The 72,089-nt window shown below is 35.6% G+C and overlaps 4 protein-coding genes and 1 long non-coding RNA gene across 6 annotated transcripts; 3 read left to right on the plus strand and 2 right to left on the minus strand.

Annotated features, from left to right (window-relative positions):
- Nucleotides 1-3,561: 3,561 nt before the first annotated feature.
- Nucleotides 3,562-5,617, plus strand: MENG (S-adenosyl-L-methionine-dependent methyltransferases superfamily protein). Its single transcript, XM_039029278.2, has 8 exons — nucleotides 3,562-3,817; nucleotides 3,914-3,978; nucleotides 4,073-4,163; nucleotides 4,254-4,342; nucleotides 4,508-4,641; nucleotides 4,797-4,858; nucleotides 4,988-5,087; nucleotides 5,247-5,617. Exons 1-8 carry the CDS (start codon nucleotides 3,686-3,688, stop codon nucleotides 5,345-5,347), a joined length of 774 nt encoding a protein of 257 aa, XP_038885206.1. The 5' UTR covers nucleotides 3,562-3,685; the 3' UTR covers nucleotides 5,348-5,617.
- Nucleotides 5,618-5,697: 80 nt separating this feature from the next.
- On the minus strand, nucleotides 5,698-9,388 carry LOC120075673 (cysteine-rich receptor-like protein kinase 2). Its single transcript, XM_039029276.2, has 7 exons — nucleotides 7,822-9,388; nucleotides 7,616-7,732; nucleotides 7,380-7,522; nucleotides 7,077-7,287; nucleotides 6,758-6,992; nucleotides 6,484-6,634; nucleotides 5,698-6,380 (listed from the first exon to the last, which is right to left on the minus strand). The coding sequence occupies exons 1-7, from the start codon at nucleotides 8,585-8,587 to the stop codon at nucleotides 6,039-6,041; spliced, it is 1,965 nt and encodes a 654-aa protein (XP_038885204.1). The 5' UTR covers nucleotides 8,588-9,388; the 3' UTR covers nucleotides 5,698-6,038.
- A 218-nt stretch (nucleotides 9,389-9,606) lies between these two features.
- LOC120075674 (cysteine-rich receptor-like protein kinase 2) lies at nucleotides 9,607-12,325 on the minus strand. Its single transcript, XM_039029277.2, has 7 exons — nucleotides 11,566-12,325; nucleotides 11,335-11,448; nucleotides 11,022-11,161; nucleotides 10,724-10,934; nucleotides 10,407-10,641; nucleotides 10,180-10,330; nucleotides 9,607-10,097 (listed from the first exon to the last, which is right to left on the minus strand). The coding sequence occupies exons 1-7, from the start codon at nucleotides 12,323-12,325 to the stop codon at nucleotides 9,759-9,761; spliced, it is 1,950 nt and encodes a 649-aa protein (XP_038885205.1). The 3' UTR covers nucleotides 9,607-9,758.
- On the plus strand, nucleotides 9,904-12,679 carry LOC150036523 (uncharacterized). Of its 2 annotated transcripts, none has more exons than XR_016529076.1 (3): nucleotides 9,904-10,046; nucleotides 10,239-10,564; nucleotides 11,510-12,679. It is a non-coding gene; the product is annotated as an uncharacterized LOC150036523 (long non-coding RNA). The 2 variants fall into 2 exon arrangements; XR_016529075.1 differs by lacking the exon at nucleotides 11,510-12,679 and adding an exon at nucleotides 10,735-11,331.
- Nucleotides 12,680-43,035: 30,356 nt separating this feature from the next.
- On the plus strand, nucleotides 43,036-43,774 carry LOC120076712 (putative invertase inhibitor). The gene has a single exon (XM_039030609.2). It carries the CDS (start codon nucleotides 43,234-43,236, stop codon nucleotides 43,744-43,746), a length of 513 nt encoding a protein of 170 aa, XP_038886537.1. The 5' UTR covers nucleotides 43,036-43,233; the 3' UTR covers nucleotides 43,747-43,774.
- The last annotated feature ends 28,315 nt before the right edge of the window (nucleotides 43,775-72,089 follow it).

Consider the following 72,089-nt stretch of genomic DNA (forward strand, 5'->3'; position numbering starts at 1 on the left):
AACGATCGTGTAGTACCATCTTATAGTAAATTCAACATATTGTTTATTTCCCACGCCAAAACTAAACGATTGCTTAATGCTATCGTATAACAAATTGAACGCATCGTTTAGCTCCTGCAGGTTCACGATTATCTAGCATTCAACATCACAACGACTAGCATCCATTGCTATACGATCGTCTAGCTTTTTTTCACATCATGTAGTGTCTGGAATTAGACGATCGCTTAGCAACTGGAACCTCAACAACAAATTTGAGCAGAAGCTGAAAACTGGAACAATAGCTCGGCCTCCTTTGTTTGTTTCTTCAATTACATCTTAATTTCGACTCTCATGACTCCAAATAAATTACAGACTCTTGCTAACACATAAAAGCTCATCAAACAAGAGGCAATTACAAATTTAAATGAGAAATTAAAGAGAATTAAAATGCCAAAGCTCAAAAAACCATATGAGTGCATCCGTTTCATATTTCTCATATAAAACACTCACCAAACCTAAATTAAACCGAAATGAATGCATATTTGATACTCTGATATCAATTGTAGAATTGTATCAGCAAAAGCAGAAGCACAAGGATCATCTAAGTATTTAAATTCACTAATTTTGGCAAAATATTAAGCATACTCTTGTAGAAAAACAAGTGAATTTCAAGACATACCTTTTGTAGAATTTTTTCAAAGCTCCTTTTCCGGCTACTATCTTCCTCTAAATCTTGTTGTAGACCACCTCAAGATCTTCCTCACTATTCTCTGGTGCTCTAGATTGAGTTGTGGGACTCAAAATAAATTTGAATCAAGGGATGAAGGAGAAATACTCACTGCAGTAATCTTGTTGAAGAACTCTTTCTTCAACCCAAATTTTCTCTGAAATTCTCTATAGATTGCATGCTCGATATTCACTCCAATCTCTTCATTATATTACAGATCAACATGCAAATGAGAGGCTTGCATGAGTTGCAGCTCATGCTTGGAGAAGACAATGCCAAGAAGATACATTATGTGTGAGCTACTTCAAAGATGGATAATGGAAAATCTTCATTTTCCATTTAAGTGTTTTGTTTTCTAATTTTCAAATTTTATCTCAAAAAGCAAAACTCAATTTTATAAAATCTAATTTAATTTTAAAAATAAAAATTTTAATTAATTTCATAAATTAATTATTAAATAAAACTTAATTAATTTAATATCAAATATTAAATTAATTTTAAAACATATCCATCTTCATATATTTAAATCATATTTAAATATACATAAATTCTCCTATTCCGTTTAATTTTCAAATTAAACATGTAATTATATCTCATATAATTACTAATTCCCTTAATTCTAATTTGAAGTTTCAAATTAACTTATCACGCTATTCTAGAGCTAGTCCGTTACGAGCTAGTAGGGGGACCTCGCGGACCTACAGATCATGGGTTCCAACGATCCAAGATTAATTGGCTAAACTCATTAGACCAAATTAATCTCCATTCGTTAACTAATGGGCCACTCCACTAAAGCCCATAGTTGCACTCCCCTCACTGTAGATATATTATGTCTACATGATTTAACCATAATCAACAAGTCGACCCTTCATAGGTTGTTCGTAATAACGGCTGGGTCAAATATCTGTTTTACCCTCGAGATTACGTCTTATTCATCAAGTCCCTACTGATCCTCTAATGAATAACTGGTTTGTAATCCAATCACTAAACCAAACTCTCTCAGTCTAGTAAGAAGGTGGGGCCCCTTGTTCAAGACCTAGATTCAGTACTTGAGAGAACAACCTTTCTCTCATCCTTAAATTGGGTAGGCGTGAACTCCGTCTTGCACCCTATGTCTCCAGCTATCAACTTGGTCTTACCCCTGAAATGGGAGTTTTATTGAGCCAGTGCTGTTGAGTCAACCCTTAACTATGCAAATCTAAGGGCAGTCCTGAATAAACAAGAGTTCATAGTTAGCTCAGGATTAAGATTGAGTTACCTAGGTCATCTAGGTGAAATAGTCAGTTTTAAACAGTAAACAACGTTATAAAGTAAGAGTGACTTATTTCTTGGTTCTGATCTTATGCAAACTCATTACATAGAACGCCCCCACTCCTCATGTCATAACATGTACGAATTAGGATCACATCGTATGTAGCACTTTACAACTCTTTGTAACAACTACAGAGTATGCTACATCTAATGGTATTACCAGAATAAGGTACCCAACCTTATTCATGTACCATAGATCATTTTGATTATCTACTCGAACCTAATCCACTCTTATGTCTCCACATAAAGTTCAAGTACTCATACAATAGTTATGAGTTTTAGTTTATTGGATTTAGACTTTCGTACAATTTATGAAATCAATAATAAGTATAGTGATTATAGAAGATGTTTATTATTTTACAAACCGCGAGTTTTTAGGACATAAAACCCAACAGTGGTATATGATCATATATGTTGTGGTATACGATCGTGTATGTTGTGATATACAATCATGTACTTAATGATATATGATTGCAAATACAATGGTACATGATTGAATATATAATGGTACATGATCAGAAAAATAATAGCGAATGAACTTCTAAAACTTCCGGTTAACACTTATAGTATTCGTTTCTGGATATGTAGAATGATTTTCTTAGAAGAATGCTTGCTCTAGACCCACAAAATAAAATTGAATGGAGTTGAAAGCAATCTGTGTTCGACTGAAAGCGATAGAGTAATGAAGAAGATGATAGTATTTGAGTGAAACTGAAGAGTTGAAAATGATATTCTTTTACTTGTCCCATGGTTAAAATCCAATAACATTATATTCTAATGTACAAAGTTGGTTGAGAATAAATGGTTGCATTAAATTGTAAATAATCGGTGGTTGGAAAGGAAGATCAAAGGATGAAGAAGAGTATGAGAGTAACATTTAAAGTTCGGGGTAAAAATGGTATTTCACATGTGAAAAAGGTCAATGAGAACAAAGTTTTTAGAAAGAGTCATCCATAGAAAAGTTTTTGGATTTTAGGTTATTTTATGAAAATTTCCAAGTTGAACGGGGTGATTGGGTGGGAAGATGGTAATATGGCATAAGCAAAGTGAAGACTTTGCTTGGGATTATTATAGCTTTTAAAGTAATAGCTGGTAGCTATGCTTATAGAACAATCAGCTGTGAATAGAAGTAAAAGAGTGTTTGGTAAATTTTAATTTTAAATTAGAAAATAACTAGTTAAGGTGTTTGGTAAATTAATACTAAATTAGTGTAATTGAGTTATATAATTATTTGAAAAAATATATGATTGAATTGCAATCATTTTTGTTTAATTAAAAAAATATGAAGTATATATTTTTTTTTTAAAAATAATTGTTATAAGAATTTGAACTAGTTAAAATTTAGAATAAATATGAGAAAATAAATAAATAAAATGAAAGTTTGAGATAGTTAAGGAAAGATACCAAATTTTTAGAAAAATTACAATGTAAAAGTTCTATCAAATAACTTTTGCACGTTATAATAATTTTAAAAGTGATTCCAGGTAGATAAACAAATAAGTTATTTTATTAAAGAGAGTTAAAAAATTCTCCAAAAATAGTTTTTTAGATTTAAAAAAACAATCCCAAACAGGCCTGATATGTGGTGCGCTTAGGGCGATTTCGGTGGGGATTTCCATTATCCATAATTGTGATTTGAAATAAACCCGCGTTTGCAATTGCATCAACATGGCGTCCTCCCTTCAACTCCAACTCCGTCTTCCTCCTTCGACGACTCCACCTCTCCTGCGTCACCGCCCTATTCAATGTGCTTCCGACCGTCAGGCATTGTTCAACCGTATTGCGCCTGTCTATGATACCGTGCGCTTACTTTTACTTTTCTCTTCCTCTCTCAATTCTTTTCCTATTTCCCTTTCCCCTCTTCAACTTTTCCTTTCCTTTCTCCTTCCGTTTTAGTTGAACGACTTACTCAGCTTGGGCCAGCATCGTATTTGGAAACGGATGGCCGTCTCCTGGAGCGGGTATCTCACAGATATTCTCCTTTTCTGATGCAGAATTACCCCTTCTCTTGTTCCATTTTTATCTAACCTAAGCTTCCCCAACATTTTGGAACAGTGCAAAGGCAGGAGACTGCGTCTTGGATTTATGCTGTGGAAGCGGCGATTTGGCATTCCTTTTATCTCAGAAAATTGGATCCGTCGGCAAGGTAACCCGACCCCCACACCCCACTTGGTTTCTCTATCTATTTTGGTGATCGTAATTTCTGATCATCCTATTCTTCGGTGATGATTCACAGGTGACGGGTCTTGATTTCTCACGGGAGCAGCTAAGTATTGCTTCTTCTCGTCAAAATTCGCTCTCCAAACCCTTCTATAACAACATTGAGTGAGCATTGGTAAACTTGAACAATTAGTGTGTTGGCCTCTCCTATTTGGAAAATGTTGAAGTTTTCCACTCCGTATTTAACGACACAGTTTTGCTGCAGTGAGAATTGTAATAGTTAATTGTTTGTGAAATTAACAACCTAATACTGCTGTTGCCAAAATGAAGGTGGGTGGAGGGTGATGCACTCAATTTGCCATTTCCTGACTGCTCTTTCGATGCCATTACAATGGGCTATGGTCTACGAAATGTGATGGATAAACGGAAAGCATTAGAGGAGATGCTTAGAGTACTGAAAGAAGGTCTTTTGCTGATTTATTAATAATAATAATAATAATATTTGGATTGTGAATTTATCCCTGTGACTCAACTCCGAAGAAAGATCTCTCTTTATTCCTTCTTGATTGTTAACGTGGTATGACATGTTCTTGATTAAAATATCAAGTGGTCTTTCCAGGTAGTAAGGTATCAATTCTCGACTTTAACAAGACTACACAACCCACTACTGCTGCTATTCAGGTAGTCTATGTGAAGACCTAAACTTTATATATGTGGTGTACACTTCAAATTTTGCAAGTCTCTACTCAGTTTGTATCTCTAAAGACCCTACCTTTTTTGCTTGTTTCTTCTGAACTTCCTCTATGCAAGGAATGGATGATCAACAACATTGTTGTCCCAGTGGCATCTGGTTATGGCCTTGCCGAGGATTATAAATATTTGTCTAAATCCATCAATGAATTTTCAACAGGCGGGCTCTCTCCCTCTCTCTCTATTGACAGGGCAACTGCTGTTATTATTTGTTCTGCAAACAAAAGCTTCCTGTTTCATTTTTTCTTCTTTTCTTTATAATTATGTATTTGGGATCTTCTTATAGTATCACCTGCTGACAAATTTTTTTTTCATACAGGTAAAGAATTGGAAGAACTTGCTTTAGAAGTAGGGTTCTCCACCTCTATACATTATGAAATTAGTGGAGGCCTTATGGGAAATTTGGTGGCATCTCGTTAAATGGGATATGTTTTGTCTTGGTTCAAAGCCCTGAACTAGGCTACTTGTGAGAATATGGTATTTGCCTTCGTTTCTTTGATGCATTAAGTTCCACGGAGCTCTGTTTCATGTAAGCTTAAGCAACAGAAAATATATAGTTGCGTTAGATGTTCCACGTTTGGTTTGTAATCAATGCACAAGGTTTTTCTGGACCCTTCCGAATGCTATTGAGTTGTCAGTTTATGAATAAATATATGGGGAATGTTATAAGTTTTAACCCTCATTATAAAATCATCCAAATGCTAATACGTTCTTACTGTGGTAATGAAGGCATTATAACTTAGCAAATTCCAGATTGAAGGCTATGAGAATTTTGAATTATAACCTCTCTGATCGAGTAAAGAGTTTATTTCTGCCTCTCCGCCCAACCCTGGGCAATATAAACATTGAAGCTTAATTAAGTGAATGTATACATAATGGAGATTGAAAAGCTAAAATATTGAAGAACACTATCACCTTGGATCTACAAATGTCAGTTTGTTTAAAAGCTTCATGGTGGCTACCCTCTGGTTAATGGATCCTTTGTCTTCGTGGTGCTCAAGAGACTGACAGTTTATGCGAGGAATGCAAGCTGCTCCCATTCTTGCGAATGCTTAAGTGGGGTTGGGAGCTCTAGGTAAGGAAGATGGAAGGGTTCCCCAGTTTATGGTAGTTATCTGGGATAAAAAGAACTATGGCCGACTGTGGCAGTAGAAGAAGATCCCTCCGTATTAGAATAACATCGTGAGTACTTGCATGAATCATCAAGTTCCATGGTCATCTCGTCCATGAAGGGTGGTTTGGTGGGCGGAGGAAGGTGCTCTTCCTCCATGGTCAGCATTTGTAGTACCTTCAACATTGTTGGTCGTAGAGATGGAATCTCCTGGATGCATAAGAGTCCTATATGCACCACCCTCACTACCTCATCTTTTACTTTCTTGTTATAGTGATTCTGAAGATTGAGATTTGGATCAAATAATCTCTCAACTGTGCCTGCTTGAAAATGTCTCCACATCTAATTTACCATGTAGAAACACAAGGGAGAAGTGAGACGTCATACTACTGTTTCAAGAATTTTGCATTCGTGGAAGGATATGTAAAGGTTTCACAGAACTTACAGCAGTGACCAGACTTTCAATGTTGCCGGAGACTTGAATGCCACTATATTGCAATCCTGTAACAATTTCTAACAAAAGCACTCCAAAGCTGTAGACATCAGCCTTTTCTGATAACTGGCCATAAGCTAGATACTCCGGAGCCATATATCCTCTGTCGATACAGAAGGTATAAAGAGGGAACGTTAATAACTCTGCAAATATTCTATTAGCTTTCATCTAGTGGAAGGAATTTTTCAAATTAACTGGAAAAGAACTTGTTCATGAGAAAACATACAGAGTTCCTGCAACAGCCGTGCTAATATGGCTCTTACTTTCTTGGAAAGACCTTGCTAATCCAAAATCTGCTATTTTTGCTTGAAGCTTTAGATCCAGCAAGATGTTACTGGCCTTTATATCTCTGTGTATGATTTTGACATTTGGATTTTCATGTAGATATATTAAACCTTCAACCGTTCCAGTGATGATGTTATATCTCTTATCCCAATCAAGGGCTTTACTGTTACTGGTATCTGTGTAATTTTTTGAACAAGTGAAGGGATAGTCTTTGAATTACTTAAATCAATGTATTTTTCAGTGATTATTGCAGTATTTACCGAAAATGAAGCGGTCGAGACTCTTGTTTGGTAGGAATTCATAAACAAGAAGGCTTTCAGGTCCAGAACAACTGCATCCAAGCAACCTTACCAGATTTTTATGTTCGACACTGCTTATCATGTTTACTTCATTGTAGAAATCTGCTGCTCTATGTCTGTTATCAAAGAAGAATCTCTTGACAGCAATCTCTCTTCCATCTGATAGAGTTCCCTGCAATGCATAAGAATGAAAAATGAATGATGTGTTTTTAGTTATAATTGGAAATTGTAGGTCCTGCTGAGTTGGAGAGGAAGAATAGCTACCTTATAAACAGAGCCAAACCCCCCCTGTCCAATCTTGTTATCTAGGCTGAAATTGTTGGTTGCTTTTTCAAGGGTTGAGTACTTGAATTCCAAGTTACTATCTTGAAGAGTTTTTGCAAGCTTCTTCACATCAGTTGAACCTCCTAAAGTGTAAACCATATCATTTAAAGAAAAGAATGTCAATTAATCTCCCTCAAAGAGTTCATCACCATGAATATTGCAGCTTTATATTTTACCTTTCCTTTTCTTTTGTATATATCTGCGCTTCCAAATATAAGTGCCAATTGCCAGCCCGATTATCAAAACAACAACAGAACTCAAGACTGAAACTATCAATTCAGTTTTCGTGCCACCTGCAGAGAAAGCATGGTTTCGGACATTGTGAGAGTGGAAAAGTTGGTGGATAGCTTACTCTCAACTTATATCACAGGATCAGTTTTACCTCTGGAAGTATTTTCAATGTCCTTATTGAGGAAGTCTGTATTTGAATATCTCATGAAGCAGCCTGTGTTCAGTGCTCGCCCTTCCGATCGAGGTAAACATCGCAACATTGAAGCAGAAGCAATTTGCAAACATGAGCTGCAAGAGCTGCGGTTCAAACTTCTCCAGCACTGACCCAGAGCATAAGCAGCGGACTCATTTGTCATCCCGGCCACAGCCATTCGAGCTTTCGCAAAGCCTCTGTTGTCTGGTGCACCATTGACCACTTGCATCACAGCCGCCGTGGCTGCTTGTCTATAGTTGGGGTCATTTTGGGTCAAGTTCCCGCAAATCGCAGTGTCTTCGTGTCCTTTATATTCGTCGAAAAAGGTATAGTTTTCGAACCTCAGGAAGCAGCCATCGATGAAAGCTCGGCCGCCGTTAAAAGGGAAGCATTGGGGAAGCATCGTACGTGCTTGAGAATGACAAAGCACACATTCAAGGGGTGAGAGATCTCCATGGCATTGGGCAAGCCCATAGCTGGCATCAGGTCCTATTCCTGTACCGGCGGTTCCAAATCCTGAAGTTCCGATTTGTTGTCTAACTTTTTCCATGGAACCAAAAAAGTTTGGGACGTAGGCGGTGGTGTTGTGCTCCAGTTCTTTCCCGCAGATCACTCTCACAGTTTGATCTCTTGGCTTCCCCAGAGTCGAAGTTGCGAGCAGCAGAAGAATAGTGATGACTGAAAGTAGGATGTATTTGGAAGCATAAACAAGCTGGGTCGCCATGGAATCTGGGGTTCCGTTGTGTCCAGAGGGTGCTGTAGAAGAAGATTGGATGGCGGTTTCTACGAAAGGTGGTACCCAATGTAGAAGTTTAAAATGTTTGTGTTGAAAATGAGGGATGATGTAATGGGAGTGGATGGTTCTAATTGACACGAAGTCAAGTCCAGGAAGGAAGAGGAGATGGAGAAAACGACTGTCGCGTTTCCGGTTGAAGATATAAGGCCTCTCTCTCTCATCACCATTTTCAGTCAACAACGGCGGCTTCTTCTCTTTCTTTTCTTGCAAGCTATTATTTTGCTAACTAATGAAATGATCGTAAAATAATACCACCTGGCCCTCGCTTTCTCATTCCTCAAATTCATATAGTTACGAAAATATTTGGAAATAGTTCTTATGAAATTCTACCTAAAATTAAATAAAATTTTGAACTCTATTTTTAATTTTTTGTTTCTTTTTTAATAAATAATAGCGAAAGATCATTCTCAAGATTGTTTCATGTTTTCCCATTCCTAGGGCGCTCGACGGTCAAAAAGGGGAAAAAGGTTGAAACCAAAATTCTGCGGATGTTGTAGAAAAAGAGGACGAGAAAAACCTAACCCAATCAAGAAGGCCATTTTGTTATTTATTTTATTTATTTCTTTTGAATTGAGGTTGCCGGGGTTTCAACAAATCCATGACCTTGAATTTTCCAAGGAAATGCTCGATCAAATAAGTGAGAGAGAGAAAAAAAAAAGATCTAGTATTCATATGACTCCCCCATTTTTATAAGCCTGAAACTTAATTAATTGAGTCTATGTTGAATTTATGGTACAGGTAGGGTTGCTAGCAAAATAAACTCTTTGTTTTTTATAAAAGAAAAGAGTAGTCGAATTCAATATTTCCACAAGGAAGCAGAAAGGAATTTGGATGGCGCCTCCTATTCCGTTTAGACGCGTGGAAATGGAATGGAATTGTGGCCCATTGCAATTTACAACTGGGAATGAGCAATGAGCAATGAGCCGTGAGGGTAGATTAGTAGAGAGTTGCACTCAAATTACAGTATTACTTAATACTTGAAATTACAGTATTACTCATACAGAACAGAGCTGGTTGCGAAGAGATACCTTCTTCTCCTTCGCCATATCTACAAAATTCTTCCTGAGGTGAACTCTTAATTATATTGCAAATTACAAATTTACCTGGGATGAAATGAGCTATGGGTGACGGTGGCAGCTGAGGAAGAAGCTTCCGTGAGGTTGAAGCATGATGGATCCTCACTGGTGTCGTTTAATTCCATTGTCCTCTCGTCCATGAACGGTGGGTTGGTCGGCGCCGGAAGTTCCTCTTCCTTCGTCAGCATCTGCAGTACCTTCGACATTGTGGGTCGCAGAGATGCACTCTCCTGTGTGCAAAGAAGCCCTATATGCACCACTCTCAATATCTCCTCTTTTATGCTCCCATCTTCCTCAACCTCAACCATAAGGTTTGGATCCAATATCCTTTCCATTGTTCCCGATTGAAAATTCTTCCATGCCTGTTTTGTGTTTTTATTCATTATTAATGCACTCTCAATCTCCCAATTTCGAACAAGGAAACAACAGAAGAAATAGCCTTACAATTAGTACTATGCTTTCCAAGTAGTCTGAGGTTTTGCTTCTATTGTTTTGTATGCCAGTCACGGTCTCCAGCAAAACCACTCCAAAACTGTACACGTCTGCCTTTTCTGTTAGCTGTCCATGAGCTAAATACTCTGGCGCCATGTATCCCCTGTGGATTCACAAACCACTTTTTAATCTATTCTTCATCAAAACAATATGAACAATATCAATACAAGAATACGCACAAGGTTCCAGCAATGGCAGTGCTGATGTGACTCTCATCTTCTTCAAAGGATCTAGCCAATCCGAAATCAGCTATTTTAGCCCGAAGCTTGGAGTCTAGCAGGATGTTACTAGCCTTGATGTCTCTGTGAATGATCTTCGTTTTTGAGTTCTCATGAAGGTAAGCCAGACCTTCAACTGTTCCCACAAGAATATCAAATCTTTTCTCCCAGTTGAGTGATTTACCTCTATCTCGATCTGCATATAGTTTTTGTTTTTTAAACTAATCAGAATAAATGTTTCTTATTGATTCTATTGAAATGATGATATCAACATTTACCGAAAATGAAGCGGTCGAGACTCTTGTTGGCAAGGTATTCATAGACGAGCAGACTTTCAGGTCCAGAACAACTACAACCAAGCAACCGTACTAAATTTTTGTGCTCCACACTACTAATTATGTTAACTTCATTGTAAAAATCTGCTGCTCTATGTTTGTTATTGAAGAAAAGCCTCTTCACAGCTATCTCTCTTCCATCCGACAAAACTCCCTATAACAACATGGTAACAACCTCAGTATTTGCGCTATATTAATTCAAATGCACGTTTCAACTGAACCAAAACAAGACAAGACTTGCCTTATAAACAGTGCCAAAACCTCCTTGTCCAAGCTTGTTAGCCTCAGCAAAGGATCCTGTTGCCTTTTCAAGGGTAGAGTACTTGAAATTCAAGCTACTATTGTTTAGTGTTTTTGCCATCTTAGTTGCATCCATTGAACCTTTGGATATATAAATAAATGGTAATCAGGTGAACTGACGTCCTATGGCTTCGAGATCTCTATGAATATGCAGTATAGCTAGCAGTAATTTATCTTTTCCTTTTTTTTTTGTTTTTTTAAAGTTCTTGGGACTTAAACTAACAACAAATAGAAAGGCAGTGTTTTAAATTTACCTCTTCTTTTCTTCTTTACATATCTGTTATTCCAGATGTAGATTCCAATCAACACTCCAATGACTAAAACAGCAACAGAGCTCACCAGTGAGACTATAATTTCTATAATAGTACCTGAAGAGTTGGTGAAAGGAAATTTCATAGTGAGTTCTAACAAGCTTAACTAGTGATGCAGGTTGAAAACATGGAATGAATTATGGTGTTGTATATAACACCAGTTTGGATCCATACCCCTTGACCTTGAAGATGAAGCTTCGGCATTTAAGAAGTCAAGGTTAGAGTATCTCATGAAGCAACCTGTGTTGAGGGCTCTCGCTTCGGATCGAGGCAAGCATTTCAAGATAGAAGCAGAGGCGTTTTGCAAACAGGAAATGCAGGAGGTGCGATTCAAATTCTTCCAGCACTGAGCCAACAGGTAAACGGAGGCATTGACGGTTCCACGGGGAGTCACTTGAATTCTGGCATACCCTCCATTGTTGGGTGCAATTTCGATTGCCCGGGCCACAGCCTGCCTGGCCGACTGTCCAAAAATGGAGTTGCTGACGGAATTGTTACCGCACACAGCCCTGTCAAGAGGCCCCGCAAATTCATCATAAAAGCTGTAGTTCTCAGCCCTCATGAAACAGCCATCCAGGAAAATCCGGCCGCCGTTGAAAGGGAAGCATTGAGGAAGCACAGTACGGGCTTCCGCATAACACAACACACAGTCCATGAGCGACAAATCTCCGTAACATTGAGCTAGGCCGTAGTTTATGTCCGGGCCTTTACCCACAACTGCCACTCCAAACCCACCGGTTCGCATTTGGTCACTAATAATTTGCATTGTGGCGACGAAATTGGGGACAAAGGCCGTTGTATTGTGCTCTAGCACGGTTGCACATAGTATCTTCACGGTTCGGGATCTGGGGTCTGCGACTGTGGATGATTGAAGTAACAGAAGAGCGCCGATCAAAATCAACAACCCAAGTGGGGATCCAGTCTTCATCGTCATCTAGGATTAGGAGTGTAGTAACATGGATAGAAGGTGTGCAGAATGAAAGTCGGAGAAGATGAATATTGAGATTGGATATTGGGTGGGGGAGTTTCAATTTACAAAGATCGAGATAGAGAGAAAGGGTTGAATACAAAAGTCAAAGGGATTGGTTTGAATTAAAGGGCCATGTGCTGGCCTAGTTGGCCGGTGGGGGCAATGAGCCGCATTCCATATTGTTCTCTGGTTTCATACTTGCTGGTGGACAATGGCAGTGGTAATGGCAAAATCAAATCAACGCTCAAAAGCACAACAAACAAAAATTGTTGCGTACCATTTTTGTCCCAATTATAAAATAATTTTAAGTTGACTCAACGCCTCCACGTTCGACTAAAGCCAAAAGTGGACATCTCAATCCTCAACATATCGGCAATAAATAGAAGCTTTCGCCCTTTCCATTTTGACACACCACAAATTATAATCAAAATCAACGGAGAAATTTTCAAATTATTTATAGAAATAGTATATATAAAAAAAAAATCACACTGATAGACTCCTATTAACATCTATAAAAAAAGATTAATTTTGCTATTTTACACAAATATTTTCCTTTAATTTTCTATTTTTTAAAATCTTCCTTTTCCATGGGTATTTTTCCAACTTTAGATAAAGTAGAAATACTTCCCCTTGTGCATTTTTTTTTTTTAAAGTTCTACTTATAACTACCTTAATTTTGTTATCCACTCCCATCAATATTAATTTATAGAAATTAGAAAATATAATTTTAAAAAATTAACTTTTGTTTTTAGAATTTGACTAAAATTTGAGTATTTTTTCAAAAAAAATATAAAAAATCATAATATATAATTTGGGAGAAAGCAAACATAAATTTTTTTAAAAAAACTAAAAGCGGCTATGTAAAAAACAAGAGAAATCCCTTTCTCCCTCTCCCTTTTTTTTTCCTTCCCCGTGTCTCCACATAGGAAGAACACGGGAGGTAAAAAAAAAAAAAAAAAGGACCTTTTAATAAAATATTACCAAATGGAACAATTTAGTGCAAGTGTTATTTTAGTTTTCAATTCCTGCAGTAATATTCTTTTCATACTAATATATGTCATGTCATCATATTCAAAATAGTGAACAACCAATTGGAATTACTAAATTACAATACATATAACTAGGAAATTATTCAAAATTAAATGCAAGCTCTCGTACAAGTATCCAATTTAGCTACAAAATCACGTCAATCAAAGAATATCCAATTTTAGTTGCAACAATTTGCATAATTAGCTACAGATCTCTAAAACAAATTAAATTAAGAGACTTAACTTTACTACGTTAGAAGAGGATAACAAAATAACATTAGCATATCTCAGTTAGTTAAAACATAATACCTTACTCTATATAGTTTGGAAATTCAAATTCTCACTTTCATGTATTATTCAACTAAAATAAGATTGAGAACTCGATATTTTCTTGTTAAAAACATTAGTTTCTTTTTTTTTTTTTTTTCTAAAGAGTAATTGATCATGCATAATATGGACAAATCTTTTTTGGTGCAACATTGTAGTGGTTTGGTCTTAAAGATCCATGACATGTTTAAGATAGATTCTATTCTAAAGAGTTGAAAAACAATATATCATAGAAATATTTTGATGAGATAAAATAGGAAAAAGGTACTTCTTATCCCTGAATTTGTCATGTTATATCAATTGTCGTAGTAAATTTCAATTTCATAAGAATGAACCTATGTACCTAGTAAAATATTACAATTTTTATTTTCTACTTAGTTTTTGCCATAATTCACTCACTAATTTCAATTACAAAATATACATAAAAATCTATGTAAACTCTCTATTTTAGTATTATCAAGTTTTTCACAAATTTAATAGCAAAATGATTAGCTTTAGTCTTTGTATTTGGGTGCATATGTGTATATATATTTGAAATCTATGAAGTTTATACGATACACATTTCTTTAACTCACGAAAAGATTATGATAATACTTGTTGTTTTAACAAAAAATCAATCCGATAATAAAAATGGGAACACTTTTTCAAGATTGCAACATTTGTCTTTGAAAGTATAATCGAATAAAGTTGAAAGTTTACGATGAAACCGATAACTTTTTTTCCTCAATTAATTATTAAACCAAAGCAAATATCAGAATGAAAAGATAAATTGGATTTTATGAAAAAAAAAAGGAGAGGCGCTGTGTGTAATAAATAAGAAAAGGACGAGTTTAAATTGAATAGCACAAATTAAAGTGTAGAAATGAATAAATGTGGTGTGTTGTGAATTAATGTGTGATGGATCATTGAATCCACAAATTCACCAAATCATCACTCCATTATTCACCATCTCCACTCATATAATAAAATCACTAAAACTACGCTATCAATTTCAAAACTCAAATTAACACTCTGTTACTCACCGCAGATCTGGATCAAAAGGTTAAAAAGCTTGAATACTTGTATTTCATTTGTTGATCAGATTAAGAAAATAAGCAACTTTTTGGTCATCCCAATTCCAAACCATCTCTTCTTCTTGTAGGTCCAGTACTCCATCTATATAATATATTACACTTTCTATAAAATTACAACCCTTAATTCCATAGCTTTCCACACACACTCGAACCTATTTATCTTCGATCAAAAAAGGAGGCCAATTTATTTTTTTTATTTCATAGATAACAAAGCAAAGAGAGAGATATAAAAGAAAAGAAGGGAAATTAGAATGAAATTGATGAAAGGGTTGGATTGGGGGAATTGTTACCTTGGCGTGGCGGAGGGGTGGATTGGATCACAACGGAAATTAAACTGAGCGATTGGCAAATATTAATAAATATATTGAAAGTATTGAAGAAGGTTGTCCAAGTCGTCGCCTCAAAATTCAAAAAGAAGGAAATGAAAAGCATTATATAATTTTTGAGGAGGTGGATTTGACGCCCTCACCCATAAAAGCATTACCTATCTACGTTTTCCTTTTTAAATTAATAAAAACTCTATTTTTCACTATAATCAACTTCAATAATTATATGCTACATTGAATTTTGGAATGTCCAAGCACTCACAACAGCTCCAAACCTATTTGCTTAAAATATACACTTAACATTCAAAACTCCATCCAACAACAAAATAAACCAAATATTACCCTAACACTCTTAACCCTTTACAACTCTAAAAACACCCCTAAAAGTTAAACATCATGGGCTTGTTTGATTAATATGAACCCTTTTCTTGAGAAAAAATAAATTAGTATAAGGTAATTTCGTTAATTCTTTTAAAAAGTTCATCTTTTCTTTTCCTTTCTCAATATTTTGTTATAAATTAAAACGAACTTATTTCAAGCAATTGGTTAACAAAATGAGTGAAGTTCACCGTGGAAAAATTTCATAAAATGACCCAAAAATTTAACAAAAAAAAAACTTTTCTATACTAACCTCTTTCTAAAAACTTTATTGCTTTGATCTTTTTGCCATGTGAAATACCAGATTTACCCCCAAATTTAAAATATATCTTCTCAACCCGATTACCTTCTTCCTCCTTCAACGATTTCTTCAGAGATTGATAACAGGTGTATTCAATGCAATACCAACATTCCACCAAAATATTTATTCTCAACTAATATTCTACCAACAACATGGAATGTTATTGATATCAAGTATAGAGCAAGTAATTGAAGATCACTCTCAATTATTCACGTTCAGTCTAATTCCCCAATTTCTTCCATTGTTCTCTCAAAGTTTCAGTCCAACATTCTCATCATTGATCGCTTTCATTGATCATTCAATTCATTTTGTCTTTGGGCATAGAGCAAGGTCGTTTGTCGAAACCAAAAATGGAGAGAATGTAAGTCTTTAGATTATTTTTCTTACAAGATCACTTTCATAAAGATAGGAGAATGCTCACCGTAAGGTAAGTGATAATTTAATATTATATAAATGATTGCTTATATACAGCTATTCGATCTCTTACATTAATATAGGTGATCACTATCACTTAATGGGTAATCATTTATAATTTATTAGGCGATTGCTCGTATCTTGTTGGCCAATCGCTTATTACTTACTGAGCAATCTCTCACTTTAATAGTAATTTAAATCCGATTGTCAATTTTTTTTATTGTAGATCAATGACGCTACTTCACATCTGACGATTTGGTAAGGAATGGGACCAGTTTGGAAGCAATTATATTAGAGGCCATATGAAAGATGTGAATGTCAGAAATGACATAACATGTAGTGAATTAGTGAGTGTTTTGTACCACTGACTAAATATTAATCCAGATATATTTGATATACACATCAAATGTTGTTATAATCTATTGATCCCAACTCCCCCAATTGACATAAGTGGCGATGAAGACCTTAGCTTCTTTTTAGAAGGCAATGATGTATCCCAGATGCCATTGTTTGTATGTAAACCTCAAGCCCTATTTTTTCCTACTTAAGTATATTTAATCAATTAATGTGTTATGTATGGTTAACTTGTGTTAATATTATGATTGTAGGGAAAAGGCTTAAGAGTGATAGAAGAAGAAGTTATGGTAAGTGTGGGGGCATAAGGCTCTCAGGTAAGAAGTTGAATGAGCGCCTAGTTAAGAGAGGAATTTTGCCTAAGTGTGGAAGTTGAACCATGCATTGTAGCCTTGGTGTGTTAAAGGGCTGAGGCATGAGTGGTTTGGCAGCCACACGTTCCATGAAGGCAAGGATGGACGCAAGACATGCGCTAACAAAAGGAAAGGTCTACGCGTGGTGATAACTTGTAGATATACAAGTTATTTTATCTCTCCCATCTAAAAGAAAAAGAAAAAAACTCTGAAATTACGACATTTTAGCTAAAGAATTCATATAAATAATCAAAGTATGCGATCATACATCTTCAATGCCTGATTTATCTGAATTTTGAGCTAATGTCACTATTTTAATGTAGAACACCCACTGATGTGGTCAAACAAGAACTATCAGAGACAAACACCTGATCGCATAACCAGTTAAGTCGGTAACTTTAGGCAATGAAGCATGATATGACATCGGCTAGAAATCAAATCACATATTGAGTTGGTGGCTAACAAGAGAACTTTGTTGAAGATTCAATGAACTTCTGACGCGTTACAGGCGGCGCGTCAGGGTATGGAATTTAATGTACCTTATCAGCACAATCATGAGTGGGATAAGAGAAGTCATCCTCAGGTGCCAATAAATACTCATGCAATCGCCATGCAAGAATATATACCAGAGACACCAAATTTTTGAGAAAAAAAAACTCTGTAAAAAATTCTTCTCATTCAGCCATAAAAACACCCTAGTGAGAACTTTGGTCTCTTATGGAAGAAGAAGAGCTCCATTGTTCAATATTTGCAGTGAAGCAGTCATCATTAGAGTCGGAGGAAGTAAGACATTGTGCACCATGACTTGATTCTCTATCCCTTTCTTTATCTTAAAATGTATTTGTGTTGTATTGTTAACATTGAAAAGTTCAAAGTCTGCAATATAGATACATATTTATTCTATCCTTTGTTCATTTTCTCCATCATTATCATGAGTAGCTAAATTACTTTATGAGTTGAGAAGCATATAGCCAACACGAACTAAGCAACAAAAGAATCATGTGATCAACTTGTTTTATGTATGCCTACATGCGTCACTTGGATGAATCGAAAGATTACTCTAAGTAAATTGAATCTAGGTTTGAAAGAACTCAGATTTAGAACTCATAAAACAAGAGGAGATGCTCCTTAGAAATAAGTACATCTTTTACATATTGCACTCATCGCATGCATCCTAGAGATAGGATAGTGTGGCTAGATACATTGAGAAGTGTTGGTCGTAATATCAAGTGCATTGTTTGAACGTATGATTCATATAGTTGCTTAGGAAGTGTTTGTAAAAATTATTCTCAACCTTATCATTGCATATCAGTATCTAACAATCATTGTTCACACACTATTTCACTTAAAGTGCGACCCTCATCTCCTAAAAGTTAAAGTTAGAATAATACCAAAAATTGAGCATTTGATTGAACATTTCATTTGCATTAAGATCGGAGTATTAGTTTCATCTCAAACTTGTAAGCAATCCCTGAGTTCGACCCTGAACTTACTAGGACCCTGATTGAATTGCACTTAGGTTCTACCAGGTAAAACAAAGCATTATAACCTCATAATCATTATTTATCTCATCGCATGGATGAACACATCACATGGGCTAGCGGGTGATAGTCGAGAGTGAGGTGCATTGTTAGAGTTAGAAAACATACAACGGGAGAAAAACGGATCATTAAGTATTCCAATTCATTAATTTTGGCTTTGAATTAAGCATGCTCATAAACTATTAAGAGGGTTTCATGACATACCTTTGAAGAAACACTTGAATCATGATTCCAGCTGCAAATCTTCTCCAAATCAGCTTGTGAACCATCTTAAAGCCTTCCTTACTATCCTCTTGGTGCCTTAGATTAAGTTGTGGAACTCAAAGTAAGCTTGGATTAAAGGAAAATGGAGAAGGTCACTGGTTTTCTAGCTCAAAACCTATCTTCAACCATTGAAGATTTTCAGCTTATTCTACCTAAATGCATGCTCAATTCCACTAAGATTCTTCCGTATATATTGCATGACAATCATGCAAGATCCATTGCTGCATGAATTTCAGCTCATGCTTTAAAATTTGAACCGAAGAATGGTGGAATTATGAGTGAGCTATTTGAATAGAAAGTGGAAAAATCCCAGAAAAAGTGGAAAAATCCCACTTCTGGGATTTTTCATTTTCCATTTCTTTTTCAATTTTAATTTTCGAATTGATTTCTAAAATCAATTTTTATTTTCAATAATGAAATCTTTATTAATTTTACAAAATTAATTCAATAATTAATTTTCTAATAAAATTAATAAATTTAATAATTTAATTAATTTTAATTAATTCAATAACAAATATTAAATTAGTTTAACACTAATTCCACCATCATGAATTCCTATTCATGAATTTAATGTTTAAATCATATTTAAATATTAATTGATTCTCCAATTTCGTTTAATTCCAAAATTAAACATGTAATATATAATTACTACTTCCCTTAATTCTAATTTGAATGTTTCAAATTAACTTATCACGTACTCCAAGGCTAATCTTTTTGTGAGCTAGTATGGGGATCTCGTGGACCTACAGACCATGGGCTCTAATGATCCGAGATTCATTGGTTAAAATTTTTACACCAAATTAACCCTCATTCGTTAACTACTGGGTCACTCCACTAAAGTCCAGAGTTTCACTCCCCACACTGTAGATATATTATGTCCACTCGATATAACCATGATTAGTAAATTAACCTTTCACAGGTTGTTTATAATAACGGCTGAATCAAATGGTTGTTTTACCCTCGAGATTACCTCTTGTTCCTTAAGTCCCACTGATCCTCTAATGAATAATTGGTTTGTGATCTGATCAATAAACCAAGTCCCTCTCAAGCCAACGAGAGGGTGGGGCCCCTTGTTCTAGACCTGGAGTCATCACTTAAGGGAACAACATCTCTATTATTCCTAAAAGTGGGTAGGAGTGAATTCCATCTTGCATCCTATGCCCCCAGCTATTTGATAACTTGTAGAAATACAAGCTATTGTAGCTTTTTACTTAGAATTATGAGAGTGATGAGCAGAATATGCGTTGATATTACTAAGAATTCATGTGGAAAAGTGAGCTTGCGTCGATTAGCACCGAAAATCCCCGCTAACCCTATATCATGCATTATTATGCGTCAAAATGTCTACTTTTGCAGCTATTACAGGAATCGATCACATGCGTTGATCCCAGACCATCGCAAAGTTGATCGCATGTGTTAATCTTCATGAAGACTAGTTCGTTGCATGGAATACTGCAACTACAGAGTGATAACCGTGATAGAAGGTCGATTGCAAGGTGAGTGTAATGTGTTGATACTTCAGAAGAAACAATCATGAACACATATCTTGGGAGTAACAAAGAGATAAGATGATGATGACATTTCACCTATCGCGTCAGAAGTGGCAATGACTCAGAACGGGATTACCAATATTGTCAACGTTTAAGCTCTATAAATAGAGACTTGAAGCTCAAATTCAAAGCATCCGAGTCTCTGCCTTGGGCAGATTCTTGTGAACACAGATGAGAGCGTGAACAAGATATGCTTTGAGAGTTCTTCATTCTCACAACCCTTTCGAGTGACAACCGGAACTTCGCCGGAGATAGTGCTCGAGAGAGACTACTTCACCACCCATCCATGGCACCACCGGCAGCCTTGACGTACATCTGATGGAAGCAAGAGATTGCCTACATCTAGTCCTCCACCTCTCTTATTGTCTCTATATTATATTACATTTTGGCTTAAGACATTAATACATTTTGTAATCAATACATCTCTTTAGTTCCTTCAACACCATCTTCATCATATTCTTCTACTTTATCATCTTTTACTTTCATCGCAATTAGTTAAGTGTTGATTGCAAGAGTTATTGCATACTCAATCATGCAGTATAGAGATATGACACATGAGGCTATCGCAATGCTTGTCTATGAGTTGAGTGGCTATAACCAACTGCCCGAGAGGATAAGTAGTGGAACTCACTAAGCAAAGTAAGTAGTATTCCTAGATATATGAATAATCTTATGTTCTATGCAACCATGCATTATAGAGATATAAGCATGTGACTGACCACCGAGAGGTGTGCAGTGCGTTAATGTGGCGAGCTGGGATTACCCTTGCGACCAAATTTAATGACTTGGTGAAATTTATCCCCTCCACAATTCTACTTCTCCATGCATCTTATTATGCGTTAATAGTTGCTGCATCTCTACCAATTTTCATAGTCAAACTTCCATTGCTCAGTATGTTTAGTTAGGAGTAGGAGTGATAACTTGTAGAAATATAAGTTATTTATGTCACCTTATCTAGATATTGCGGCCAAAAGTTAATAATTATGCACCAATTGTATGAAAATTAGCCTAGTATTGCAATAATTATAAATGTTTGCGATTACACCCATTAACACCAAAAAGATGGAAGACAAGCCGAACTTTACTCTGTTTTGCAGGAGACCAAGTCACGCTTGCGCTCAAGGCTCACGAGAGACTAATCAACGCATCTTTGTCACATTGTGCCCATCAATCAAAAATGAAGAGACGATACAGCAATGACGGCGCAATGCGACAGTCGATCCAATAGTTGTACTTCAACCGCATGCGGTTATAAAAACAAACACCGCATGCGAACCTATGATCGAAAGATGCAGTTGAGCAATGCAAGAGCGGAGGATTGAGACACGTGTACAACTAACGAGATTACCAATGATTGAATAACATAAGGAATAATATCCCTCCATCTTCGGAATTACCATAACCATGAGTGGGGACCACAAGGCCGGAGTCAAAGAGCTGCACCTAAAATACCCAATTGATTTCAGAGAAAAGATATGCTACTTGATACGGGGCTAAGTGCTACTAGATTGTAGAGAAAAGGCTGAGCTGAGTGCTTAAGAGAAAAAATCTGGGAAGAAGACGAGATAAGGCCGAGAGGTGAATCTCAGATCCAACCTGCCATACACCCGATCGGAAGCTCTATGAAAAGATCCCTGCTACCAGTAGAGCAAGCCTGAAAGGGAAGCTCTTCCTACCATCAAATCCATCCTATCCGGCAAGCAGATCTCCATCGAATCAGTGCCAAGACATTGGCACTTGTTTGTATTTATACTATCTCTCTTTCATTGTGTATTTCATGTTTTCTTTATCTCTTCATTCACACAACATGTATCAAACGCTTAGTAGAAATATTAAATGTTTCGATAAATTCCATTTACCATTTTCTGTCTATTTTCGTTCACCCATCCAACACTTTCTTCATGATGTCTCTTAACCCCCTGATGAGCAATATGAATCACTAAGAACTTAATTTGTATTAAAGATATAAAATACGTTTAGCTAAAGCATGCTAGACGACATCTTCACCTGTGAGAGTAGAAGTGAAGGTGTCATTCTGATCTATCGAGAGAAGGTCAGAAGAATGCGTTAACTAAAGCGAGTAGTACTTCCAGATATGGAAGCAACCTTGCGTTCATTACGTTAGTCTTTATTTCACCACAGACATGTGGGAGCACGACCGATCACTAAGAGGTGTACGCCAAGAGAAGAGCGGAACCGTATTTGTACCTTCAATCCAATTAAGAACTTGCGTTGTTTGTATTATTTGTCTTTCTCTTTCTATTCTGTTCATAAGATTTGTAGCCGCATCCTTTATGTAACTTTCACAGCCAGCCTTAATCCCAGCATCTCGTACACGAAGTCTATATCTTGTATCATCTAGCTTAGGTTTATTGTATTTTTATGTTTTTATCGCATCTTTACTGCTTTCCTTTATTTTATTGCAATTTATATACTTATACAAACTCATTTTTAAAGATTGAAAACCTGGTCGCATATATCCTGAACGTACCGCAATAACCTAAACCATTCCCCATATTTGACCTCGGATCACACCGAGAAACTTGCGGTGGAATTACACTTGGTTCCATCGTAAGGAAACTTGTGACAACACATGGCATACTACATGGACATCCATAATTAATGCATAACTAGAAGTAGTATCGCATCATTGTGAGCAATTTATATCATCAATCCAAACGCGTTACAAGTTTATTGTCTCTATATTATATTATATTAAAGTATCGCCCTCCACCTCTTTTATTGTCTCTATATTATATTACATTTTGGCTTAAGACATTAATACATTTTGTAATCAATACATCTCTTTAGTTCCTTCAACACCATCTTCATCATATTCTTCTACTTTATCATCTTTTACTTTCATCGCAATGAGTTAAGTGTTGATTGTAAGAGTTAACGCATACTCAATCATGCGGTATAAAGATATGACATATGAGGCTATTGCAATGCTTGTCTATGAGCTGAGTGGCTATAACCAACTGCCCGAGAGGGTAAGTAGTGGAACTCACTAAGCAAAGTAAGTAATATTCCTAGAGATATGAATAATCTTATGTTCAACGCAACCATGCATTATAAAGATATAAGCATGTGACTGACCACCAAGAGATGTGCAGTGCATTAATGTGGCGAGCTGGGATTAGCCTTGCGACCAAACTTAATGACTTGGTGAAATTTATCCCCTCCACAATTCTACTTCTCCATGCATCTTATTATGCGTTAACAGTTGCTGTATCTCTACCAATTCTCATAGTCAAACTTCCATTGCTCAGTATGTTTAGTTAGGAGTAGGAGTAACGCATAGCAATTTAACTTATTTCTCTTTATTTTCATTCCTAGCCTCAAACATATTACTTCAAAAATATCATTCAGTTACAAGTCCTTGTGTTTGACCTCGAATCATCCCGAGAAACTTGTGTTCTCGTTATACTTGGCGAAAGAGTAAGAAAACTTGTGACAGGAACGTATGGTTATCGCATACATGATTAACGCATATTGCATATTCTTTAGTTCAACACATGACCATCAATGCATAGAAATCAACACATATCAAGAGATTACATTTTCGTCTTACCACTATCTATCCGGTCTTACCCCTGAAATAGAGGCTTATTGAATCGGCACTATTGAGCCAACCCTCACCTATGCAAATCTAATGATAATCCCGAATAAATAGGAGTTCATAGTTAGCTCCGGATTAAGGTCAAGTTACCTAGGTCATCGCTTTGAAATAGTCAGTCTTAAACAGTAAACAATGTTATAAAGTAAGAGTGACTTATTTCATGGTTCGGACTCATACAAACTCTTTATACAGGACGCCCCTACTCCTCACGTCATGACATGTACGAATTAGGATCACTTTGTCTGTAGCACTTTACAACTCATTGTAACAACTACAGAGTGGGCCACATCCAATAGTGTTACCAGAATAAGGCACCCAACCTTATTCATATACTATAGACCAACCTGATCCACTTTTATGTCTCCACATAAAGTTCAAATACTCATGTAATAGTCATGGATCTTTTAGTTTATTGGATTTACTTCTTAAACGAAATAAACAATTCATATAATCAGTAACAACTTATCAAATTTTCAGAATAAGTTTAATTGTTTACAAACCATGATTTTTAGGATATAAAACCCAACATCCATGCAACGACATTGACCTATGCGTTGGTTAGAGGAAACCCTAAGCTAGATGTTGAGGTTAGTGAGGTGTTGGTCACTAATGACATGAATTTAGCCATCAAAGACTTGATGACTAAAATTATGGTGAACGCAATATACGATGTATGTCTTAGGTTATGCGTTTATTATCATGCATCGGTGGTCATGCGTTGGAATAAAAATATGTGTTACTCTTATATGCAATGACTATACGTTTTTGTCACAAGTTTTCTTGTGCTCACGCCAAGTATAACGCGAACGCAAATTTCTCAGGTGATCCGAGGTCGAATTCAGGGACTTGTAACTAAATGTATGCAATGATGCATTTTCAGCGGATGAATAAAAGAATGATGGAGGTATAAGCTAGTAACTACTCCTACTCCTAACTAACAGACAAAGCAATGAGAATATGACTGAAAGGCAGAGAGACGACAACTGTTGACACATAGTAAATGCATGGAAAAATAGATAAAATGTGAGCATGTCTTCATCGCAACCCTAAGCTTGACCGCAAGGGAAACCCTAGCCAGCGCAAACTATGCGGTCATGCTACACACACGTGCCTAATTCTAGGATGCATATGATGTATATGCAATAGTGCCGAGAAGCCTACTTCTAAACCTCCATAACCCGCTCACGTGCTCTCAACGCATAAGCGTGATAGCCGCATACCACCATATCCTACTTCTGAACGCATGCAATATCCCATCTGTAGGGTGCATATGCTGTGTAATAGCAAATAGAGCTTATTTCTAAGTTCCCCATTCTTGCTTATGCGATCCAATCCGCTCTCCCGAGACTTAGATTTGGTTTTTAGACTACTCTTCCAAGTATGCCTAAATGATGAATGATGCACTCATAAGACAAGGTAACTGCATAAACTTGGCTGACGTAAAATTATTCCTATCTCTAGTGAATACTTGCTTACATTGTTTAATGCGACCAACCACTTATCCTCCCGAGCAGTTAATTGTTGCTGACTTTACTCATAAACAAGTGTTGCGTCCGCCTATAAACAGGTATTGCTACAGCTTCACACTAAGCAAATAAGGTTTTCTCAATACACTCACGCAACATACACCTCCCGGTGATTTGCTACATGCTTCATATTCCTATACCGCATGATTAAGTATGCAATACTCTAATAATCTCACTAAGTGATGCAATGAAGATTAAGGATGCTAAGTAAATGAAGATGGAGATGGAATCGAAGGAAATATAGAAATGCATTGATCACAAAATGTATTAATTTCTTAAGCCAAAATGTAATACAATACAATATAAGAAAAGAAGAGAAATAGAAAAGGCTAGCTGGAAGCAACGTCTTGCTTCCAATAGATGTGTGTCAAGGCTGTCGGTGGTGCCATGGAAGGGTGGTGGAGCTGACTCTCTCGAGATCTAACTCCAGTAAAGGCTTCGGTTGTCACTCGGAATGGATGAAGGAGATGAAAAACTCTCAAGCTTTCCTCTTAAGCTTTCGTTTGGATCACAAGGATCCGCCCAAAGGCCGAAACTTGGATAAAATGAAATTCTGCTCATCGGCTTCTATTTATAGAGGTTGATCACCGACAGCATTAATGGACCTACTCTGATTCTGACATTCGTGGCGCGATGGTCCTTTTCTGAATCTCTACAACTAACGGCATGGTAAGTGAAATGTCAACATCATCTTTTGATTCTCCCGAGATATGCGTTAATGTTTCCATTCCACCAACCTTGCGTTCACCTTGCTATTATGGTTATCATCGTGTAGCCGCAATCTTGCGATGCCCGCATTCTCTTGATGACTGCAACTTCTACGTGATGACTGCAATCGCTTGACAATCGCAATTCCTATGCGATGGACGCATGCGGTTGATTACCGCAACACCTATGCGTTGAACGTATGCATTCGCCTTTGCGATGGAGAAATTCTCCGCATGCGGTAGTCTTTGCGATAGCCCGACTTCCGCGTATGCGTCTGCTTCCTGCGTTAACTACAATGATAAACAATTGGCTGCATAATAACGCATAATAATGCGTTAGCCAAGATTCTTAATGCTGAACAACGGAAACTCATTTTCTCATGAATTCCTAACATAGTCATCGCATATTATACTTAACAACCCTCATAATTCTAAATAAAATGCCTAAGATGACGTGCATTTCTGCTCGTTGATAACTTGTAGAAATACAAGTTATTTATACTGTTTTATTTAGATAATGTGACAAAAAGAAGGGAAAGTTGCGTCGATAGTATAAGAATTGGCTGAAAAATACGAAAATTATAAAATGTCGTGAACGCATCCACTAACCCCATTGCGATGGAAAAATAGAATGTTCCAGTCTCTGTTTTGCAGGAAATAGGTCACCGGATGCGTTAATGGCTCGAGGACAAAATGTACAACACATCTTACATTGCATGTTCTAATCAATTAAGAACGAAGAAATGATCAACGCAATGGCGGCGTATGCGACAATCGATCATGGACTCTAGCCATCAACACATTTCAACCGCATGTGTTAATCAAAACAACAACACCGCATGCGGCGATCGATCGAAGATGTGAAGAGCAACGCATTCGCAGGCGATTATGACAAGTGTACAGCTTTCTGTTGTACGATTCTGACAGACTGATCGTGGAGCATAGAGGACTTTTCCATTATGCCATAGTAGAAATTATCAGAATTATTCAGTAGGATCATCAATACAAGAGAGCCAAGGTCTTGTCTATAAATAGCTTCTTTGAATTCATTGCAAAGGAGGCTGGTCAGAAGAACGACGAGACAAGGCTGAAAAGTGAGTCTCCGAGCAAGGAATTCTTCCGATTCCCGAAGCTGAAGCTCTGTACAAGAGGTCACTTCTACTAGGAAAGCAAGCCTGAGAGGGAAGCTTTCCACTCCACTTCATCCATACGCCGGCAAGCACAACGTCTCTGATCGGGATCTGTGTCAAGACGTTGACACTCTTTCCGTATTTGTTTCTATTTCCTTTCAATTCATCTACTGTGTTCATCTTCTTTAATCTTTCATTCACAAATCATGTATCAAACACTTATCTTTAGATTTAAATGCTATTATCGTCATCATTATCATCTCTTTGTTCCTTTCCATACATTTATCATCCATTTTCTCCATCATGTGTTCTTAACTCCCTAGGTAAAGAGAAATAATTAAGCGAGTGAGTTAATCTTTGATAAGGTAATCGGCTAAGTTTAGTTAAAGCATGCTCAACGGCATCTTCACCTGTGAGAGCAGAAGTGAAGATGTTATTCCGCCTATCGAGAGAAGGTTGGAAGAATGTATTAACTAAAGCGAGAAGTATTTCCAGAGATGGAAACAACCTTGCGTTCATTACGTTCATCTCTGTTTCACCATACACGTATGGGAACGCGGCAGATCATTGAAAGGTGTACGCCAAGAGAAAGCGGAACCTTAGTTGCGTCCTTAACGAGATTGACAAACTTGCAATGTCCTTTCTGTCTACTCATTCTCTTTCTGCTTCCTTCACAAGACTTTCCATTGCATTCATTAGATTCTTTTGTACAACTTCACAGCCAGTCCTCACCCTGTATCATAGTAGTTTAGGCATTTATTTTATCAACGCATTTTATTTACAACGCAATTTTACTTTCAGCGCAATTTACATTTCTTTCAAACCAAATTCTTTATTCTTTATAAAAACCGGTCGCATTTACCACATTAGTATCGCATCTAAACGACAAACAATCCCCATGTTCGACCTTAGGTCATTCTGAGAAACTTGCGTTGGAATTATACTTGGTTCCAGCACAAGGAAACTTGTGACACGCACTACATTATCGCATACTACGAGCATATTATCATCAACGCATACACTTAGAATATAGTATCGCAAAATATCTTTATAGCAAAGCACTTGAGCGCATAGCACATCATCAATTTCATTCATAAACAGAACAATAGATAAAGATAGATATTAAATATTCGTTACAGGTTTATGGCAACATGAGCTTGTATCATTCATACATCAGTAGTGTGCATAAGCGATACATAACACAGCATAACAACATTTCCATTTTTATCCGCACACTCGTCATCAGTCACGCGCAGCAACGGGTGAGGATGCTTTAAGAGCTGAAGGGGCTTGTATGTGCGATGGTCGATCGTGGTGCATGCTCGCAAGGTGAAGCAATCCGATGGGTTGAGTACCATGCATTGGTGAAGTGTTAAAGGTAGGCAGTAAGCATCGACCTTAGTGGGCCAGCTATCGTGATCAGAAGTGTTAATCCCACTGACTGACCCGTAAACTTACATCGTTAATAAGCCTCAAACTTGATCAAAAGAAAACTTGTAATACCAGACTAATACTTTCACTACAAAAACATAGCAATAGTGGTAAGCACGGATCAATCTGCAGGGAAGCGTAATTTGTTTCATTAAGCCAATTTCCTAACTAGAGCGGTAAATGGGGAGTTTTGGTGTGGAAGATATAAATGCGTAAAATTGAAATAAAAGGGTAAATGTAACCTAGGATAGGGGTCTATCTAATTTCTAGAGCAAGAAAGTTAATCCTATGCAATTTCTATCATAGATATCCATAATTAAATAAATATTCTATTTTATGCATGTCGACAAAGGGTAAATGTAAACTACTAAATTGATTTGACTTAACTAATCTCTACAAAAGCCGACAATCAATTAAATCAAAATCAATCAAGCGTCCTAGTTATTAATTAAAGTTGGAAAGACCATATCCTAACTACACTATATGCTCTTAATTCTACTAGGTTCTTAGCAATCATATAGAATTAAAAATCATATGCATTAAGAATGAGAATTCAATCGCATCGATTAAATGTCAGGAAAAGCCATATTCAATTAACCAAATTATTCTTTGAATCTAGATTAAACATGCATTACCAAAATTCAAGGTCAACCTATAAATTTAAGCATTAACATCTAATCTTTTACTACCAGGGTAAATTTAAGCATAGATGAACACAAGGAAACACATGAGCTCAAAATTAACTAGCGGAGAAATACAATTATGATAGGGTCGTCAGTCCAACATACAACAACAAATCTAATTACATCAAGATTTAAAGAAAACGTAGAATTGAAGAACATCACAATTTAATCAAAGAAATCTCAAGAAATTAAACATAGGGCTCTTGCTCAAAGAAATTAAATAGAAATTACCTCTTAATTCATAGACATACTCGAGATAAATATTCAATCCATTGATTGTAACCCAAAATAGAAAGAAAAACTAACCTAAAGATACTAAAATTTGAAGGAAAAAGAAGGAGATTGAAGATCAACCTCGACTTCCAAATTCAGCATATTTTGATCTAAAGACAAAGAGAAGTATTTATAGAAATCAGACGCAGTGTTGCAATGCTAGGAAGAGCATTGCAATGCTCGACAAATAAAGCCACGAGCATCAGGGAAATCTTGTAATAATGGCGTTGTGCAAACTTCATAGTGTCGCAAAGCTAGAGGTAACGTTGCAATGCTACCCTGCACATCAACATTCCATCTTTTGGCGTCAGACGAGCGTTGGGGCATTGTATGGGATGAGTGTTGTGATGCTGAAGTAAGGGCATTTTGGTCCTTTTTGCTTCTTTGAAGCTTAGATGCTCAATTCACCTCCAAATTGCTTCAAATTAATCTTGTTCAGCTCCAAATGCTCGGTTCTACCTCTCGGTTGCTCAGTACCTACAAAATAGGACAATAAACACATAAAATCCAATAATAAGCCTGAATTAAGCTAGGAATAATAGCTCTTTTTTAGAGCTATCATCCACTTAGTGGGCTAGTTGTCACTCTAAGCTGAGTGGGGAGGCATGCATCTCAAGTATAAAAAGGGAAAAAGTGAAGGAACTCTTATTCAAGAGTACCTACGAGCGGAAGCGGATCTTTCCAATTCATTATGACAGAATTACCACATATATATTCAAAACATACTAATATGCATTCATAATGTAAAAGAGATCAAGAGATCATACTAGATGAAGATTTCTTCTTCACAGCGAGTCTAAAACCCAACTGTCTACCTCGAACAATCACCACTCAGACAGAAGGAAATGAAGATGACACCACCACTCAGAGCCCTCAGTATTCTTGGAGTGAGAATCCAAAGTGTGGGCTTTGTTTGGATTTGGTAGAGGGGTAGAATGAAGAGAGATTGTATACAACGATCAAGCAAATGGGAGATGAGTATTCTATCGCATAAACAAGATGCTTGATCGTTTAGGTGAAGTATATGATCGTGTAGGAAAAAGTAAGCGATTGTCTAAACGATCATGTAGGAAAGGGTAAACGATCGTGTAGGAAAAGGGTCGAGCGATCGTCTAAACGATCGTGTAAGAAAAACTAAGTGATCGTCTATATGATCGTTTAGTAAATATCAGGACCTAAACGATCGCTTAGGAAAAAGGTAAATGATCGTTTAGTTAATAGCATGTGAAGGTGTAATCGATAAGCGATCACTTAGTAATATCGTATATGTAAACGATCTTGCAGGCACTATCGTATAGGCACTGATTTTCTAAGCGATGATACTCTCTTTAACACAATGTTCACGCCTCTCATGCTTAACACACTGTCAGCTATTTATGCATCTCAAAGTGATCTTTCAATACACTCATCCATTATTAGAACAGAAGAGACACCGTCTCATTTCCTTTATAACTGTCTAATGAATGTGATCTAATTATATTCATAACATATAAATTAATATCATATATTAATTATAATATTTTTCTCTACTAGATATAAATCATATTTATATCCAATTTCCTTAAAATTAATGTATCTTATACATAAAGTTAATTATATCATATTTAATTAACTCGTTCAATTATATCATATATAATCGAACTCCTTCTTGTCAATTTGAACATTTCAAACTGACCCAAAAACTGACTCTCAACTTGTATCCAAGCTACCAAGGGGACCTTATGAACCTATGGCTCGAAGCTCCAATGGTACATGAATAGCTAAATAAACCCTTTAGTCAAGATATCCACCATCCGTTGGATATAACCAATCATTAGTACGATGACCCTTCATAGATGCTCGTAATTACCATAGGCCAATTTACCGTTTTGCCCTTGTAATTACATCTTCCTCCTTAAATACCACTGATCTCTCTAATGAACAATACAATATAGTCCTACTATGTGTTAACACCTCTCGGGACATGAGAAGGTGTGTGGTGCCACATCGTTCAAGCCTTGGGATCATCCTTTAAGAGAGCAATCTATCTATTTACCCCTACTTTGGGGAAGGAGTGAACTTCATCTTGTGAAGCTGAGTTCCCAGCTCCCAAATCAAAAGAATCCTCAAAATAGTAGGTTTGAGTCAACGCTCTGGCCACTCGCACCCATGCAAATCAAAGGACCGCCCTCAACGGCAGGAGTTCCTAACTTACTCAGGATTGAAATCATGTTACATATGGTCATCTTAGTGAAGTGAAGTCTGAGTAATGAACGGAGTTATATGACAAGACATTAACACGTCGAGGTCAGGTCTTATACAAACTCTTTCTATAGAACGCCCCCGCTTGCATGTCCACTACACGAATGATCAGGATCAGATCACCTGTAATAAGTCACAACATTTGTAACAATTCCACAAAGCGGGTCGCGTCCGTAATGTTACCAGGATAAGGTTTCCCTCCTATATCCAATACTATAGACTATTTTGGTTGTCACTTAAGACATGATCCACTTGTATGTCACTACATACATGCTTAAGTTACATAAAGACAACTAGGGATATTAAGTTTATTGGTTTGTGGTAAAATAAAAAACATCTAAATGTACAAAGTCAAGAGGTGAAGTAAATATCATATATATTATATACATCACAAGTGTTCGTACAAAGTTGTTTACAAACTACAGGACACGAGACTTTAGGGCACAAACCCCAACAATCTCCCATTTGTCCTAAAGTGAAGTGGGGAGTACAAGTAAACAGGTAAAAACAATAAACTAGGGCATAAAAACCCAGTGCAACAAAATCTCCCACTTGCTTTAGTCCAGCCATGGGCGGTCCCGTAGACCCATGCTTTGAAGGTGACCCTCAAGCACTGTAGCCATGGGAACCTTCGTAAATGGATCAACAACGTTTTACTTTGAGGCAATCTTCGTGACGATCACGTCTCCTCGATACACTATTTCGCGGATCAGATGATACTTCTACTCTATGTGTTTGTCACGCCTATGACTCTTGGGCTTCTTCAAGTTCACCACACCACCATTATTGTCACAATAGAGAGTGATGGGCCTAGACATATCTAGAACAACTTCCAGCTCTATCAAGAACTTTCTAAGCTAGACGGCCTCTTTAGTAGCTTCACAAGTCGCTACGTACTCGGCCTCCATCATGCAGTCGGCGATGCACCCCTGCTTAGTGCTCCGCCACACTACAGCTTCTCAATTAAAAGTAAGTACTAACCCTGAAGTGGACTTTCGAGAGTCCTTATAGGTCTAAAAGTCAGAATTCGTGTATCCAGTAAGGATCAAATCCCTAGACCTATACACGAGCATGTAATTCCTCATTCTCTAGATGCAACGACGTTTGCAGGGGCAACAGATCCAGCGGAGGCTGAGGTCTGGCTTGACCTGATAGAGAAATGTTTCAATGTGATGCGATGTTTTGTTGACCGAAAGGTCAGGTTAGTAGTGTTCCTACTGTAAAAAAGAGTTGAGAAATGGTGGAAGATCGTAGACATCAGAAGGAACAAATTTGAGGCCTTAACATGGCCAGAGTTTAAGAAAGCCTTTGAGGAGAAATAATACCCTAGTTCATTCAGGGAAGCTAAGAGAGATGAGTTCCTCAGGTTAGATTAGGGACTAATGACGGTCGTTGAATACAACAAAAAAAATTCATGAGTTATCTCAGTATGCCCTTTCGATCATTGCGGAAGAGAAAAATAGATGTAGAAGATTTGAGAATAGTTTGAGGAAAGAGATCCGTACACCAATCACCTCTATAGCTAATTGGACAGATTTTATTAGTTAGTTAAGGCAGCTATCAGAGTTAAGAGGAGTTTAATTGGTAAAGAACAAAGAAGAGTTCCAAAGAAATCGGGGGAGTAAGAGTTTTAAACCTCGTTCTTTTAGACAGTTAGCTATTAGAGATTAGGGGTTTGGAAGCCAGCAGAAACTGAGTAAGAAAATATCGAGACAGCCAGATGTTTTAGCTAGTAGATCCGGGATTGGGCATATGAGCGAGTCCATAGCTAGTACCGCTAGGAAACCTCCATGTGCAAAATGTGGTAAGGATCATCTAGGAACATGTTACAGTGGTAGAAATGTTTGTTATCGGTGTGGACAAACATGTCATTTTAAGAAGGAATTCCCTCAGCTAGCACAAGGGACTCAAGTAGAACAGAAAGTGGCTTCTCAAACTGTAGATCAGCCAAAAGCGACTGGAGCCAAAGGTGAGGGTTCCAGTGGAGTCAAGCAGAAAGGAATAACAAGACGACCTCAGCAGCAAGGTAGAGCATATGTAGTAACCCACTAGGAAGCCGATAAGTTGCCAGATTTTGTAACTGGTAAAGTAACTCTATGTAATCAGATTGCTTATGTATTATTAGATTTTGGTGCTACTCATTTATTCATTTCTAGCATGCTTGCATCGCATATAGATAGAATGCTGGAAAACATGCCTGATGAGTTGTTCATTTCTATGCCTATTGGGGACGTATTAGTAGCACGAGGGTATTATTGGAGCTATGAGGTATTGATTGAAAACCAAAGTTTATGGGTGGATCTGATTCCTCTAGAATTACTCGAGTTTTATGTTATTCTAGGCGTGGATTTTCTGAGTAAATATTATGCCACTGTTTATTGTTTCAAGAAAGAGATAGTGTTCAGAATGCCATGTAAAAAGGAGATAGTATTTGCTGGAAGTAAAAAAACTTCTCCTTAACAGTTTGATTTTAGCAGTTAAAGCTAGAAAACTGTTGAACAAGGGATATATAGCCTATCTGGCACATGTAATTATTTTGTAGGATAAGAAATTGGAACCAGAAGATGTACCAGTTGCTCAAGAATTTCTTGATGTATTTCCTGAGGAGTCGTCAGGCTTGCCATTTGACAAGGGGGGTAGAGTTCACTATTGATTTGATTCCAAGTACAACTCATATTTCTAAAGCCATATATATGATGGCAATAGTTGAGTTAAAGGAGCTTAAGGAACAGTTACAGAAGTTGGTGGACAAAAGGTATATTAGATCCAATGTGTCACCATAGGGAGCGTCAGTTCTGTTTGTGAAGAAGAAGGATGACACTCTCAGGTTATGTATTGGTTACAGACAGTTGAATAAGGTGACGATCAAGAACAAATATCCATGACCCCATATTGATGATCTCTTTGATCAGTTAAAGGGAGCCAAGGTGTTCTTCAAGATAGATCTGAGATCAGGATACCATCAGTTAAAGGTGAAAGAAGTAGATGTAATACCATTTGGATTGACAAATGCCCTGCAGAATTCATGGACCTTATAAATAGAATATTCCATCCCTATCTAGATCATTTTGTAATTGTTTTTATTGATGACATTTTAGTATATTCTGGTAACAGGGAAGACCACAGGGAACATCTAAGTACTGTGCCTCAGACATTGTGGGAAAAGAAGTTATAAGCCAAATTTAGTAGGTGTGATTTCTGGTTGAAACAAGTTCTGTTTTTAGGACATGATATCAGTAGCAGGAATTAATGTCGACCCCCAGAAGACAGAAGCCATAGTAAACTGGGAGCGACCTACTATAGTATCTGAGGTGTGTAGTTTTCTTGGACTAGCAGGTTATTATAGGAGATTTGTGGAAGGCTTTTCCAAGATAGCTCTTCCATAGAGTAGTCTAATGAGAAAAAAATGTGAAATTTGTATGGTCACATGAATGTGAACAAAGTTTCAAGGAGTTGAAATGAAGACTAATATCTGCACTGATACTTACACTTCCTGCTCTAAGTAAAGAATTTGAGATTTATTGTGATGCATCCAGATAAGGGCTAGGATGTGTTCTAATGTAGGAAGGAAGAGTAGTAGCCTATACTTCTAGACAGTTAAAGAAACATGAGTGTAATTATCCTACTCATGACCTCGAGTTGGCAGCTGTAGTATTAACTCTGAAGATTTGGAGGCATTACCTGTTTGGTGAGCGATGTCATATATTCACTAATCATAAGAGCTTAAAGTATATCTTTGATAAGAAGGAATTGAACTTGAGACAGAGAAGATGGTTAGAGCTGATCAAGGATTATGACTGTACTATTGAGTATCAACTAGGTAAAGCTAATGTAGTAGCTGATGCTTAAAGCAGGAAATCAGGACTAGTGAAAGCTACCTTTGCATTGTTCAAGGGATGTTATTGTAGGAGTTAAAAAGTGTTGATGTTGTTTTAGCAGTCAGCCAAGCAGGGAGTTTGGTAGCTTCATTTCAGGTATGACCCACTCTAGTTGATGATATTCCTCGTGGGCAATTAGGAGATTTTGAACTCTCAAGATAGCTGAAGAGGTAAGGAAGAACTAGAGGTCAGACTATGGACTAAGAAACAATGGAGTCTTACTTAAGGAAGGAAGGGTATGTGTACCTAGTATCCTAGCATTAAAATAGGCTATCTTAGAAGAAGCTCATAGTTCAGCTTATGTATGCGTTCGGGCAATACGAAGATGTATAGAACGTTAAAGAAGTCGTACTGGTAGTCTAGTAAGAAAAGAAAGATAGCAAAGTTTGTAGATAAATGTTTGGTTTGCCAACAGGTAAAGCCTGAATAACAGAGACCAGCAGAATTACTTAATCCACTCCCAGTGTCGAATGGAAGTGGGAGCATATCGTGATGTATTCCTTATTTGGCTTACCCAGAACATCCTCAGGTTATGATGGAATTTGGGTAATTGTTGATAGGTTGACGAAGACAGCTAGGCTTTTATCGGTAAAGGTCATTTTTAACGTAGACAGATTGGCCAACCTTTATGTTGACATGATAGTAAGTCAGTATGTAGCTCTGGTATCAATAGTTTCAGATCGAGACCCCAGGTTCACTTTAAAATTTTGGTCTAGTTTACAAAAAGTTCTAGGTACTAAGTTACATTTTAGTACGACGTTCCATCCACAGACAGATAGTTAGTCAGAGCGGATGATTCAGACATTAAGGGACATGCTGAGAGCATGTGTACTACAATTCAAAGGATGTTAGGATACACACTTATCGTTAATAGAGTTTGCATATAATAATAGCTATCTTTCCAACATCGGAATGGCTCCATATGAGGCTTTGTATGGTAGATTTTTTCGTACGCCAGTACGTTGGAATGAGGTTGGAGAAAGGAAGCTGATAGGGCCAAAACTGGTGCAACAAACTTCAGATAGTGTTAAATTGATCAAAGAAAGTTTAAAAACAACCCGAGATAGACAGAAGAGTTACACTGGTAAGCAAAGAAGAGAACTTAAATTTGAGATTAGTGATTAGATATTTCTTAGATTATCTCCATGGAAAGGAATACTTAGGTTTGACAGGAAAAGAAAGCTAAATCTAAGATATATAGGCCCATAAGAGATAATGGAGTGTATTGGCCTGATAGCATATAGGTTAGCTTTACCTATAGAATTGTCTTGGATTCACGATGTCTTCCATGTGTCTATGTTGAGGAAGTATGTACCAGATCCTGCTCATGTGCTACAAGATCAACCAATACATTGAAAATAAGATTTAACTTATGAAGAGGAGCCGATAGAAATACTTGACCGAAAGGAGCAGGTACTGAGAAACAAAACAATACCATTAGTAAAGGTATTGTGGAGGAACCACGAGATTAAAGAAGCGACTTGGGAGACTGAAGAACAAATGAGAAGCAGATACCGCATTTGTTTATCTAATGATTGAAAGCAAAATTTCGAGGACGAAATTTTATAAGGGTGAGGTAAATTTTAAACCCTGGGCCCTGTTTTCCCTATTCAAGTATATTTAATCAATTAATGTGTTAAGTATGTTTAACTTGTGTTAATATTAAAATTGTAGGGAAAAGGCTTAAGAGTGATAAAGGAAGAAGAAATTACGTTAAGTGTGGGGGCATAAGGCTCTTGGGGAAGAAGTTGAATGAGTGCCTAGTTAGGAAAAGGAATTTTGCCTAAGTGTGGAAGTTAAACCATGCGATGTAGCCTTGGTGCATTAAAGGACCGAGGCATGAGTGGTTCAACAGCCACATGCTGCATGAAGGCAAGGATAGGTGCAAAACATGCGTTAGCGGAAGGAAAGGGCGATGCGTGGACTGATAGGTGATGGCCGAGAGTGAAGCACAAGCGGCGACATTGACCTATACATTGGTTTGAGGAAATGCTGAGCTAGGCATTGAGGTTAGTAAGGTGTTGGTCGCGTGCAGCAATGGGTGATAATGCTTTAAGTACTAAAGAGGCTTGTACGTGCATTGGCCAAGCGTGGTGCATGAGTGCAAGGTAAAGCCATGTGATGGGTTAAATACCATGTGTTGGTGAAATGTTGAAGGTTGGCAGTAAGCACCGACTTTAGTGGGCCAGCTATCATGATCAGAAGTGTTAATACCACTTAGTGGGCTAGTTATCGCCCTAAGATGAGTGGGGAGGTATGCATCTCAAGTATAAAAAGGGAAAAAGTCTGGGTTTGCCCATCTCTTTCGTGCGAAGGGAGGAATATTTTAGCCAACTTGAAGACTAAAGATTGTAGATGATGACCTTGGGTTTCTGAAAGCAATCTTCCACGATATTACACTGAAATCTGAAGATTTTCCCAAGTGATTCAAGCTCTCGGGTGATCTTGAGCCAAGTGGGAAGATAGAAGGTTTTTGGGCTGATCAGAATAAATCTGAAGCTCAAATTTTAAGGTAAGAAAGAAAGACAATTATGAACAAGTTTGTACAAGGAAGTTTTCCAAATTAATGGCTGGAAAATGAGTTATTCGAGTTTAAAGTTGAATATGAAATTTTTGGCTTTAGACAAGCAGACAGTTGTGTCAGTTGAGCAAGCAAAAAACTTATTGGTCGGGCGAGGCGCTGGCGAGCGTGCGCATGAAGAAGAATTGAGCGCAAGGCGATGCACTGGGCTGCACGTGAAGGTTGAGCTATGAGGGCACGGGTATGCAGTGGTGTGTGAGGCAGTGAGCGCATAGTTGCACGGGACACAATAAGCATTGGCATTTAGGTGAGGCGTGTAGCGCATAGGTGTTGTAAAGGTGCCCGAGCACATGAGACAAGCGCTTGTGGCCGCATAGCCTAGCAACACAATCTAAGGTATTTTTACTAAGTGTTGAACGCATAAAAAAAGTTTATTGTTGAGATTGAAGTTGATGCTCCAAGCTAAATGTTAAGCTAGTTTAAGTGAGTTAGTCTCACAAGGGGACTAAAAGCATCGACCAGACATGTTTATCATTTCCATAAGGTTAATGCCAATAGGGAAGGCTGGTCAACCCTAAGAAGGACGCCCAAGACAGTGAGTAACAAAGATTAAGTATTTTACAAATGCTTTAATGGACACATGTTTTTAGTAAAAGCCATTGATACATGCTTTGAATGTTAGCATTGCAAAAGAGATTTCCATGCAAACTAGTTTTCTTTAACGCATGCTTAATTTAAAGAAGAGTTAATGAAAGCATGATTTAAATGTTCTCCATCAGTATGGATATGAAGCATGTGTTGATTGATGTCGTATATCTTATTGCATCTAAGTCTATGTTTCCAGTTTGTAATGTATGTTTTATTCTAAGGCATAAGTTTTATGATGCTATGAAAATGAACACGATACTGAAGAACTTTGAGAAGGTATCCGAGCCCCCTAGTATATAAGATATGACAATACTTAGATATTACCATGTACACATAGGTAGAGTTGACGTCGGTTGTGTTTAGATTACTCCGCATTAACTAAGGTTTGATGTTGAAGGATTGAGCAAAAGGGTTCTCTCTCAAATAAGGATTATGTTATTTAATATTTCCCAGCAGTTTCATGTTTAAAATTTTCAAGTATGAGCTTGCTCGGTAGTTTTCAGCACATATGTTTTAAATGGTCACTCACTGGGCTAGTAGCTCATTTTTTCAAATGTTTTTCTTTTTCTCAGATAGCGGTCAAATCCCCAGAAGATAACTGCGTTGTTGCTTTTCCACTCAAAGCACTAGTTAGAGATTAAAAGAAAACTAAGTGTATATCTTGGCTATGTCTGTAATGATATTATGTTCATGATTGGGGACTTGTAAGGAGTTTTTGGGACCCACTAGATTTTGGTATCTGTAATTATGTTATGTATGCAGTGTGTGCGGTTCAGGTTAGTATATTAAGCAATGTTAAGAGTTGTAGGGTTGTTTAAGCAAGTTAAGGAAGTCTAGATAGGTAGTAAGAGCCATAAAGGATTGCTAACTGCTGCCATCACATTCTTTCCTTGATTAAGAGAGTTTTGGGAGGGAATGTGGCATTATATCTGTTACACCTCATGAAAGTCATGGAGTAAACATATATAGTATGTACCAGCAGGCAATCCAACTATTCAAACTATTCCAACCAGTTAAAACTTTGGGTTTTGCAACCATTCCAACACATAATATTCTCACCATTTCTTCATTAGATGAGAATATTGAGCGATGTAACTTGGGAGATGACAGTAATGAAGATTGTATTGGTCACACCATCCATTTTAGATATATTCTACAATTTGATACTGACCATGTATACAGATAATCTTTTGGACCATAAATAATTCCAACATCTTCCATTCATGTTCCAACTCCACCGGCATCCATCCCACCAATGTCGATGCCTGTAGTTCAAAAGCATTCCACTATTCCAACCCAATAATTTTTAGATATACCCAGACCATTGGAGGGTCCTAAAGAAATCAAAATTCCCATAGCGGAAGCGTATGATCTCTTGTGTCAATGAGTGCAATTTTGGAATAACACAAAATATAGAGAAGAAACAGTGCAGAGCTTTCTTAATTCAGAGAGAGGAAAAGGAAAGAGATAAAGTTACCCTTGAAGAAACACAGTCTTCAGATATTCCTCTCCTTGAAGGTAACAAATTCTCCGCCGCTTCTCACGAGCATAGCAAGAACGAATACAGTAAATCCTCCAATATTGAACACAAACGAAAAACAAAATGGTAGGGGCCTAAACTATAGAGATTTGACCATCACACATCTTCAAACGTTTAATGTGATCAAATAGTGTGCTAAAAAAAGATATTGATGAACTACTACCTCCTTAATTAAACTTGTGAAATTTGACAATAAGCCCTTAAATATTGAAAAAGAAAAAGAAAAAAAGAAAAAAAAGCTAAAACATTGTTATTATAGTTGACACTCAAAATATAGACCTATTACAAATCAACTCAATTCCTTTAATTCCATACAATTTTAAATTAAAATATTGGGTCGATTTTGTCTTGATTTATTTGTTTTTAGAAAGATTTATAGAATTGACATACTTCACCAACAATATTTCACAAATATCCTAAACTTAAATTATATTTTATAACTAGATTTTTCATGAATTTTGGGCAATTTTAACCTTTTTGTACATTATCTCTCATATTTAATTTTAATATATAAGATAATTAAAATATTAAAAAAAATCCAACTGAATTTAACATTAATTATTTGGTAGATATTTTATCTTTTGAATTAGCATTAATTATACAAAATTTTGGTTTCAATTCTAATTTAATTCATATTCATTCTGATTTCAAAATAATGAAAAGAATTGAATAGTCACCAAAAGACTAGGAATTAGAAAATAACAATAAAAAAAAATGTTCCCTAAAGCCTTTAACATTGATCTTCATTTTAACCCTCAGCCGTCAGTTGCATTCCCACCCTTCGCCTTCAACCTTCATCTTCATCTTCAACCCTCAGCATGCACGCCGGCTCCACCTTTAATTCTCAGCACGCATGCCGACCAGCGGTCGCCTTTATTCCCGATCAATAATCTTCACGACTCCATTTTACCCTTCGAGTTCGACACCAGACCGTCACTGCCGGTTCACACTTTGACTTCACCTGCTCCAACTCCACTGCACCACACACCAGATCCGACCGAATATATATACAAATTTAGTTCTACATTTTGTTTATAAATAATGCGAGTATATATTTGTAAAATAACTAAATATATATGTGTATATATGATAAAGTATGTGAAATATATATCTTAATATGGTGTAGAATATTATGTAACTTACCTAAAATTTGCCATTGATCTAATTATATTTGACATATCGTATATGTTTGAAATAAGACTCGTATATATACATAAAAATGAAATACATCTAAACCACATTCATATGTTGCAATATATAATATATATATATATATTTTTAAAAAGTATACAATGGTATATTTCTTAAATGCACAAAATGAGAGTGCACTAGACCATCTTTTACAACCCTACATCTTATATACAAAATATTGTATTCGATATATATTTGTATTTTTGAGAAATAAGCTATAGTATATTTTTTAAGTGCATGAACATATGACGAAATAATATATATGATGTATATTTTCATTTTTTCAATATATTTATCAAAAAAAAAAAAACTTATAGAATAGAGGTAGAAAAAATTAAAAAAAAAAGAAAAAGGGGGGTAAAATGTTGATACAAATGTATAAGCCTCAAACAACATGATAAAAATGAGAAAAAGAATGGGAATGATAGAAATGAGGAAAAAAAAATATCATAAAAAAACCACCTAGACAATGACGCACAATCAAAGATGAAAATAAATGGAATTTAAAAATAAACCAAATCTACTACCATTAAAAAAATAAATATATATGTATTATCCAATATTAAATAAATATTGGATATGTAGCTCTTCAACTGACATATTTATACTATCAACCTCGTATCTGAGGTTCGATTCTTCAATCCCACTTTAATTATAACATCTTTACAAAAATAAATAAATAAATAAATAAACTTGCATCATCCGAAGTCAAATTCAAAATTAACTCGGAAATGTTTTTAAAATATTGTTTTCCATATTTGTGTCATTATGAATTCTCTATTTTCTAAAATAAAATGGCTATAAATTAATGGGTGTTATGGACTTTTGCACTCTTGTCTTTTTTTTCCTCATTAGGCTAGTGGATTTAAGACATCTTTTAATTTGACTCAGTACATTTGTTAATTTATTTATTTTTATTAAATACTTGAAAGATATTCCAACCTGTGGTTATCTAATTAGGCTATTAGTTAGAGAGATGTTTGTTTATGATTATGCGATTAGAGTGGGATTCAGTTCGCGATTGATTATGATTATGGCATAGGACTTGCAATCGGGGGTGGTTTTTGTAAATTTGCCTTTTATGTTATCCGATCACATGGATGGATATAAGGATAGTTTAGTAAAAAAGGAAAAGAAAAAGGTCGATAAGAAAAAAGGGGAAATAAACGGTAAAAAGAGAGAGAAACGTAATAAAGTAAGTTAAGCAGCGGTTGGGATAAGAATACATACGCAACGCATGGGATGCCCTCCAATTCCTACAATCAAGGGAACCACCATAACCAATTCTACACTTCCCTTCAATATATATAATAGTGTATATATATATATATATGTGAATAATACCATTCAAAATATTCAAATGTAAATAATTAATAAATTAAAGCTCCCATCTTCTTTTCATTTCAAGCAAAACCTCCCTGTGTCTATGAATCCAGGCGCAGAGAGAGAGGCCTCTGATCGCAGGGATTGAAATTGATTGCATGCTTTATTTCTCAAAATAATATAGGCTTCAACTCAACAAGCCAGTCCAGATTTCATTTTCTTTTTCCTTTTTATTTAACAAAGAAAAGAATGGCCGCTGCTTCGTCTAGAACTAATATTTGTTGTTTGTTGGTGGTGGCCATGATGGCGGTTACGTTGTGCAGCAAGGGGCAGGCAGCATTGATCAGTCTGAACCTTTCATTAGACCTCTGCCAGAGGGCAGACTTCCCAGCATTGTGTAGGTCGGTGGTGAAGGGCATCCACGACCCATCAGTCGCCATTGAATCCACTATTAAGCAATTGATGTTCCAGACGAAGCAGGCGATGAATGTGGCACGCCGCCGCAAGTCCTCCGCCATGGATGTCTGCATCGAGGTTTATGATGACGCATACAGCAACCTGGAGACTTGCCTTTCAAGCCTCCAATCCCACGATAAGGGAACTCTCAACATCAACCTCTCCGCGGCTTTGACCGATTACGTCACTTGCGACGATGCGGTGGCGGAGATAGGTCTTATTTCTCCGGTTACCCGAACCAACGACCTGATGCGCCGTATGGCCAGCAATTGCTTGTATTTGTCTAGTTTGATCCACCTTCGCTAAAATGAAAATGAAACCCCCCGCCCCCCACCGTGGCTCTTTTTTTTTTTTTTTTTTTTTTTAAATTATTTGAATTTCCTTTTTCGGTAATTTGGGTGTGTGTGACGTGGCCTTCTTGGGCCTTTGGGTTGACAGACTATTGTTTAATTTTTGTTTAAATGATTAAATAGGGAGAAGAGATGGGAAAAGAGCATACAGAAGTGGGGGTTAAATTTCCCTTCATCTGTCTTTTATATTGTTTCCTCTCTTTCTATCTTTATTTCTTATTTTGTTATTTTCACAACAACATCCATCTGTAATTTCAAGGTGTGTTTCTTTTTATTCAACATATATAGCACTAGAGAAGATGGGAAGAACATGCAGAAGTGGTTTTTCCCTTCTGCCTTTTTTATTCACTTTCTTTTGTTAATATCTTCCTTTATTTCTTCTATATCCATCCTTATTTTGCACCACCCTACAGGCCTAACCAACATTCCCTTGTAGCATGGCCTCCAATTGCACTAAAAAACATTCCATTCTTGCCCTCTCTTTAATTAATTACAAATCTACTTGTGCTAAGCATTCACATCACTTTTATCCATAGATTAACTTTGTTGTACTAAAAAAATAATTACAAATCTTACTCTCCTAAAAAAAACTACCAAATATAGTTCAAATTTTAAGTTACCAAATGATGCATTTTCCCTCTTTTACATCCTACAAATGACGCAAAATAGCTAACCAAACCAACCATCATCTCTTCTTCTTTTTTCTTCACAACCTCTCTCCAAATCATCTTTCTTCAACCTTAATATTTAAATAAATTAATTAATAAATAGCTATCACTCCCCTCTTCTTCTTCCACCAACTTTACCCCTCCCCAAGAAATGGACTATAATAGCTCACACCAATAAGACCATCGTCATTATACTTTAGTTTTTTTCATAGAATCTTTACTAATAGTTATCTATCTTTTATATTTACTTTCTTAAAAACTTGACTAATATTTATTAATCTCTTTGTACTTAGTAAGAACATTACAAGTTTATTATTAATGTATGAAATTAGTATTTTCTTTATGTTAAGTGTTTTAATTTTATGCCAAAATAAGATTATTTGATAATGGAAATAATTTGTATAGCGACAAGATTCAAATAATAACTTTTTATCGTTATAAGCATTTATTTGACAACAAACTATTACAAGATGTATAAATTGACAATGTAAGAAGTATCATAATATACATTTTTGAAATCTTAAATTAAATAGTTGCCAACATTTGTTGACTTAAAAACATCGTCAATTCTTGACCATAAAGCATCTGTATTAACAAATATATGTATACATTTGACAGTGACAATTTATGATGGTCAACAACGGTCTATTATTCACAATAAAATTGAATATTGTCTAAATATTGTTGTAGGCTTAATTGCTTTAAGAAACTAATAAAATAATTTTTGTAGGCTTAATTGTTTTAAGAAACTAATAAAATAATCTGATACAACAAAATTTAAGATTTTGTTCTGAAAAATAGCAAAATTACTAGGAATAAAATTTAGGACAACTATATGACATGCACATGACCACAAATCTCTAATTAATCTCACCAAATCTATATTGTAAATATCTATATATTATTAACTTTCATTTTATCCATATATTTTATTTAAATCTTTGAATAGTTTTTCGTTACTTTATTATTCCTATTCAATTTTATTCAAATATTTGAATCGTTTTCCATAAGATTTTACCTTCATTATTAATAAATTAGTTATATATAGTATTTTTGCTATTATTTTAACAATTTTGAAAAAAAAAATCACTTTGTAAAAAAATAGCCATCACTTTTATTACTCACACAAGTATTCATCGATTTAGGTTTTGTTGTGGTTTCCATAACGAACTAATATTTTTTTTCTATGTTTTACAATGGATTAGACATAGAGGGATGGGATGAGAATTCTCAATTTTTCCCTGAGTTAACTATATTTTTCTTGACAATGTATCGGATTGGTTCTGCCAATTCAAATCTTAAAAGATATTTTGTGGTTGATGTCAGTTTTATCAGAGTCCTTCTACAAATACAGATAATTGTAGAATAAAAAATAAGGTCGAGTTGTGTATACAGGGTAATTGCTTATATTTCTTAAGAACCATTGCCCATTTTGTTCGTGTAGTTAACATCATTTCCATATTTTATTATTATTTTAGATTCTGTTTATCCATTTTACAAATTAATCTCACCTTAATTAAATATTCTGATTTTCTACCAAATTTATATTATAAATATCCATATATTATTAACTTTTATTTTATCCATATATTTTATTCAAATCTTTAAATGATTTTTCACTACTTTTTATTCAAATATTTGAATTGTTTTTCATAATTTTATACATCAATTCTTAATAAATTAGATGTACATTCTCACATTCTTAATAAATTAGTTTTATATACTGTTTTTGCTATTATTTTAACGATTTGGAAAAAGAAATATCACTTCATAAAAAAGCAACTATGACTTTTGTTACTGTTCATCGATTTAGGTTCTGTTGTGGTTTCTTTAATAAGTTACTGTTTTTATTATGGCTTTACAACGGATTAGACTCTTCTTTGATGGTCAATGGGATGAAAATTCTCACTATCACGATATATTTTCGAAATTTTGAGGTGCATATTCCATCAAATTCATGGTTCCAATAATTTTTGGAATATATCCAAGGTAAACCTTTTCCCTCCTGTGAGTTAATTATATCTCGTTTGAAAATGTATCGGATTGGTTCTGCTAATTCGAATCTTATTAGGATGGTTGAAGATAAAAGATATTTTGTGGTTGATGTTAGTTTTATCTGAGTCCCCCAAAATTGATTTATGTATATTAGTTTACCATGTCTCATCTGTTGCCTCGAACACTAGAAATACACTATATTTGAATAATGAATTAGCAGACATTGATCATTCTTCCCAACCTCCTTAGAAAAACACTGAAATCGTTGATTTCCAAGATTTTGATTCCTTTCAATCTTGTATTCCCATTAGAGTAGGTTTACTTTTTAGGAGCAAGTCTGTATTGAAGAAAACAGTTTATTTTTTGTACACGTAGATTAGATGCTTTGTCAGAATCCATTGTTTAGTGTATGATAGTTGTCTAGATAGAGTGTATTTATTGTTTTGAAACTCGTACACCTTTAGAATTCCATGTGGGGTAGTTTTGACAATTGTTAATCATTATTTTCTAATTTTATAATCCGTCTTGCTATTTTTACAATTAAAAAAGTTTTTGCTATTTATCCAAATAAAAACTTAAATTTTGCTATTTGTCTAGTGAGTCCTTGTTTAGCAAAATTTGACAAAATCGGTTAGTGAAATTCCCAAAAAGCCCAGCCCACGCGCAGAAGTTGTGCCCGATTCGCCCATCCATGCGACCCATCCTAGTGTGACCCGCGATTAATCAGCGGTCCACGGCCCGGATTTCTTCCCTCTGCGTAGATTTCATCTTCTTCTTCATCAACAATCTATCGCTTTCTATCAGCTTCGTCGATTTAATCTTCTTCCATTGCTATTGATTTTCTTCTGCAATTAAGCAGGATTTTGCTTGATTTTTCCGATTTGTTGATAGTATTCAATTCACCGTCTTATGAGATACACTTGGACGTTTGTTTTTTGTTTGAACATACATCACTAAATTGATCTTGGTTTGTGCATGTCGAATTTATTAGCAGCCAAAAAAGGTTTATGCATACTAAAATTCTTCTAAATGAAGATTTTCTATTTTAAGAAACGAAAAATTGGATACACTTTGTTGGAATTGGGTAGAAGAGAACATATAGTATTTTATGAAAAGATGTTTCTCAAAGAAGTATTCCCTTTGCTGCAATCAATCTAATTCCGGAAACTTTACTTAATAAGCTCTCTAGCCCGGAGAGAATCATGTTGTTTTAGTCACTTTTATATAAATATTCGTGCATTTTAGAACATTATCGCTCTTCTTTATCAGATTACTTTGGTGGCTTCGTAAATGTGATCCACTCATTGAGACCTCAAATTGAGTCGACTTTTACTTCAATCATAACTCTATATAGCTTTTCACTCTTGAAAATTGAAGCTATTATTCTTGCAATGGTAACTTCTATGGTTTTTGCTTTCCTGTTTTCGTACTTTGATTTAAGCTATTACATGTCCATTGTCGGAGAAATTTGATGAAAGGTTGCTATTTTCAATTACTTGTCACTCACAACCACATCAAAGTTGAAAACTATTTGAAATACACAAATACATTTAGCTACAATCGAGCATACCTCCTATTTAGTACATCGTTTCCAGTCCACGCTATCAATTCGAATGCATATATGTCTCTTCGATACATCTACAAGAGTTTAATACAAAGCATATATCATATATTATTAGGGGATTAGAGAGATTAAAGCCCAAGAAATCACGATATCACGAAATATCCAAGTCATCGTCGGTGCCATTCGGATAAAGACACAACCACCCTAAGCACCAAAGAATAAGAATGAACCTTAACTAATAGATATAATCACATTAGCACGCATGAGTTTCTCTTACCATCCACTTCAGTTCTTAACTTAATACAAAATGAATCTGTTCTATTCTAAGCAAGAAGTGGCCAAAGAAAGATCAGATTAGAAATAAGAAGTCTTATGCCTCGAGAAGTTTACAATTTGGTTGTTCATAGATAAGTTTAGAATGACAATGATAGATACATATAATTATCTATCTGAATTTATCAATGATAAATAGTGATAGTAGTAGATTGATACAGATAGACATTTATTTGTGTCTATTATAGTGATAGAAGTTTATCCACCCTTTGCTTGTAGAAGTTCATCTACCCTTGCTTGTGATAGATATTGTTCACTTCATTCACCCTTTGTTTGTAAAAGTTCACCTACTTACTCATGATAGACACTGATAGTCAACTTTACTCACCATTTGTTTGTAGAAGTTCACCTACCCATTGCTTGTGATAGACATTGATAATTCACTTCAACCACCCCTTGCTTGGCACTATTACTATTTGTCAGTGATAGATAGTAATAAGCTAATATCATTGTCTATCACTAAAGAATAGATAATGATTTTGTTGATTGTTTTGTTCCTGTTGGTAGTTTTCTTGTTTTTTCCAATATGTTAATTAGAATCACAACAATAGACGACGGAAAGACAAGTGATAGACCAAGTGATAGAAAGTTATCACTGTCTATCGCAAATAGACAATGATAATAGACTATCATTGTCTATCGCTGATAAACAATGATAGTAACATTATCACCATCCATGATAGATAGTGATAAACTACCATTACTGTCTATCACGAATACTCAGTTATTGATATTGATAGTTATCTATATCTATCTACTAATAAATAATTATATATTACTATTAGTAGATAGACAAATAGACATATATCAGTGTTTATCACATAAATTATCGATAATAACAAGAAGAATGAGTATTAAAATATCATGTTATCCTATAAAACCAAGGTAACTGTAAAAGAAAGTCTCCCTCAATCCCATGTCGTATTACAAGGCATCCCATTTTTCAGCTAAATTACGAGGAGGCCTTTTAACAGGTGGAATGGGTTTCCCATTCAACACAAGTACTGACTGCCAAAACTCATGTTCACTCACTGCTGCATCTGTGGAAAGATAAATTACTAGCGCATTCGCTCTATAAACCATTCGAATTATACAGTCTGCTGCTTGAGGGATGGGTAGAAGCAACTTGGTTGCTTTGTATTATTGGAAGACAGAAAATTTCATTACCAACTTTGGTATGAAATTGCCCTATGGAAAAGATTAACTTGCAAAGTACTTCAAACAATAAGAAGCATTGATACAGTTTGTTAACATCTAGAGAAACACAGACTCGAACAATAAAATTTGTATAAACTTATTGATTTTAAATGTATTACCAAAAACTTTGGTATGAAATCGCCCTATGAAAAAGATTAACTTGCAAATTACTTCAAACAACAAGAAACATTGATACTGTTTGTTAACATCCAGAGAAACACGGACTCGAACAATAAAATTTGTATAAACTTATTGATTGTAAATGTATTACCAGAACTTCAAAAAACCGTGTCGCAAAAATGGAGTGCAACATAATTCTTTCCTAAGAACGTTTGAAAATGGAGTGCAATGGCCGTGTGTCATATGGAATGGATCTATGATAGACAGGGATAGTCGTCTATCATTGTCCATCACTAATAGAAAATAATAGACTACTAAATCAGTGTCTATCAGTAATAGACATGACAATGATAGTGTTCTATCTGCTAGTTTGTTGTGCTTCCTCCGGTCCCAATAAAAAATGATGTTACTATTGTTGGGTTTTATGTCCTAAAACTTATGGTTTGTAAATAATAAACTTATTCGGTTATCAATAAAGATGTTATTGAGATTTATTCAATAAAATTGTTATCGAATGTATGAATTGCTCATTTCGTTTTAGAAAGAACCTAGATCCAAAAAACTAAAGATCCATGGCTATTATATGAATACTTGAACTTTATGCAGGGATATAAGAGTGGATCAAGTTCAATAAATAGCCAAAACGGTCCATAGTATGCGAATAAGGTTGGGTACCTTATTCTGGTAATACTATCAGATATAGCCTACTCTGTATTTGTTACAATTTGTTGTAAATGCTACAAACGAATTGATCCTGATTCATGCATGTATTGACATGAGGAGCGAGGGCATCCTATACAATGAGTTTGCATATGTCACACCCCGTTCCAGATTTCTCTTCTAACCTAGAACGAAGCATGAAGACGTTAAACATCACTATGATTTATGAAATGTGATGGCATGGTCTATTTTACTTGTTTGATATTTTAAAAATGTTTAAATCATGATTTCTAAACTTGCGATGGTTTTATATGATCTTGATTTATCAAAATGTAGTTTGGAATCGGAGTTTACATTCTTGTGATTTGTATGGTTTTTATGAAAACCTCTTGGTGGTGGAATCAAGGTTGTTGAATGGTTTCAAACAACTTATTCTTGTACCCAAGAGATGGTTATTTTTTCGTGCTACTTGAATGTGTTTCAGTAGCACTGCTTAGGCGATTAAGGGACTACCGAGGTCAAATATGGCCAGAGTATACCGAGAAGTCTAGAGGAACATGCGCTTGTAGCGCCATCCAGGCTATCAGGGGGCTACCACCTGGGTCAAATGTGGTCTGTTGGATTTTATGTCCTAAAACTCATAGTTTGTAATATCATATTCTTGTTCAATAAAGCTATTATTGAAAATCTTTTGTAAATTTAAATTTTATATTCATGAATCCAATAAACTAAGGTTCCAAGGCTATTAAGTTTAAGTTTGAACTTAGTGACATAAATGTAGATCAAGTTCGCCAAAATGGTCTATAATATATGAATAAGGTTGGGTGCCTTATTCTGAGGACACTATGGATGCGGCCCATTTTGTAGTTAGTACAAAAAATGTGATCCTAAACCGTTTATGTGGAGACATGAAAATAGGGGCATCCTAAGTAAAGAGTTTACATAAGACTGAATCATGAAATAGTCACTTTTACGTTCTAAATGTCGTTTAATGTATAAAACTGACTATTTCGTTAATTGATGACCTAGGTAACTTAATCTTAATCCTGAGCTAACTATGAACTCCTGTTCACTCGGAATTATCTTTAGATCTGCATAGGTGAGGGCAGCTCATTATCGCTGGTCCAATAAGCCTCCCATTTCAAATGTAAGATCAGGTGGATAGTTAGGAACATAGGCACAAGACGGAATTCACTCCTACCCGTTATAGAGATAGTAGATAGGTTGTTCCCTTTAGTACTGAATCTAGGTCTTGAACAAGGGGCCCCACTCTCTCATTGGCCCGAGAGGGGTTCGGTTTATAGGTTGGACCTTAAACCAATTGTTCATTAGAGGATCAGTGGAACTTAAGGAATAAGATGTAGTCTCGGGAGTAAAATGGTTTTTATGACCCAGCCGAGATTACGGACAACTTGTGAAGGATTAACTTACTAATCATGATTATATCAAATGGACATAAATATATCTATAGTGAGGGGAAGTGCAACTACGGGACTACAGTGGAATGACCCGTTAGTTAACGAATATTGATTAGCTCCGTCTAAAGAGTTTAGCCAGCTAATCTTAGATCGTTGGAGCCAATGATCTATAGGTCCATTAGGTTCCCCTACTAGCTCATATGGAATAAACTTAGAACAGTATGATAGAATAATTCGAATTGTGCGAATTAGGTGAAAAGAGAGAAACCGACAAGTATATGTGATATAGTGGTCAGTTTTTTAGTTTAGAGATACAGCTTTAATATTTAAATATGATTTAAATATTAAGAATATGAATACGTTCATATTCGGAAGCTCGAAAATAATGGAAATGGCCAAAGATGTAAAAAGTCAAAGAGTTGACTTTTGACTTTGAAAAGTCAAACTTTGACCGACCTTATATTCAAATGTGATTTGAATTTTAAGAAAATGAATGCATATTCATGCTTGGGAGGTCAAAATTAGTCAACATGGAAAAAATCATAAAAAGTCAAAATGTTGACTTTTTGGTCAAAGTTTGACTTTGACTAAATGACTATTTTGTCCTTTGACTAAAGTTAGTGGAAAAATCCAAACTTTTGTTGGATAATTCCACTAACAAAATAGTGGGCTAGGTGTTGACTTATAGTGGAGACATTAAGCCCACTTAGATAGTAGATTCTAGGTGAAGGATTAACTTACTAATCATGATTATATCAAATGGACATAAATATATCTATAGTGAGGGGAGTGCAACTATAGGACTATAATGGAATGATCAGTTAGTTAACGAATGTTGATTAGCTCCGTCTAAAGAGTTTAGCCAGCTAATCTCGGATCGTTGGAGCCAATGATCTATAGGTAGTTCATATGGAATAAACTTAGAACAGTATGATAGAATAATTCAAATTGTTCGAATTAGGTGAAAAGAGAGAAACCGACAAGTATATGTGATATAGTGGTCGGTTTTTTAGTTTAGAGATACAACTTTAATATTTAAATGTGATTTAAATATTAAGAATATGAATACGTTCATATTCGGAAGCTCGGAAATAATGGAAATGGTCAAAGATTGAAAAAGTCAAAGAGTTGACTTTTAACTTTGAAAAGTCAAACTTTGACCGACCTTATATTCAAATGTGATTTGAATTTTGAGAAAATGAATGCATATTCATGCTTGGGAGGTCAAAATTAGTCAACACAAAAAAAATCATAAAAAGTCAAAATGTTGACTTTTTGGTCAAAGTTTGACTTTGACCAAATGACTATTTTGCCCTTTGACTAAAGTTAGTGAGAAAATCCAAACTTTTGTTGGATAATTCCACTAACAAAATAGTGGGCTAGGTGTTGACTTATAATGAAGACATTAAGCACACTTAAATAATAAATTCTAGGTGTTGGGATTTTGTGAAGTTTTTTCATGCAATTTTGCATGACCCTTTTCTATAAATATGGGCTTTTGTTTTTGGATTAAAATTTTTTGGTTTTTTTGCCAAAATAGTTTTCTAAAATAGGACCAAAAAAAAATCAAAACCCAACCTAAATTTCACTCTTTTATTTCCATATGTTTTTCTCTCTCTTGGGTTCTTCATCCATCGGGTCCCACAACCCGGCTCTGAGTCCAGAGGATAGTAGGTCAGCTCTAATGGTTGTTTGGTTCATGTTCGAGGGGAAATAGAGAAGTTTCGGGAGCTTCAAAGGTATTATTTCAAATTAATTCATTTAGGGTTGCATGTTTAATTTGGGCAATTAGAGTAAAATCGATTCTTATTTCCACTGCGCATGCCGACTTTTCCATCATGTGGTATCAGAGCATGTTTTAATTTTACTCAATTACATGTGGTGGGTATCAATTTATTAGATAAAATTGAGATTGGAAACTAAAATGGTTTTTAGATTTTGACAATTAAATTAAGTTTTCTATTGTAGTATTAACTTGTAATTGCTCACATGTTTATGAGCATTAATATGTGAAAAAGGGTCTGTAAATTTGTTGGAGTCATTAGAGTTGAAATTAGGTTGTAATTTCTTGATTTCGAAGGACAGCAGCAAAACTGGAGAAAAATTGCTTACAGACCCGAATTTGGCCCCCAGATCTGGAATTAAGCTCCTAGACCCGACCCTCAGCCCAAGATCCGACCCGATTCGGAGTAGCCCACATGCGTCAGCTGTCGTTGAAGGTATTCGGCTGGTTCCACGACCCGACCCGGTTCCTCTGCCCACTCCGATTCGACCCACTTCGAAGCTGCCTCGCGCGTTCACCCGTTCTCCGCCTCCGTCGACCCACCCCATGCTTCCGTTGACTGCGCCAGCGAGCATTGGCCAGGCGATCTAGACGGTCTGGACTAGTTCGTTTGACATGGTTGAGCCAATTTGATCGGTTCCACTTAATTTTTGGTGTTTTTGGGTCGGTTCGAGTGAATTCTGAGCGGTTTTTTGTACCACACCAAATTATTATTGTAATAATTTAGTTGTTAGCTTAATTTAAGAGCCAAAACCAATCTACTTTAGGGTGTTTAATTGCTTATGCATGTTGATGTATGTTTTAATTAAATTTTGAATCTTGTTGTGCATATAGTATGCCATATAGATTTAAAATCCCACCATAGGTAAACATGTACATGCATTTAATATATGTTATAATTGTTATAATGTATATAGTATGCATGTTAAGTTTTTTTAATATAAAATATTATATTAAAGCATGATCATTAAGTATGAATGTATGTTATAGATGTATGATTCTAGGGTTATAATGGTTATAATTTTATTTTATAATTGTTATAAAATAACCTAGACTTTAAAATCTATAACAAAGGTAAAAGTTACATGCTCACCTAGGATTAAATTGGCGCAATTTCAATCGGCTTTTCTAAAGAGTTAGAATAGGTCAACTACTTGTTAAACAAAGAGTTATTTACTTACCTGGGGAGATCTTGTCTAAGGTTGGGGGTTCTTAAGATGACGGTTTACGGAACACCTCCTACCTGGAGATCAAACTGGCGTCTAAGTCAAATAACCCTAGTTTTAATGAGCATGCGTGAGAGATGTGAAGTAATAAAAATTGTTTATCACCTAGTCATCGTAGGTTAAAATCTAGTATAAGAGTTATACATGGATCTATCACCTAGTCTTATGATATGTTTAATTTAGCCAAAATATATCTCTAAGTATTTTTTTTATATACCCCAAACCGTTATAGAACACTTCAGCTAGAGAGAAGTAACGTACTTTTAGCTCTAGCGTCCCTAAGAGTTCACATCGTGAGATCCATGCAGGGCTTTGGGTCGTGCTTAGAAGCGGACTCCCTTCGGAGAGTGTTTGCATGGATCAATATCAAGGTGAATAGGGAAAGTAGTTCATAGTAAGTGGGTGAGGGTTATGTAACAACATTTCCCACGGTCTCTTCCATTAGGTTGCACCATGAGATTCCTATAATACGTCTGCATGTCTGCCCTAGAGCGACCTTTCCCTTCGGAGGGTTGTATTATAGGATTCGGAACATCGCGAACTTTAAATCTGGATAGGCTCTCTTATATTAGTTTTCATATTGACTTTCCACTTTTGGGAGCATGTTGATTCTAGTTTCTGAAATCTAGAAATGGAAGGTTACACTTACAAGAATTACTAAGATGTTAGTATATTCTCGACCAAAGTAGCAATAACTAAAGTGCTATAAGAGTAAAGAGTTATTATGGAGTTAGCATCTAGTCAAGATTGTCTTGGTTCAAAAGAGGAATAATCGACTGCCCTTAGGTGGAGGTTACTCTAAACTTTTGAAATATCGTTGCAAAATATAATAATGAAGGGTACATTATTAGTTTTTGCTAAATTAAATTGGTTTCTTTGTGATTATATTTTTCTAAAAGAATATGTTTATCTTTTTCAGCATGAATAGCTCAATAATTCAACTCTTAGCTTCCGAGAAACTAAACGGCGATAATTATTCGGCATGGAAATCAAATCTAAACACAATACTAGTAGTTGACGATTTAAGATTTGTCTTAATTGAGGAATGTCCTCAAGCCCCAGCCTCAAATGCTAACCAAACTGTTCGGGAAGCATACGATCGATGGGTCAAAGCCAATGAAAAGGCCCGTGTTTACATTTTTGCCAGCATGTCTGATGTTTTGCAAAGAAACATGAATCCTTAGCTACGGCTAAAGAGATAATAGATTCATTAAGAGAAATGTTTGGGCAACCATCATGGTCCCTTAGACACGAGGCAATTAAGCACATTTATACAAAGCGGATGAAGACGGGGACCTCTATTAGAGAACATGTCCTAGACATGATGATGTACTTCAATATCGCTGAAGTAAATGGTGGACCCATTGATGAGGCTAACCAAGTTAGCTTTATCTTACAATCTCTTTTGAAGAGTTTTATACCTTTTGAGATAAATGCGTCTTTAAATAAGATAAAATTTAACCTCACTACCCTTCTTAACGAGTTCCATCGATTCTAAAACCTTACTTTAGGTAAGGGGAAGGAAGTAGAAGCAAATGTTGCTACCACTAAGAAAAAGTTTTTAAGAGGATCATCCTCTAAAGCCAAAGTTGGACCCTCTAAAGCTCAAATGAAAAAGAAGGGAAAAGGGCAGGCTCCCAAGATAAAGAAGGGAAAAAAAGGATACAGATAAAGGAAAATGTTTCCACTGTAACCAAAACGGGCATTGGAAGAGAAATTGTCCGAAGTACCTTGTAGAGAAGAAAGTTGAGAAAACGGCACAAGGTAAATATGATTTACTGGTCGTTGAAACATGTTTAATGGAATATGATACTTCAACCTGGATACTACATTCAGGAGCCACTAATCATATTTGTTTCTCGTTTCAGGAAACCAGTTCTTGGAAAAAGCTTGAAGAAGGTGAAATAACCCTCAAAGTTGGAACAGGAGAGGTTGTCTCATTGAAGCAGTGGGAGATCTGAAGTTGTTTTTTGAAGATAGATATCTAGTACTTAAAAATGTTTTGTATGTACCTATTATGAAGAGGAATTTGATATCTATCGCTTGTATTATAGAACAATTATATACAATATCTTTTAATATAAATGAAGCGTTCATTTTTTGTAAAGGTATTCAAATTTGTTCTGCTACACTTAAAGACAACTTATATAAGTTAAGACCAACTAGAGCAATTTTTTTTTTAAATACTGAAATGTTTAGAACATTAGAAACGCAGAATAAAAAACAAAAGGTTTCTTCCAACGCCTATCTATGGCACCTTAGACTTGATCACATAAATCTCAATAGGATTTGAAGATTGGTCAAGAGTGGACTTTTAAGTCAATTAGAAGATAATTCTTTACCTCCATGTGAATCCTTACTTGAAGGAAAGATGACCAAGAGATCTTTTACTGGAAAAGGTCTTAGAGCCGAAGTACCCTTAGAGCTCATACATTCGGACCTTTGTGGGCCAATGAATATCAAAGCTCGAGGTGGATAAGAATATTTTATTAGTTTTATTGATGATTATTCAAGATATGGTCATATTTACCTACTTCATCACAAGTTTGATTCTCTTGAAAAGTTCAAAAAATATAAGGCTGAAGTTGAGAATGAATTAGGTAAAACAATTAGGACACTTCGATCAGATCAAGGTGGAGAGTATATGAACATACGATTCCAAGACTATTTGATAGAAAACGGGATCCAGTCACAACTCTCTACACCTAGTACGCCTCAGCAGAACGGTGTATCAGAAAGAAGAAACAGAACCTTATTAGATATGGTTCACTCTATGATGAGCTATGCTCAATTGCCTGATTCCTTTTGGGGATATGCACTTGAATCTGCTGTCCATATTTTGAACAATGTTCCCTCTAAAAGTGTTTCAGAAACACCTTATGAGCTATGGAAAGGGCGTAAAAGTAGTTTACATCACTTTAGAATTTGGGGTTGCCCAACACATGTGTTGGTACAAAATCCCAAGAAATTGGAACATCGTTCAAAATTATGCCTATTTGTAGGTTATCTAAAGGAAATAAAGGGTGGTCTATTTTATCATCCTCAAGAGAATAAGGTATTTGTATCGACAAATGCCACATTCTTAGAGGACGACCACATAAGAAGTCATCAACCTCACAGTAAACTAGTATTGAATGAAATTTCCAAAGATGCTACAGATAGAGCTAGTTCATCTACTAAAGTAGTAGATAAAACTAGTACATCAAGTCAGTCACATATTTCTCAAAAGTTGAGAATGCCTCGATGTAGTGGGAGGGTTGTTCAGCAGCCTGACCGTTACTTGGGTTTAACAGAAACACAAGTCATCATACCTGATGACGGCGTACAGGATCCATCGACCTATAAACAGGCGATGAAAGATGTGGATCGTGATTAGTAGGTCAAAGCCATGGACCTCGAAATGGAGTCTATGTACTTCAATTCTGTCTGAAAACTTGTAGATCAACCAAATGATGTAAAACCAATTGGTTGTAAGTGGATCTAAAAGAGAAAACCAGACCAAGCCGGTAAAGTACAAACTTTTAAGGCTTGACTTATGGAAAAAGGTTATACCCAGAGAGAGGGAGTGGACTATGAAGAAACTTTCTCTCCCGCTGCCATGCTTAAGTCGATTAGAATACTCTTATCCATTGCCACCTTTAATGACTTTGAAATTTGGCAGATGGATGTCAAGACAGCCTTTCTAAATGGCGATCTTGAAGAGAGTATCTATATGGCTCAACCAGAGGGGTTTATTACACAGGGTCAAGAACAAAAGGTTTGTAAGCTTCAAAAATCCATTTACGGGTTGAAACAAGCTTCTAGATCTTGGAATATAAGATTTGATTATGCGATCAAATTTTATGGCTTTGAACAGAATGTTGACGAGCCTTATGTTTACAAGAAGATCTTCAATTCTACTATAGCGTTCTTAGTTTTATATGTCAATGATATTCTACTCATTGGGAATGATGTAGGATATCTTACTGATGTCAAGCAATAGCTAGATACACAATTCCAAATGAAAGATTTAGGAAATGCGCAGTATATTCTTGGGATCCAAATTGTTCGGAATCGTAAGAATAGGACACTAGCCATGTCTCAAGCATCTTATATAGACAAAATGTTGTCTAGATATAAAATGCAGAATTCCAAAACGGATCTGTTGCCTTTCAGACAAGGAATTCATCTGTCAAAAGAACAATGTCCTAAGACACCTCAAGAAGTTGAGGACATGAGAAATATTCCCTATGCCTCTGCAGTTGGAAGCTTGATGTATGCAATGTTATGTACTAGACCTGACATATGCTATTCAGTAGGGATCGTCAATAGATACTAGTCTAATCCTGGACGTGATCATGGGACTATCGTTAAGAACATCTTAAAGTATCTCAGGAGAACTAGGGACTACATGCTCGTGTATAGTGCTAAGGATCTGATCCTTACTGGATACACTGACTCTGATTCCCAAACTGATAAAGATGCTAGAAAGTCTACATCTGGATCAGTATTCACTCTTAACGGAGGAGCAGTAGTGTGGAGAAGCGTAAAACATACCTGTATAGCTAACTCCATAATGGAAGCTGAATACGTAGCTGCTTGCGAAGCAGCAAAAGAAGCAATATGGCTGAGGAAATTCTTGGCAGATTTAGAAGTTGTTCCAAATATGCATCTACCCATCACCTTGTATTGTGACAACAGCGGTGCAGTTGCAAATTCAAAAGAATCTCGAAGCCATAAACGGGGAAAACACATCGAACGCAAGTACCACCTTATCCGGGAAATCGTACACCGTGGTGATGTTGTAGTGACCCAGATACCTTCTGAGCAAAACATTGCTGATAAGTTTTTTAGGGTCGCCTACAGAGTTTAGGTCTACGATGTTTCTAAACTAGAACAAGTGGGAGATTATGTTGGACATGAATGCCCTAGTTTATTATATTCATATGTTTATTGTACTCATACGTAATATTAATTTCTCACAGTTAAATTCAGCATCGTTTGATCCTACTAGGAGTTTTAGTCCAAGTGGGAGTTTATTGAATTTTATGTCCTAAAACTTATAGTTTGTAATATCATATTCTTGTTCAATAAAGCTGTTATTGAAAATCTTTTGTAAATTTAAATTCTATATTTATGAATTTAATAAACTAAGGTTTCGAGGCTATTAAGTTTAAGTTTAAACTTTATGTAGTGACATAAATGTGGATCAAGTTCAAATATATATAGCCAAAATGATCTATAGTATATGAATAAGGTTGGGCACTTTATTTTGGGGATACTATGAATGCGGCCCATTTTGTAGTTAGTACAAACGATGTGATCCTAAATCGTTTATGTGGAGACATGAAAATGGGGACATCCTAAGTAAAGAGTTTACATAAGACTGAACCATGAATACAAGATATGTTAAGAGCTGGGATGTTAGATGTCATAGAGAGAAGTGATGTTTAACGTCTTCATGCTTCGTTCTAGGTTAGAAGAGAAATTTGGAACGGGGTGTGACAGCATAAGATCAAACCAAGAAATAAGTCACTTTTACTTTATAACGTTGTTTACTGTTTAAGACTGACTATTTCAAAGTGATGACCTTGGTAACTTGACCTTAATCCTGAGCTAACTATGAACTCCTATTTATTTGGGATTATCCTTAGATTTTCACAGGTGAGGATCGATTCAATAAGCCTCCCATTTCAGGGATAAGATCAGGTAGATAGCTTGGGACATAGGGTGCAAGATGGAATTCACTCCTACCCGCTTTTAGGGATAGTAAAGAGGTTGTTCCCTTAAAGTGCTAACTTCGGAACTTAAATAAGAGACCCCATCCTCTCATTGGCTCGAGAGGGACTCAATTTAGTGATTAGATCACAAACTTATTATTCATTAAAGGATCAGTGGGACTTAAGGAGCAAGATGTAATCTCAGGGGTAAAACAGCTTTTAACCCAGCCATTATTACAAACAACCTGTGAAGGGTTGACTTACTAATCATGATTATACTAAGTGGACATAATATATCTACAGTGAGGGGCGAGCAACTACTAGCTTTAGTTAGTGATCCGGTAGTTAATGAATGATGGTTAATTAGGTTAAAGAGTTTAGCCAGTTAATCTCGGATCGTTGGAGCCCATGATCTATTGGTCCATGAGGTCCCCATACTAGCTCATATCGGACTAAACCTTAGAATAGTGTGATGAACAAATTTGAAGTGTTCGAATTTTATTTTTGGAGAAAAGTGTTAAATATATACGATATATTTAACCTAATGTTTAATTGTGAATTAAATATAAAGAGAGAGAAAATAGGAGATATTTAAATAAGATTTAAATATCAAGATTATGAACAAAGATTCATATTAATTGGGATTATTGTCGGATTTAATATTAAATTAAATTAATTAAATTTTTTTATTAATTATTTAATATTAATTTAATTTTAAAATTTAATTATGAGAATTAATTTTGAACTAAATGGAATTGGTCAAAATTACATCAAAAGTCAAAATTGTTGAGAAGGTCATAAATACAATGAAAGTCAAAAAGTCAAATTGTTAACTTTGGACTTTGAGAGTCAAACTTTGACCTTTGACCAAGTTAGTGGAAAGATCCAACAATTGTTAGTGAAAAATTCCAACATTTGCATTGCTAAGTGTTGTCCTCATTTGAAAATACTTTCCCTACAAATCTCATTTTGAGTTAATAGATTTTTTAGTGTTGAATTCTTATCAAATTCAAAGTTGCATGTTTTTGCATGAAATAACCTTTAAAAAAAAGAGATTTATGAATTTTTCAACTCTTGGCCAAGTGGAATTTTATGAGATTATTTGATAATCTCAACCCTTATTTTCTCTTAAATACTCAGCCTTTTCCTCTCCAAAATTAGTCACTCGTCAGATCCCACCATCCCGTTCTAAGGCCGGAAAATAGTCGGGAAGACTCTCGTGGTGGTCTACAAACCATCCGTGAGGAGATGAGAGCTATTTTGGAGAAGATTATAGACTACAAAGGTTGTATATCTTCTTTGTTTTCTAGGTCTTCTAACTTGATGTTTCACAATAGAAGGTAATGCTTTCATGATGTCATCTTCAGCCCTCAAATCTAAATGAACTCCAAGTTGAACACGACCTTTATATGTTGTTGACGATATTCTTGGATAATAATACTTAGATATGCATGAATAACTATCCAAATTAAGCACCCAAAGTATAGCAAGAGCGTGTACACACAAAATTTCCTATATATCTCAACAACTGCAAGATCACAAGTCTAGCTTCACATTGAATTGTGTATCTCCCTCCATGACCTTGTATTTAATGAGAAATATAATCAGTATCAACAAGTGTATAAGAAAAATCAGTGTCTATCAGAGATAGATACTGATAGAAGTGAAGGGATTTGGAATTCCCACACAATGGAAGCAAATGATCGCTTGAGTCTTTGAAACTCAGTTTACAAAACTTAAGAAAAAGAGCAAATGGAAACTACTAGATAAGCATTCACCCTTAGCATGCTTCTACAAATACAGAGAGGAAAAAGGAAGAAATTAGACTAACCCTTGAAGATCTAATCTGTAAACCCTGAAACTTCTCCCTAAGGATTTTTCGAAGTGGAATGACTTGTGAAGGTTGGCCAGAGGTGCTTGGGCTTACGTTGGCCCTGAGATAGTTTGAGAAAGAAGGCTTGAATTGGCTAAGTTAAGGATAGGTACGCTCTAGGAGGTTGATGCACACAAAGTTACTTAACATGGATATAAATCCTAAGTGTTGACCAGGAAAGGGCAACCATATATTGGAGGTAGTCCAATGGAAGAAGAGTGCATCATACCCCGAGATATTTTAGTAGGTCAGAAAATGAACAAAGGAACGACAAGAGAGGGATGACCAAGCCAAGGGGACCATGTATTGAAGGTAGCAGAAGAGTTCCAGGATTCTAGGGTTGTAGGAGATAGAGGTGGTCATTCAAACAGCAAAAAACCGAACCGTTTCTAAAAATCGAACCGAACCGAACCGAAAACTCAATGAAACCGAAAAATGCGGTTCGATCCAGTTTGAAAAAATTTTGAAACAGAATTAATTCGGTTCGGTTCGATTTCACTTTTGAAAACTGAATTTGAAACTCAACCGAACCGTTTTTAACTAATATATATATATATATTTATCTATTTATTTAAAAAAAAAGTAAAACCAAATTTAAAACCGAACCGCTTTAATTTAAAGAACAAAACCGAATTTAAAACCGAACTGAACTAAACCGCATATATGCGATTCGGTTCGATTCGGTTTGAACCAATAAATCGGTTCAGTTCGGTTTCATATTTTAAAAAATTTGGTTTGATTCGGTTTGACCACCAAACCGAACCATTTCCACCCCAGGAGAGTTTCAGGATTACAGGGTTGCGTGTTGCTTGTAAAGAAAATTCAGTCCACCACAATCGTAAAATGTTTGTTAGATATATTTGCCTGAGTTGGTCTAAATAACCTCTCCAGAGGTAGAGTTAGGGCATAACTCTGTAATAAGCCATATTTTGAAGGGTGATATATTAATTAGAGTATTGTGATGACGAGTTAAGTTGTGTTCAGTGATAGAAATACTGATGAACAGGTTTATAGGTTTAAGCCTATAGTAATACATGTTTATAAGATGTGAGTTTAATAGATTCATATGGCAATAGATGTCATAAGAGGGTTGGCATCATGTCTTCACACCTCCTCTTAGGTTAAAAAGGTAATCTGGGAGGGGATGTGACAAGTTGGTATCAGAACAAAGACTCAGAGAAACCTGAAGGGTTATGTGCTCAGTAAAGGTTTGAGAGTTAGATGTTCATCAGGAACCTAGGAGATTTAAGCTCAGGGAAGGCTTAGGATCAGGTATTCAAGGGGAAACCTGATGAGTAAAATAAAAGAGAGGTCAATGGTTTATGATAAACCTGGAAGATATGAGGGTTAGGACTTGAGAAGTCAAATGGTTTATGAAAAATAGGGATTAGTTATAAGAGTAGAGTTAAGGGTTTTAGGTGGAACCTAAGGACCAAAGTTCAAGAAGTACAGTGCATTAAGGTATACACTAGGGAGTTAGTGTGCACTTGTGCATAAGGAAACATGTAAAACTTAGTGTCATTAGAAAAAAAATGTATGTAATATAGTAGAGAGTCGTGGATACAGGTGGCAAACATAAAAGCAACCCAAGATCGGAACTTCAGATGCTACTAAAGGGTAAGGTGAGGAAGCAAATGATGAATTAAGTCATCCTGAGGCTAGTATTGAGAAAAATGAACAAGTACTAGATCAGTATATTTAAAGGTTAGTAGAAGGAATAGGATCGACAGAGTCAGATCCAAAGGAAAGTTTGGCATAGGAAGATTGAAGTCCTAGAGGTAACCATTTTGAGGAAATAATGGACCCAGCCAATGCCGAGGTACTAATTCTCATTAATCCTTATTGTGCTAACAATGGACCTTATGGACCTGATTTGAATTGAATTGTTCAAATAAATTAAAGGAAATTAATTGTATATGATATAGTTAAACAATGTACATTGATACATTATATAATATAATGTTTGTTGATACATTTTTATGGGAGAAATAAATGTTTGAATATGATTCAAATAATCATTTTATGGATATGATTCATATAAAAACTATATGTTAAAATTTAGTGTGAAAATGATTCATATTAAATTTATATAGTTTTATGAGAGAAATAAATGTTTGAATATGATTCAAATATTAATTATATGAATATGATTCATATAAAAACTATATGTTAAAATTTAATATGAATATGATTCATATTAAATTTATGAGAGAAATAAATATTTGAATATGATTCAAATATTGATTATGTGAATATGATTCACATAGAAACTATATGTTAAAATTAATATGAATATGATTCATATTAAATTTATATAGCTTGATGAGAGGAATCGTTATTTGAATGTGATTCAAATATTAAATTATATGGATGTGATTTATATAAAAATTATAGGTTATATTATATGTGATATAATATAAACTATAGGTTATATGTTATATATGACATAACATATAGTTTAATATTTATATATATTAAGTTAGTTAATATATGTATCTATTAAATAAAATCAAATTCAAATTTTGAATTTTTATTTATTAAAAATAAAGAGAAATGAGTTATAACTCCCTCACCCATTATTCTCTCCCAAAAACTCGAGAGAAAAAACTCTCCCTCTCTCTCCTCTAGTTCTTCTTCTCTCTGTGATTTTTATAGAGAATAATTTTTTCTCTAAAAAATCTCTTCTTCTTCGCCCACACCAAGATTGAGTGCAAGCCCACAACTCTACACGATTCTCGTCCCTGAGAATAACAGGAAAAACCCCTTGGTTGTGTCTATTCCTGTTCGTTGAGTTCGTTTGCCAAGTTCATGAGATCGGGAGAAGACGACTCGAATTTGAGAGGAACGTGAAAAATTAGTCTTCAAAGGTGAGTGATTTTTTAATCCCTCTTCTCCATTTTCATTGTAGTAGCATACTTGAATTAATCATGTTTATCAATGGTTTTCGATACTCTATATTTTGTATGTTCTGTAAAATAAATTTAGAGATCGTTGCATCCAACTGCTTCCACTGCGGGAAATTCTAATCTCTTCATATGGGTGGTAGGTGGTGGAAACTCTGTGATTAACATTAAACTTTATTAGTAATTTAGAAATGATGTGATTGATGAAATGTGTACCTTCGTCACTTATTAAGGCACGAGGCATCTCAAAACGTGTGAAGATATTCTTCTTTAAGAATTTTCATACAGTTGTCATGTCGTTCTTTGTACGAGCGATAGCTTCAACCAATTTGGATATGTAGTGGCCGCCTAAGGAAGGAAATGGTCCCATAAAGTCAATGCCCCAATAGTAACCACATTGCAACAATTTAGTTATTGTCCTCTGTCCCCCAAAGTGCCTACTATTAAGGTGCTTCATGGCACTTTGACAAAATTTCTTGCATTTCAAACTTGGGAACGAAACTTCTCAAAATGTGATCAAGACCCAACTTTTATAAGAAGGGCTCATCCCATCTATAGAATTGCACTCATGGAACAACTTCTTGCGCTGGTGGTGGTTGAAATCTTCTAGTCGCGCCCTGCAGACTAAGTAGTTTATGATATCAGCATACCACGATGTTATAGTAAACATGAAATACATGGAAGCTAATAGAATCATTAAACATTTTAATTACATTAATTTAAGTAACAAGCATGCAAACTTATAGTTTTCAAAAAATAGGGTTTCAATTTGTATATCTTTGACGATTTCTACTTGTTCCTCACAATCTCCATAAAATTGATCCTCAATATTTGCAGTAGACCACCAAGAGAATCTTCTTTACTAATCTCAGCCTTGGATTGAATGGTAGAACTCTAATTGAGCAGGAATTTTTAAGTCATTTGGAGTGGATTTGAGAGAAAAGCAATTGCAATAGAATTTTCTTTCAAAATTCGGTTACATGCCTCTTACACCGATTAATTCTTAGCCTTTTAATCAGATTAAGCATGCAAGCACTTCAATTAATAGTTGATTGACATTTCAAAGAATACAAGTGGGTTATGTGTTAATTTGTGGATAAATCCACTATGAAAGTGAATTTAGGGTAAATCCACTATCATAAATAATTTTCAATTTCAATTACATTTAATTTAAAAGTAAATTAAACATTATTTAAATTCAATTTCTTAAAAATGAATTTCTTTTAAAAAATGAAAATTAATTAAATTAATTAATTAAACAAATTTAATCAATTAAAAAATAATAATTTAATATCAAATATTAAAATTGATAAATTATCTAATTCAAACATGAATTCCTATTCATGTAATCAATATTTAAATGTATATTAAATATAATGAACTCTCTAAAATTCTTTTAATTTCAATAAATTTAAACGTTAATTATATCGAATATAATTATCCAAACCCTAAAAGAATTTGAACATTTCAAATTCACTCAATATTCTAATCTAAGGTTTAATCTTTTACGAGCTAATTGAGGGACCTTATGAACCTACAAATCATGAGCTCCAATGATTTGAGATTAATTGGCTAAACTCTTTAAATTGAATTAATCAATATCCGTTAACTACCAAGACATACCACTACAGCTCAGTAGTTGCACTCTCCCACTGTAGATATATTTCTATCTACTGAATTTAACCATAATTAGTAAGTTGATCCTTCACAGGTCATTCGTATTTACAACTAAGTTAAAAATACCACTTTACCACTATAAATACAACTTGCTCCTTAAATCTCAACTGATCCTCTATTGAACAATTGGTTTATAGTCCAACTAATAAACCATATCCCTCTCTGTTATGAGAGGACGGGGCCCTTTTCTTCAAGTCAAAGAACCAGTACTTAAGAGAACAACCTATCTGCTAACCTTAAGATGGGTAGGAGTGAATTTCTTCTTGCAGGACTATGTCCCAACTATCCATCTAGTTTTATCCCCAAAATGGGAGGCTCATTGAGCGGTGATATTAAACCATTCTCACCTATGCAGATCGAAGGATAATTTTGAATAAACAGGAGTTCATAGTTAGTTCAAGATTAAGATCGAGTTACCTTAGATCATCGATTTGAAATAGTCGATATTAATAGTAAACAGTTATAAAGAAAAGTGACTATTTTGTGGTCCGGTCTTATGCAAATGTCTTTTGCATAGGATGCCCCCACCACATGTCTCCGCATGAACGACTTTGGGATCACATCTTCTGTATCAATATACAGAGTGGGTCGCATCTATAGTGTCCCTAGGATGAGGTGCCCAACCTCATCTATGTACTTATAGACCTTTTTGGCTATATACTAAAACTCGATCCTCTTTTATGTTCTTACATAAAGTTTAAGTATTCATAATATAGTTATGGGTTAGTTTATTATATTTTATGACATAATGCAATTTCATTGACACCTTTATTGAATAAAATCTCGATAATAATTTTATTGCAAAATAGAATATGTTTAAAAATTATGAACTGCGAGCTTTAGAACATTCTCAACACACGACTTCTTTTCTTCTACCCTTATTAACTATTCATCGGGGAAATTTTCTCGAATATCCTGTGTAGTGTGTTGAAAAGGTTCAATCTCAAGTCTTCAAAAATGATCGGCAACTTGATTTCCAATGCCCTTGTGGTCCACAATCTCCAAGTCAAACTCTTGAAGCAATAAAATTCATCTAATCAACCGCAGTTTAGCATCCTTTTTCGCTGTTAGATATTTGATCGTTGAATGATCAGTGTGGACAGTTAACTTTGATCCAACAAGGATACACACGAAATTTCTCTGCGACAAAAACTACTGCTAGCAGCAACTTCTTTTCTATAGCTGTATAATTTCCTTGAACCTCGTTCAGAGTCTTGCTTGCATAGAAAATAGGATGAATCATCTTATCTTTCTTTTGACCTAACATAGCGCCTACTACCACATTACTTGTCTTGCACATAAGTTCAAATGAATACGTCCATTTCGATGTTATGAGAATAGGCGCTGAGGTCAATGCTTTCTTGAGCATCTGAAATGCATGGTCACATGAATCAGTAGATTCGTATGGTTGATTGAGTCCGAGTAAATTGCTTAAAGGTTTAGCAATTTAGGAAAATATTTTGATAAAACGTCGATAAAAACCAGCATATCCCAAAAAAGCTTTGTAATGTCTTAACATCAGAAGGCGCTGGCAATTTTGCCACGACATCAACCTTGACAGGATCTACCTCCAAACCTTTACAAGAGACCTTATGTTCAAGCACAATCCCTTCTATCACCATAAAGTGACATTTTTCGTAGTTCAACATCAGGTTGGTCTCTTTACATCTCTTAAGCACAACCTCTAAGTTGATCAAGCAGTCATCATAAGAATTTTCAAAAACAGAAAAGTTATCCATGAAAATCTCCCCATATTGTTCTAAGAAGTTGGAGAAAATCACCATCATGCACCTTTGGAAAGTGCCAGGTGCATTGCACCAGCCGAACGACATGCAACGAAATGCAAAGGTCCCATATGAGTAGATGAAAATAGTCTTTTCCTAGTCCTCAGGTGCAATCGTTATCTGATTATAACCTGAGTAACCATCTAAAAAGCAAAAGAATTCATTATCTACCAATTTGTCGAACAATTGATCAATGAAAGGCAAGGGGAAGTGATCCTTCTTAGTGGCAATGTTGAGCTTTCTATAATCCATGCAAACTCACTATCTAATCACTATTCTAATAGATATATGCTCGCTTTCATCATTAGTCACTATGGTCATGCCCCTTTTCTTGGCACACATTAAATAGGGCTTACCCACTGGCTATTAGAGATGTGATAAATGACTCTTATGTTAATCCATTTGATGATCTCCTTTTTCACGACATCTTTCATTGTGGGGTTTAATCTTTATTGACATTCAATGCCCCCACGTGTCCCTATTCTAGTTGAATTTTATGCATACAATATGAGGGGCTTATACTTCTGATGTCTGCCAAGGTCCATCCAATGACCTTGTTGTGGCGCTTGAGCATCTTTAGTAAAGATTCCTCATCAGAGGCAATCAATTGAGAAGATATTATAACTGGCAATATGTTGTCCTCTCCCAAGTAGGCATATTTCAAGTGTGCAGGTAATGTTTTTAACTCTAGTGTCGGCGGTTCTTCAAGCGATGGTTTGATTTTCTTCAAATCTCTATCCTTCAGGTCTAAATATTCCACCTTCTTCTTTGTTTTGGTTATGGCACTAATAAACCAGTCTTCATGTTCTTCCTCAAATTCTCCTTTTCATTCTTCTTCACGAGTCAATTCAAATTCAACTTCATTTCCTTCAAGTTCCCATTTCAATGCATTGATTTGTTGACAAGTTTCCACTTTATCGAGATATTTCATTACATCATATACATTGAATTTGACTTCTTGATCATTTACCCTCATTGTCAATTCCCCCTTGTAAACATTTATGAGGAATTTTTCTGTGCATAAAAATGGCCTACCTAAAATAATGGCCATTTTGTCCTCTTCATAATCCAGAATTATGAAATCGGCAGGGAATATAAACTTGTCCACTTTCACCAAAATATTCTCTATTTTCCTTATGCATACATGATGGATTTGTCGCCAATTAGAGCGATATTGTTGTTGGTCTCATCGTCCCAATCCCCAATTTCTTGAAAACCGAAAGTGGCATTAAGTTGATACTAGCTATTAAGTCGCATAAGGCGTGACCCAAGTCAATCCCTCCATTAGAGTAAGGGACTGTAAAGCTTCCCGGGTCCTTCATTTTTTTCAAGAATATCTCTCTTGAAGAAAGCACTAGCTTCTTGCATTAGAGCCACTGTTTCAAACTCGTTCAACCTTTGCTTCTTTGATAAAAATGTCTTTAAAAAACTTTACATAGGAAGGCATTTGCTTTAACACCTCAACTAAAAGGATATTTACATGAAGTTGCTTCAAGATGTCAAGAAAGCAACGAAACTAATTTTCATCATTTTTCTTCTTTAGTCGCTGAGGAAAAAGGAGTTATGGTCGTGTCTATGGTTGTGATATTTGCATAAGAATTTCTGCAACCATTGACTTGCTCCCCTCTGCCTTCCTTTTCTTTAGTTGTCTTTGTTAGGGTCGATGCCTCGTAGGGTCCTATAGTTTGTAAACACATGTATGAACAAATATTTGTGATGTAATAATATGAAATATTTTCTTCACTATTGTCTATGAAATATAAGATATTTTAGTTGCATTAACCACAAAATAATAAACTAAGATCCTTGGTTATCAGTGTAATTTAAGCATGTATGTAGAGACATACAAGTGGAATATGCCTTAAGTGATAACCTAAATGGTCTGTAGTATATGGATAAAGGAGGAAAATCTTATCCTAGTGACACTACGGATACGACCCGCTTTGTAGATATTAGAAGTGTTGTGAAATTCTACAGATGATCTAATCTTGATCATTCATGTGGAGACATGTGAGCGGGGGTATCCTATACAAAGGAGTTTGTATAAGACCGGATCACAAAATGTTTAGTCTCGTTATATAACGTCGTTCATGACAAAGACTTTCATTTCACTAGGATGACCATAGGTAACATGACTTTAATCCTGAGTAAGTTGAAAATTCCTACCTATGAGAGCGGTCCTTTGATTTACATGGGTGCGAATGGTCAGATCACCGACTCAAACCTACCACTTTGGGAATTCGTCTGATTGAGAAGCTGGGAACTCAGCTACACAAGACTTTGCTCCCTTAAAGGTTGATTCTGGGGCTTGAACAATGTGATGCCACACTTTCTCATGGCCCGAGAAGTATTCACTCATAGTAGGACTATGATGTATTATTCATTAGAGGATTTAGTGGTACTTAAGGAGTTAGATGCAACTACAGGGGTACAACGGTAAATTGGCTCAACTGTACTTACGAGCAAGTTGTGCAGGGTCATCGTATTATTGATTGGTTATATCCAATGGACACAGAAATATATCTGTAGTGCAAAAAGTGCAGTTGTCGGTCTTTAGTGGGATGTCCGACAGTTAACAGATGGTGGATATCATGATTAAAGAGTTTAGTCAATTATTCACGTATCGTTGAAGCTTCAAGCTACAGGTCCATAAGGTGCCCTTGGTAGCTCAATGGATTCAAGTTGAGAATCAGTTTTTGGGTTAGTTTGAAATGTTCAAACTAACAAGAGGGAATTTGATTATATATGATATAATTAAATTAACTCAATTATATGTGATATAATTGATTTAATGTATTAGATACATTAATTGGAGGAATTAATATATATATGATTTATATTACATGTCATAAAGGAGAAAAGAATTATGGTTTATATATTACATATGATGTGATATTAAAACTATAGGTTATAAATATAATATGATAAATTAGTTATTATGTTTGTTTATAATAAACAATTATATGATAATTGTTGGTGGTTATTCTTTTCTCCATTAACCGTGAAGTGGGAAGTTTTCTTTTAGTTTTAATAACTAAAGAATAAAAATGAAAATTGTTTTCATTTTTTGAGATGCGCATCACAATTGATCGAGAGAAAAGAAAGAGTTATACGATAGCCCTTTGAGAAAGTGAACGACGAGCGAGGTTACTAGACGACTGTCTCTCCTTTACTAAACGATCGAGTACCCTGTCTATACGATAAACACTCTATTTCTCCCACTTACTTGATCGTTTAACTCGATCGTATACTTCCTCCTTACCTCTACCAAATTCACACAGAGTCCACACCTCCTGGATTCTCACACCAAAAATACCAAGAAAACCGAGTGGTAGTATTGATTGCTGTTGTTCAAAGGTCGAGGATCGAGTCTTACTCGATTGGGTTTGAGGATCAGAC

Source organism: Benincasa hispida, chromosome 4 (genome assembly GCF_027475165.1).
Source record: "Benincasa hispida cultivar pf3 chromosome 4, pf3_genome.v1.1, whole genome shotgun sequence".
NCBI lineage: Eukaryota > Viridiplantae > Streptophyta > Magnoliopsida > Cucurbitales > Cucurbitaceae > Benincasa > Benincasa hispida.

Excerpts from the sequence above, each read along its gene's own strand:
- MENG (XM_039029278.2), top strand. The coding sequence starts at position 3,686 with ATGGCGTCCTCCCTTCAACTCCAACTCCGTCTTCCTCCTTCGACGACT. Across the intron at positions 3,979-4,072 it reads ATGGCCGTCTCCTGGAGCGG|TGCAAAGGCAGGAGACTGCG; the intron begins GTATCTCACAGA and ends ATTTTGGAACAG. Across the intron at positions 4,642-4,796 it reads GCTTAGAGTACTGAAAGAAG|GTAGTAAGGTATCAATTCTC; the intron begins GTCTTTTGCTGA and ends TGGTCTTTCCAG.
- LOC120075673 (XM_039029276.2), bottom strand. The coding sequence starts at position 8,587 with ATGGCGACCCAGCTTGTTTATGCTTCCAAATACATCCTACTTTCAGTC. Across the intron at positions 7,733-7,821 it reads CATTGAAAATACTTCCAGAG|GTGGCACGAAAACTGAATTG; the intron begins GTAAAACTGATC and ends CTTTCTCTGCAG. Across the intron at positions 7,523-7,615 it reads TATACAAAAGAAAAGGAAAG|GAGGTTCAACTGATGTGAAG; the intron begins GTAAAATATAAA and ends TTTACACTTTAG.
- LOC120075674 (XM_039029277.2), bottom strand. The coding sequence starts at position 12,325 with ATGACGATGAAGACTGGATCCCCACTTGGGTTGTTGATTTTGATCGGC. Across the intron at positions 11,449-11,565 it reads TTCATCTTCAAGGTCAAGGG|GTACTATTATAGAAATTATA; the intron begins GTATGGATCCAA and ends CCAACTCTTCAG. Across the intron at positions 11,162-11,334 it reads TGTAAAGAAGAAAAGAAGAG|GTTCAATGGATGCAACTAAG; the intron begins GTAAATTTAAAA and ends ATATATCCAAAG.
- LOC120076712 (XM_039030609.2), top strand. The coding sequence starts at position 43,234 with ATGGCCGCTGCTTCGTCTAGAACTAATATTTGTTGTTTGTTGGTGGTG.